The sequence below is a fragment of the Haemaphysalis longicornis genome, unplaced genomic scaffold (assembly GCF_048455015.1).
Source record: "Haemaphysalis longicornis isolate Haplotype H1 unplaced genomic scaffold, Haemaphysalis longicornis Haplotype H1 scaffold_5, whole genome shotgun sequence".
NCBI lineage: Eukaryota > Metazoa > Arthropoda > Arachnida > Ixodida > Ixodidae > Haemaphysalis > Haemaphysalis longicornis.
Window position 1 is genome coordinate 204,804,759 of NW_027526385.1, and position 72,089 is coordinate 204,876,847.

Below are 72,089 nucleotides of genomic sequence, written 5' to 3' on the forward strand. Positions count from 1 at the left end.
GTACACGAGGAGCAGCGACGTCACAAAGCGCACAGAACGTTGATCGCTGCCCGGCATCTTTCACACACTCCACGCGCCCAGCGTCTTCGCCAACCTCCGTTCCGCACGTGGCGTCCCGGTCCACTTCTTAACCATGCGAGTAGTGGCCGGATGTGGGACTGACGGCTCGTGTGTCGCAACAACACCAGCGTGCGCCTGTGGAACCAGGTTAGTTCTCGGGGCGATTGGTGGCACTGCGCCAGGGCCGCTTAATAAATATGCATGTGGCACATATTGCGTATACCATGTGCGTGTCGTTGAAGCCGCACTATGCATTATAATCAAGCTAATCCCAGACGACCGGGAAATCTAAGAAAAACCAGCTAAACGCTGGCTTAGCTACGTATGTCGTGGCATGGCCGAGCTAAGCCAATGCTCGTTTTTTCAATGTAGTTTTTAATGTGCGATTTTTCGCCCTATGGGACAGAGTTGAGTAAACCACTCAATCCAATGAAGTCTCAGAACCATTCGCAGCGACTACCAGGGTAGTGAAACCAAAACCGAAACAGGCCCCACTTAGTAAACGAGTTTGTTCACCTACAGTGAGCTGGGCCCTAAAGGGTTAGATTAAGCGCAAGCACGTTTAGCGCAGTTGTGTTCACCAAATGCGGTGGACCATTTTGCGTGAAAAAGAAACGCAACTGCTTCCTCGAATAATGATGACGATGTTTAGGGGTCACTGGAGCAAGGATGACCGGGGCAAAGAGCGTCAAAACAGTTACTACTAATGCTTCTTCGAATACCACAGGCCATGACACTGTAGCTAGCGAGGAGGTAGCAGAAAAGACCGCTTTCATATATGATACATTCAATAAACATTTAGTGATTTTACATTACATTTTTATTGTTGTATTACTGAAGTCATTTTATTTTTATATAAAGGTACACACTCATCTGAATTTTTTATTGTCCTATAACTATGTTTTGCTTTATGTTGTTTTACATGCACTTCAATCTGCCCCTTGAAGAGCAAGTTCTTGAGCTAGAGGTTTGCTAAATAGCTTTACAAAGCTAAACATTTTAAAGCTAGTGTAATAATTTCTTTAGTGAACGCCAGGCAGCACCTCACATTGGAGTCGAAGCTTCCGGCCAAAGTTATTTTAAAAATGTATGTAAAACAATTTCGTAGAGGACGTAATAACAAACCTACCAAAATACATCCAAATGGAAGGGTATACGTGGTTTATCATACTTGTAAGATCACATGGCAGCTGTAAGTATCGATCTGCTGAGATCTCCCTGGAAATATTTTTAATACTTGCAATCAGGTGTAAAAGCCAATGACACTGCTTGCATTATCCACTTACGACGCTACTGAGAAAAATGGTAATAAATCTCTGCATAAAATAGAAAGTTCCATGTATTGGTATTTCGCAACACTTGGATTCTGACAACTGCAGAAAATATTTCCGATGCCACAGAATACCCGGATAAGCTTCCACTGAATAGCCATTCAGCCCCCACCCTTAAATCCCCTATTAGATTTCGAAAATATCACATCAATGCCCTTCATGATGTTCTCTAGGTCGAGTCATCCTTGTTCTTTTTCCTTTCTTTGATTTCTTCGCAATGTCATTCATCTTATGTCGGCCTCCATTGTGTGCACCTTTGTTGCCAATCCCTCGTTTTAATGCGAATGCAGCAATGAACAATGCCGTAAATCATGCATCATAATAGGCCAAAGATGCACACAGAATGCCGAATGAAAAGATTATTACGTACATTAATCAATCCATGGATTGCCGGGGAATAGTTCAAGAAAACCACCCCCTACAAAAAATAAAGCAATGTATTTAATATAATTAAAATGGCTCAAAATGCAAATCGGTAACACTTATCTGACCAAACTTGAAATACATGTCTCTATTTTATTGCAGGTAGACCTATTTGTGCCGACTGTTACATAATTTGGGTTGTACTACAGAAAGTAATAATTTAGTTGTGCGCCTGACAGACCAGTGATACGACTTGCATTAAAACTGGTTGTACAAATGTGCTTGGAGAAGCCGGTAACCGCTGCCTTTCTTTAAAAGCTCCGCCATCTGGGGGTGAGACCCTAAGTAGTGGCTCCCGTGAGACAAGGCTTTTCCTTTCTCTCTGGTGTGCCGCAGGTTTGACGACAGTGCGCCTTTTTGGGAGACGTGTATTGCCGACATCGCAGATTTCTTACTATTGGGGTCATTACCCCGCTCTCTGAAACAGTTGCGGTAGGTGGAGGCATAACTTGTTGTCCGGCCGACTCCTGGCATTAGTCCTGGCGCCGTTGCCGTCTTCTATCTTGGGGGTGTTTTTTAACTCTCTCTTGAAGGAAGTAAAGGTTCCCCCTCTTTCCCTCATCGGGGAACGCGCTCAGCCTACGCATGTCTGGAAAATACTACAGAGTATTGTCTTGAAAATGCCAACCAGCTCAACGTCTGCTTTCTCGCCTCGTTCAGCAGCCGACATTCCAGGCTGCTACAGGCCTACCAGTTGCTAATTCGGTCTAAACTAGAATACGCGTCTCCCATCTGGCGCCCTGGGCTAGTTTATTTGACCAACCCAATCGTAGCACTTCAAAATCGCGCCGCTCGCTTCGTTCACTCTTCTTATTCTTACGAAGTCAGTTTTTCATCCTATAGGAATGATTTCAGTCTGTCATGTCTTTCCCTTCACCGCATATTTACTACCCTGTGGCTCTACAACCATTTTAACCACAGCTCAATCCACCAAACGCATTACACAGCTCCCGTCACACACATTTCCCGCCGCTCAGGCCATCTATTTTGTTTTCCCACCCGCTCAGGCACCCACACATTCTCTGCATCATTTCCTTGACGCACCACGAAAGAATAGAATGTCTTTCACCACGATATTCTTTAAATAACCTGTCCATCACGTTTTATTCAAATTGTGTGTATGAATCTGCAATGCTAACCTGTGGATTTTTATAAAGGTTTGTACAACCCACTTCTCATGTAACACGCCCTTGTGGGCTCTTGAAGAAAATAGGGTGAAGTGAAGCATTCAATAAACGCCTTTTGTATTGCTCCATTCGAACCGATTTCCTGTGCAAGACTTTTATTTTCGTGCGTGTAACTCTATTTGCACGTTTGAAACGCGGTATCCTGACTGCGCATTTTAAGTCCGAGGTTGCAAGCGCCATATGTGTAGCACTTGCAATAGACGACGAGCGACACACTTGCCGTTAAACACGCCTAGAACATATTTTTTATCTCCAGATAATCTGGTGCCTGTGGTGTTCACATTCATTTAACTTAAGGATTATCCGACCCCAGATATTAAGTTCAAAAAATGAAATGTAACGTTACTGTAACGACACATTACCATGATTGAACGGTAACTCAAACGAGTTCCTTTTTAAATATAGGAACTTGAAATATGCACTCCTTTCAAAATTAGGCAGCAACGATGAACGGGCTTTTATTCCTATTTTGGAGGAACGTGTACAGCATTGCTCTTACAGCGGTTAGGCCGTCGTTTATTTTGTCAACGCTACCCTTGCTCAGAACAGTTTAAGGCTTTTGGCCACTAGGTTTTAGGGGGCAAATTTTAAACTCCTGTGTCTTGGCTTTGAATACTTATGTGTTTCTTTCGCACCTAACCTTTCTTTTTTTTCCGTACCTAACGATCTCTGAAATTTGAATATCACCTCCACGTCCTGCATTTTCTTTCAATTCTTCTTTGAATCTGATGTTAGCATCACGGACCATGTTGATCCAATTGTATGCGACACCATCGTTTGCAATGCCTTCTTCTATGAGCACTCCTGGACATTACTGCTGTAAAACCACCGCACGGGGCATCTTGAGCAATCTTGGTGACGGTACTGGCGATACCGCGCACCCCGAGCCCCCAAACATAAGCTGGATCCAACCGTGGCCATGTGTTTATAGGTGGAGGGTTCGAAACCACGAACGGTGGCCATCGGAGCCCAGGTCAAGCTCCGGCGGATGGGCTCCCTGTCTGTTTACCAGGCAGGGAGCTCCGGGACCTCTTTGGCTACCAGGGTAAGGTCAAAGGAGAAAGTACCCCCGTCTCCCTGCTTTTATACTATGCTATATGGCATTTTTAAACCCCCCCCCCCCCCGACGTGATCGGCCCCCGAAAAGGGGCCGCACCGAAGTTTCTTTTCCACCACTTCCTGACTTGAGGCCTCCGAAACCGAACAACTATCCTCGCTTCATCGCGATGGAATCTGTACACCAATCAAAACCTCTTGCTTCACAGTCGGTATTTCTTATTTCAAAGTTTCTTGACGGTATTGTTGGAGGGTCGTATAAGGCCAAAAAACATCGAACCGGTGAAATTCTTGTCGAGGTCAGTAGCCAGGACCAGGCCAATAAACTTCTTGCACAAACCAGCATCGCCGATCTGCCAATCCTAGTCACGCCCCACCGCAGCCTAAACAGCTCCCAGGGCGTGATTTCCGAGTATGACCTACTAAATGAATCTGAAGCTGACCTGCTGGAAGGCCTTCGTAGTCAGGGCGTAACAGCGGTCAGGCATATACCCTTCCGCAGAGACGATAAACAAATACCGACAAAGCACCTCATTCTAACCTTTGACAACTCCACCCTTCCAGAATTCATCAACGCTGGTTACATCCGATGTTCAGTCCGGCCGTACATGCCGAACCCGTGGCGCTGTTTCAAGTGCCAACGGTTCGGGCACGGCACAAACTCCTTTCGCGGCCGACTTACCTGCGCAAAATGAGCCCAGCACGACCACCCGTCCGACAACTGTAATGTTCAACAATTTCTTTGCGTAAACTGACAGGGCCCACACGCAGCGTACTCCAGAAAATGTGAAAAGATTCAATTAGAGAAGAACATAATCAACATCAAAGTCACTGAAAACATCACCTTCCCAGAGGAGCGAAAGAGGTTCTCCTCTTTCCCCTTGGGGAGGTACGCCGACACAGCTCACCGGGGGGCGGAGCGGCGTCTGGTTTCGGCGGGGACCCAGTACCGCGAGTCGGACTTGGTCCCGCTCCCACCCCTCCCTGCCCCCCCCCAGGGTTGCCTCTGGCAGCCCAACCCGCCTCCGCCCTGCTCGCTGAGGCAGCAGCGGTTGTGGTGGTAACCTCTTCCGTTGGGACCGGTGCCGCTCCCGTCCCTGCCTCCGCGTCCTCCAGTGCGTTGGAGAGTGCCATGGACACCGGGGGCCCCGCACCGGCTTCCACCGCCACCGCACCGCCCGTGTTACTTCTGGTGCCTCCGACACCTGCGGCGGTGACGGGTCAAACGAAGGGCCCCCGAAGAGGGGCCAAGTCCGCTGGGCCCGGTTCGACGGGCACACCCAGGACATCGGACGACGAGATGGACGTCGTGCCGTTCTTGCCTGCAACGCAGCGCAAGGAGCGGCCTCCGACGTCCAAGCCCTCAGATAGGCCGCCCAAAAAGCCCAATCCAAGAGTCAAGGCCCCGAAAGACGACACATAAACATACACACTCCAGTAGCTCTCACACTAAATAATGGGAAGAGAAAATATTGTTCAATGGAACTGCAGAGGCCTTCTTAATAATCTTGACGAAGTGTATGAGATTCTGCATACCAATCAGCCAAGTGTAATGTGTGTTCAGGAAACAAATTTGAATTCTAAACACACAAATTTCTTGAATAGTTACCTGGTATACAGGAAAGACAGGGATGGCTGCACACACTCTTCTGGCGGTGTGGCCATAATCGTCCGTAAATCCTTAGCATGCCACCCTGTCACCTTGAACCCTATCCTTGAGGCTGTAGCAATACGGCTAATATATTTAATAGGTTGATAACGGTATGCTCCATATACATTCCTCCTGATGTTTCACTTACGAGCTCCGACTTCGAGGCGCTGGTTGACCGGCTGCCCGAACCATAGATCCTTACAGCGACCTTAATGCTCACAACTCTCTTTGGGGCTCTACCAGAACGGATGCCCGAGGTCGCCTGATAGAAAAATTCCTTACATCTTCTGGAGCATGCCTTTTCAACAATAAACAGCCTACATACCATAACATAGGTCACAACACATACTCATGTCTTGACTTCGCTATTGGCTCCGCAGTTCTCTTTCCTCTTGTCGAGTGGGGAGTGGGAACTGACCCATATGGCAGTGACCACTTCCCTACCTCACTCACACACATAGGTAAAGGCCCAAGCAGTCCATCTTCCCATAATAGTTTCAATGAAGCACGAGCTAACTGGAATACATTTACAGAGACATCCAAATTACACCACACATCCATAGGACACCTACACGTTGAAGACGCTACCCAACTCCTCACGGCGCACATCCTCGACGCCGCCGAAAAGTCCATTCCTCACGCCTCTAGAGCCCCGCGCAACCAGCGGAGGCCGTAGTGGAATGAGGACTGTAGGCGGGCGCGAGAGGCCAAGAACAAGGCGTGGGGTATACTTCGTCGGTACCCCACGTCGGGTAACCTTTTATTGTTCAAAAGGGATAAGGCGATGGGAAAACGTGTGCGTCGTGAGGCAAAACGAGAGTGTTGGCGCTCATTCGTAACATCCATAAACTCTTACACTGACTCCCGCAAAGGCTGGACACGAATACGCAAACTAAAAGGACAACAGACACACAGCCTGCCCCTGGTTAGTACAACAGGGGACAAACTGGAAGACCAGGCTAACACACTCGCACAACACTTCCAACACGTGTCCAGTTCAGCACACTACACTAGCACGTTCATTAAACACAAACAATTGGCTGAAAAGAAGTCTTTACTTGATAATGATAAGGCAACCTCCTCTTATAACTCGGAGTTTTCACTTTATGAGCTGCGGACCGCTTTGAGCACTTGTAAACCCTCAGCTCCAGGCCCAGGCAACATCACATATAGAATGATACAGCACCTACACTTAGACAGTCTTCTAACACTCCTCCACCTATATAACAAGATTTGGCTTTTGGGGCACATTCCTCGCTCTTGGAGGGAGGCCATAGTAGTGGCTTTCCGATAAGAAGGGAAGGACTCTTCCTCGCCTTCTAGTTACCGGCCCATTGCTCTGACAAGCTGCCTGTGCAAGCTCCTCGAGAAGATGATAAACCGTAGGCTCGTGTACTTCCTTGAGTACAATGGTCTTCTCGAGAGCTGCCAGGCAGGCTTCCGGGCAGGGCGATCCACAAATGATCAATTAGTTGCACTGGAATCTTACATTAAGGATGCCTTTATACACAGACAGTACTGCATGACCGTATTTTTTGATATCGAGAAAGCTTATGATACGGCATGGCGTTATGACATTCTTGAAGACCTAAAATGCTATGGTGTGACAGGTAACATGCTTAATACTCTTTCGAGTTACCGGTCTGAATGGACATTTCGTGTCAGGGTCGGTTCGGCATTTTCAAATGTTCACGTGCAGGAGAATGGCGTGCCTCAAGGTGGTCTATTGAGCAGCACCTTGTTTAGAGTTAGGATGAACTCTCTCCGAAAGGCACTGCCACCAACCATATCCTGCTTGATGTATGTAGATGACGTTCAAATATCTTTCAAATCATGTAACATATCCATTTGTGAACGTCAGGTCCAGCTTGGGGTAAATAAACTTTCTCGCTGGGCAGATGAAAATGAATTTAAACTTAATCCTTCTAAGAGTACCTGTGTTGTATTCTCAAAAAGGCGGGGCATCCTGCCCGATCCCGACGTAAAACTCTGTGGTGAGTCGATTCCAGTAAAAAGAGAACACAAGTTTTTGGGTGTGGTGTTTGACGAGAAACTCTCATTCATACCCCACATAAAACGACTTAAACAAAAATGCCTAAAACAATGAATATTCTAAAAGTCCCGTCTCACCAATCGTACGGTGCAGACAAACAACTCCTGCTTCGACTTTATGCCGCGTTGGTAGGGTCACGGTTAGACTACGGAAGCGCTGTGTATGGGTCAGCCACAAAAACAGCACTTAAAATGCTCGACACAGTGCTTCACTTAGGGCTTCGCCTGTCTTGTGGGGCGTTCCGTACCAGTCCTGTTCACAGTCTTTATGCAGAGTGCGACAAATGGTGCTTAGCGTACCAGCGAACCTATATTGACCTCCTATATGCCTCCAAAATCTCACCAATGAATAACCATCCCTTTAAACCGGTTTTTAATGATACGTCCACAACTAAACTCTTTTTAAACCGCCCATCTATTGCTGTTCCTTTCTCGCAGAGAGTGAGGGACGAGGTGACTATTCATGACGTCTCCCTGTTAGACACATTCAAATCATCTCACACTGATCTTGTAGCACCATGGCATCTTCGTCCTGTGGCATGTGACTTGTCTTTCGTAAAATACAATAAGAACAGGACGCCAAGAAGTGGGATTTTGCAGCATTTCATGCATATACAGAATAAATACAGGGCTGCAGAGTTTTTCAGCGATGCATCTAAAACGTCCACTGCGGTGTCTTGTGCTGCGCATGGGCCCAATTTTGAAGCATGTAGAACAATGAATGTTACTACAAGTATTTTTACGGCAGAGGCATATGGCATATTTCTAGTTGTAAGTCACATAGTTGAACATCATATTCCTACATCCGTCTTTTATACAGATTCGTTGAGCGTCGTCCGTGCATTATCATCCGCAAAGTCATCAAAAAACCATGTCATTAATCTTGTCTTCAAAACGATTATGGTAGCTTATTCTTCAAACCTTGGGGTGACTGTGTTGGGTGCTAGGCCACTCTGGCATTGGCGGTAATGAAGTGGCGGATGAAATGGCCGCCAATGCTGCACTCCGAAACACAGTCGACATGGCAACACCACCTTACACAGACCTCAAGCCACACATTAGACAACAACTCCGTTAACCCTGGCAAGCAGACTGGAGCGAACAGACACACAACAAACTACATGTAATGAAACCGCACCTGGGACAATACAGTACTGACTCACACAACAGGCACATTGAAGTTACCTTAGCTAGGTTACGGATAGGCCATACGCATGTAACGCACTCGCACCTGCTCACGGGATCTCCAAGACCCCTGTGTAGCAGGTGTGGGGAGGGCCTATCCGTAGTCCACATACTCATACAATGCAAGGCACTTGACACAACACGACACAAACACTTCAGAGAACTCTAAGACAACATATTCCCCTACACCCATCTCTGTTTCTAGGTGACGATGCCATGGTTTCTGTGAAACGCGTTTTTAAATATTTGTCATGTTAAGTTTTTAAACCTTATTTCCTATCATGTGTAATCACATCTGGCCCTATACATCAGCCATCACCATAATCTTTATTTATCCTACTATGTCCAGTTTACACATTTTATACCTACCTTTTGTGGTAATCACTTGTTTTCATTATATAACTTCCCTGGCGCTCTTTGCCCTCGTCGGCCTTGCGCCATTAAACACCAACCATCATCATCATCTGCTGTAAAAACTGCCAGCAAAGGAGGCGGCGAGCGAGATAAAATAAGAAATAAAAGGTGGTGTTCTTTTCCTAATGCCCCAACAGTATTAGCCAGGTGTTTTCTGATGTGTGTTACAGTCTTCAAACGTCGAAACACTGCAGATACTCTATTTAGTATCATTAAAATTTTCGAATGAAAGATGGATATCAACCTAAATGCAGCCAAACGGCTAGAAAGAATGGCTATAAAGCTTTCTCTGAAACTTCGCAGTTGAAGAAAAATTCGTCCTGGTACAGGATTCAAACTCGGGACCACACTTACCCGGAGCAGTCGCTCTACCAACCGGAACTAGCCAGGAGGTTTCTCGTTTGTAGCGCAAGAGCGAATCAATCGAAAACATGAAGTGACAGGTGTTAATAGACCAGCCTTAGGGTAAATCCTCAAGGTGGAGTAGGTTTCGGGGAATGAAAGTTTGATATCCACCTAAATGCAGCCATACAGCTACAAAGGAAAGCTAAACAGCTTTCTCAGAAACATCGCAATTGAAGAAAAATTCGTCCTGGTCCAGGATTCGAACCACGACCACTGCTTAACCGGAGCAGTCGTTCTACCAACTGATCTAACCAGGATTTTAGTCGTTTGTAGCGCCAGAGCGAATTGATCGACAACTCGAAGTGAAGAACCGGTGTTAATCGACCAGATTTAGGGGAAATCCCCAGGGTGGAGTAAGTTTCTGCGAATAAAAGTTTGAAATCAACCTAAATGCAGCCATAGGGCTACAAAGAAAAGCTATAATCCCAGTTGAAAAATTTGTCCTGCTCCAGGATTCGAATCCGGGACCACTGCTTAACTTGAGCAGTCGCTCTACCAACTGAGCTAACCAGGAGGTTAATCGTTTGTAGCGCAAGTGCGAATTGATGAACAACTGTAAGGGGAAGTCAGGTGTTGATCGCCGAGATTTAGAGGAACTCCCCAAGGTAGAGTAAGTTTCTGTGATTGAAAGTTTGACTTACTCCTCCTTAGGGATTTCCCCTAAATGTGGTCGAATATTATATATTGTAATATAAAATCTAAAAATGACGTTATGTACCCATCAAATATTTTCAATATCCGTGCAGCTGTGTCTGCTGCATGGAGGAAAGAGAAGCTAAGAAGAGGCCCACGAATCAAATTTTGTTGAAGCTGCTTTGTTATTTTCGAAGGGGGCGCCTCTATCTTGCAATTTGTGTGCACATGCCTCAAACTCCGCCTTTGCTCGCCCCGCTTTCATCTGTTTCACCTCGCCCTGCCGAAAACTGGCTACTTCCTGGGCCGCACTGTGAAGTTGGGCTTGGGCATGACGGCATGCCTTCTGAAATCACGTTGCCAGTTGCCTTCTATTAGCAAGAAAAACGACTTTCTTCCCCCACACTTCACCTAAACATCCAGTTGCAAGCAACGCCTTCCGTAAGCTGTTAGTCTTCTATTGGTTTCTGTGGAAATCAAATTTGCAGATAGGCGCAATGTGTATTTTTAGTGGCATTTTTGGGTACCTCACAAATGTTCCTTTCAAGCAAAAATGCTTGAAAACGCACGCCTTTAGGCGGCTTGATTTGCGCATGATTTGTGTATCTATGTGAAGTGCACAATTCAATTTACGTTGTTACTGGTTGGCCATTTATTACAAAAAACGACAGCTGTTTAGACAGCTTTGACATGAGAACAATGCAGAATATTTTCCGTAGGACATCTGCCCTCCACTAAGGAAATATCATTGTGCGTACTAAAAAGTTTTACTGCTTCAACGTGCCCTCACCACAAATTTGTGGTTTCATTACCCCCTGGAAGACACCTTTTCAGATGGAGGCAAAAGATAAAATATCCTTCTATTGAAATTTCGACGCACACCACGGTATCCAAATGCTCGGGGATAATCGAAAGGAAGCTAAACCACGGCGCGCCCCTTAGTCCATTTGGATATTTGGGGCGTTAAACCTCCTAACAAAAATATCTTAGCCTCTCTGTACCTCGCTCGTAGACAAGAAACCGTCAAATGAATGATAAAAATGGTGCTTTGTGTACAGAGAAGGCATGTTCACAAAATGTGGAATAAAACTATAAACTCTAGAGCCTAAAAAAATTGGGCGTCTTTCTCGTGAAGACCTCGTATATTTAGTGAACAAAAGTTATATAACTTGCGTTTTGAGGCTAATGCATATTAAACTTTGATACAAAAACAGTTCTGTTACAAGGAAGCCAGAGGTATTACTACGTTATATAATGTATCCTGCAGAATTTTTACTCCAATTTTAGTAATTCGAAGATTAATTATTAGGTTTAAATTTCGGAAGTTTCGGGTTCGCCTAAGCTGCAACGTTAAGCCGTGAAGTGACGTCATGCTAAGGGGGATTCACCTGCTAACACTCTTATGAGACCTTATATTGTTAGATTACCGACGGAAGGATGAGGGTGCTTGAAAATGCGCCGGAGGAAAAGGCTGGTGAGACGGCATGGGCGAAACTCCTTGGCTGGTCACAACTCGCCGGGTCTCGGCTCTGGATCGGCTTCTCACGGGCTGGGGAAACCGCACGGGGGTATCGTCTTGGGCTGATCACGGTGGGGCTGGGTTTGCCCGACACGGCCCGCATAATCTCCAGAATTGCGCCAGTGCCGACAGAAAGCGATAGGGGGGGGGGCAGGATGCGGAGAAGCGCAGGACATGAACGATGAGATGAGGACGATGTATTTCACACTATTTACATTTGGGCTATCGCAGAGATCGCACAGGGTGCACGTCAGCCACTCCCTCGTCGTCGTCGATGGTAAGGCACCGGGAATTGTCAACCTGTTCCGTAACGATATTCCAAAAAACATGAATAACAATCATTGTACCCCATAATAAAAACCTTTCTAAATAAGATTGTACACAGTTGCTTGATTTGCATTTTTTCGAGATATGGCAGTGCCATAATAATAAAAAAATAGGCGCGTGCTTCCTAGAGAATTTGCCCAAGCTATCAAAAACCAAATAGAGCAAAATGCATTTTTTGCTTATTCTTCTACTCTGAAAACAGGTGATACATCTTTAGCAGAAACAATCTAATCCAATAGAATCTTTTTATGCATGTATTAGGCATTTTGTGTCGCAGAACGATGCTTTTTGAGCCCATGCGTCAAAACTATTACGCTCCATAGGAATGCGATCAGGTCTGAAGCCAACCAGAACGCCTCCTTGTTAGCAAAAGGACTGTCGGTCTGGAGGAAACGAGCTGGTGCGAAAGCAATTCTAGATTGGCCCTCGCACAAATGGGGTGTGTGGTACAATTGCATGGAACCAAAGTGTGTTGTAGCTTGCATGTCCTGTACTGTTTTCATTGTTTTGTATTGGTCTACAACTATCGTTCTTGCTGATATTTGCACCCAAGCTGGCTAACCTCTTCAAAGTGAACTGCCTGCCATAACAAAACAAAACCATTGAAGCTCAAAGAACACCTTGCTGCACGACCTTGTTTATCGAAGGAACTTCAAGTGGACAGAAATTGCAACTTGTTTTATACTTTTGAAAGGCAATAACAAGCACCAAGCCTGGTCAGAGGGCTGCTCGGGTCCTTCCATCCCGCAGTTCCACTTTTTTGAAAGAAATATTACTGATAGGGTGATTTGGTTTATTTGGCATGCTGGCCTTTGGCTTACTGCTTAGACGCTCATAATTAGGTTGACAGTTGGAGCTCCGTGTAGATTGACTATTCTTCATAACAAAACCAGAGCGCTGCACTGCCAAGACCAATCATATCTAATTACTTTGGTGGTTCAGAGAGCAAGGTAACATAATCTAATGCAGGCTTGCCGGCAGTCACATTTTTGAATCACAGGCGGTGCAGTAAAGTTCGTTTAGCTTAGTTGGTTTTGCCCTGTGATACGATAAAAGTAAGATTTTGAGTTAAAGTTGGAAAAGGCGTTTACTTCAGGACTGAAACATTGTGCAAACAGGACGTACATCTATGTTCTGCAGGAGCAGTTTTTTGTCTTCGAAAGCGTGGCGCTTCTGGTTATGATGATATGAAACTGTAAATGGCAACCAATAAAGAATTCCTTGTACCTTAATTTGCCCGGTTAGAATTTCAAATCACGTAAAACCTAAAGAGCGCTTCTCTGCCAAACGTTATTAACATGTCGTCACAGCTAGTCGCGCTGCCGACCGACGGTGTTGCATGGTCGCCTAAGGTTAACCTTCTAAAGGCGCCTTCTAAATTCCGTAAGTATTGAATTGTGAAAATATTTCGGGAATATTTTGTTAGTAGGTTGTTACAGGCGAGAAAACTAAAAATTGCACATTCATTCTCTCTGCACGACGCTTCAATCCACAGATAGGTGGCAGCAAATATTCTAGTTCCTATAAATGTTCAACTTTTTAAAACTGCTCACTAGAGACACAATGAAATTGAAAAGCTCCTAAAACTAACTTGAAATTGGTTTGAAGAAAATATAGTTTTAAATATTGGTCAGAAAGTAACAAATATTACATATTACAAATAGTACACTAGCTAATAAAACACCAATTTTGATCTTACAAAAACAGTCCCGTGGTAGAAGTCTATTCTGTTAAATTAAAACGGTAGAATTTATCAATACAATTTGACTCTCCTGACGTGTTTAACTTTGAGTTTGACACTAATTTCCGACTGTGGGCTGTCTCCCTGAGAAAAAGGTCATGACCATGACACCATAAATATATGAAATGCCTTGCAAGTAAATCGAATCCTGAATGCAGCAAATTGTGGCAATAAAAGAAAATGTTCCATTCCGCCATTCCTCCCATTAATAGAACTTGAACACTAACTTTAAAAAGCTTGAAAATACCTCATACGTGTCTGTTGTCAGCAAGAACAAAGAAACTCAGAGGAGTATTAACCAGAATGTTGGCACCCTGCAGTTGTCAGGAATCTTGTATTCAGAAAATGAACTTTACCCTTTGTTCCACTGTTTATTTCACCCTTAACAAGACCCTGAACGCCTGCAGGATCTATCATCTGCATTATCATCAGCCTGTGTGCGTGGACTGCAGGGCCAAGGCCTCTTCTAAAGATCCCCAGTTATACCGGTCCGGTGATAACTGCCGATAATTAGACGTCCCAGCACCTTTAACTAATTTAACTAACGGTCCCAGCACGTAGCACCTTTAGTAATCTTGGTGACGGTATGCGCGACACCACGTAGTCAAGACCACCGCGTTGTTAGTTTCAAGTTTCTGCGATGTCATGTTTATAGGTTGAGGGTAAGAAACCACATATGCTGGCCCTCATAATCATGTTAAGGCTCCGACCGATGGGCTTCCTCTCTGTTTACCATGCAGAAAGCTCCTTGACCCCTTCAGCTATCAGAGTAAGGCTCAAGAACAATGTAACCCCGTCTCCCGGTTTCATTCTATGCTGTATGGTATGATGTTTTCCACCCCCGCCGAAAAAACATGATCGGTTCTTGTAAACGGGGGCACCGAAGTTCTCTTTCCACGTCTTCAAAACATCACTCTCCCGAAACCTGGCCATTATCCCCGTTTTTCTGTCATTGAATAAGTTGATACGTCAAAATCTGTCTCTTCCCATTCGGTATTCCACGTTTCCCTGCTCCTTGAAGGAATCCTCAGAAAAATCTTTTGATGACCAGTGTTGTGTTAGTCGAAATAAGCCCCCAGCAGCGAAAACTACTCTCCTCAAACAAACCTGCATTGTTCATCCAGACATGAGTGTCACACCACACCGCAGCCTCAACAGCTCACGGGATGTGACACTTGAGACAGATCTGCCAAACGAAACAGATGCCAACCTTATGGAAGTCCATAAAGATAAAGGTGTTACAGCCGTCAGGAAAATCGCAATCCGCCAAGAAACTGTAGAAATATAAACGAAACACATATTCTTAACCTAAAACAGATCAAACTTGCTTAAAGTACCAATGCTGGTTTCATTGGGTAAGGAGTATGTTCCTACATACATTACCAACGTCGCTGCTTCGAGTGCCAGTGGTTCGGTCACAGTAAACCTTCGTGCCGCGGCAAAAGAACCCGTGCAAAAATCGACACACAGGTCCACCCCCCGACAACTGCAACTCCACCACCCTTAGAGCTGTCCCATCTGCCAGGGACCCCAGGTTATATACTACCGGGTAAGCGAAAACTTTCAGCAACAAAAGCACATAATAAACGTCAAAGTAACCGAGAACATCACCTACTCATAAGGGCGGAGGGGGTTTGCCTCTTGCGCCCTGGGGAAATACACCGATGCATCTCGCTGGCGGCGGAGTTGGGTCTGGTGTCGGCAGGTACTCAGTAATGAACATCAAACTCTGTACCCTCCTAACACCCCCTGGGGTACCCCAGGCAGCCTAACCCGCCACCACACAGCTTGCTGAGGCAGCAGAGGCTGTGATGGCCACAGTAACCATCGGGAGCGATACCGGTCCGGCCCCTGCTTCCTCACCCTGTCCTCTTCAAACTGCAGTGTGCAGAGGAGATGGACAGGAGGTTCAGCATCAGCACCCAACACCACCGCTCGTCCCGTGCTACCTGTAGCGGTTCCGACACGTTCGACGGCAGCGTTCAAAAAAACAAATAACACCAAAACGGGTGGCAAGTCAAGGGGGCCCTCTGCATCGTGCCCCCCGAGGACACGTTCCGTGATATGGACGTCGGGTCGTACCTCTCTGCATCTCAGCGTTTGAACGGCCTCCGATGTTCACGCCAACAAAAAAACCAAAAACGCCCACTCCGACAGTACAAGCGACAAACAGCGAATATTGAATACACGCGTACTAAAGTACCTAATAAATGTTTATAATAAAGAAGCGAAAATATCTTCCAGTGAAACTTCAGAGGCCTCGTTAGAAATATTGATAATATCCATGACTTATTGCATTTTAATCATACAAGTTTGATATGCCTCCAAGAAACACAATTAAACTTCATACACAAATTTCTTGCATAGATGCATGGTATTTAGGAAGGACAGGGCTGGTGCGGTACATCCTCAGGTGGTGACGCCGTCATTGCCAGAAAATTCTTGGCGTGCTACACTCTCCAACTAAAGACCGTCCTTGAGGTGTTGACAATCGAACTATAATCTTAAATACGCTTATAACACTAAGGTCTCTTAACATACCTCCGGACTTCCAGTTCTTGAGCTCAGATTTGGATGGCCTGGTAGATCAGCTACGTGCACCTTTCATTCTTTTAGGCGATGTCAACGTAGATAATCCACTCCTGGGCTCTAATTGCACGGACACCCGAGGTTGATTAACAAAAAATTTATAATATGTTCAGGAGCAGGCCTGTTCAAAAGGATATATTCTACATACTACAATATATAGCATATCACTTGTTCACAGCTTGACTCGCCTCTACCTTCTGCAGTTCTGTTTCCATTTCTTTATTGGGGTGATGACATGGTCCCATATGCTAGTGACGAATTCTTCACCTGACTAACATATACAGGTAAAGGCCCAAGCAGTCCAAATTCCCAGAACAGGATCAATGAAGCAAGAGAAAACGGGAATACATTTAAGAGAAATCAAAACTACACTACACGTCCGTAAGACACCTACACGCTGAAAAGGCAACCAAACTCCTCACAGCGCCCATCGTCGACGCTACCGGTATGTCCATTCACTAAGCATCTGGTGCGCTGCGCAACCAGAGGAGGCCATGGTAGAATTAGGACTGTGGCCAGGCACTAGAGGTGAAGAACAAGGCATCGGGTTTCCTTCAAGGGTAACACACGTTCGATAACATCGTTTTGTTGAAATGGGGAAAGGTGTTTGGAAAATCGAGATAGTTGGTACACTTTCTTGACATACATAAACTCTCACATGCACAAACACAAAGTCTAGACACATATACAAAAACTCAAATGACATCAGACGCATAGCCTGCGCCTGGTTAGCACAACAGGGGACACACTGGAAGGCCAGACAAACACACTCGCACATCGTGTACTGCTCGGCACACTACACAAACACTTTCACGCACCACGACGGATATAATAGGTCCAACACATATTCAAACTCTTTCTTTTCATTTCACGAGCTTAAGCTACCTCTGTGCACTTTTAGGCTTTCAGCTCCAGGTGCAGACAGCATGACTTACGTAATGTTACAACTCTTTCATGAAGACACACTTAAACACTTCTACTTCCCTAAAACAAAATATGGCTGTCGGGGCACATTCCAAAATCCTGCAGGGAGGCCATAGTTGTCGCTTTTTTGAAGAAGGAGTAGAACCCAACATTTTCTGCCAGATATCGACCCATTATCCTTGCAAGCTGCTTGTGCAACCTATTCGATATGAGACCAATAGCAGGCTTACGCACTTGTTTGAGGACAATGGTCAGCATGATAGCTCCAAGCCTGGCTTCAGGGTGGGGTAGTCCACGAAGGACAAACTTCCTCCCATTATACGCACTTGAATGACGCTTTCATTCATAAACGGTTTGACAAAACGGGGTTTTCAACCCTTTGAAGACAAACGATGCCGCTTGCCTTTACGAGATCCTCGTGGACTTAGGTAATGAGTGTTTCGGGCCTGATGTTAAGCACCCTTGCTAGTTACACGCTTGAAAGATCGGTTGCTAAGAGTTGGTAGTGCGCTACAATGGTTCATGTGCAAGAAACAGCTTGCCACGATGCGGAGTTCTAATCTACAATCTGCTTATAAATAGAATGTTCTGTCCTCTTAAGGCATTGCCACGTACAATTTATTGCCCTATATATGTAGAGGACGCTCGTATACCTTTCAAATAACGAAATATGTCAATCTGTGACGTCAGGTCTAGTCTGGTCTCAACCAACGCGCAACCCAGGCAGACAAGGTTTTTTTAAAACTTGAAACAAAAAACATTTTTCGCGCTGTGTTCTCTATGAAGCGCGTTATGCCTCCTTGCTGTGACATTACCCTTTATCGCATTACTATATATGGTAAAAAAGAGCAAAAGTTTTTAGGCCTAATACACAATAACAAACTAACATTTGTTGCACACTTGAAATATCTTAAGGCAAAATGCCAAAAACCTGTTAACATTCTTAAGATCTCTCCCGCTAGTCCTATGGTGCTGACAAGCAACTCCTGCTGTATGTTTATAGCGCCCTCATTGGATCTCGCTTGGACTACGGCAGTGTCTGAAAAGGGTGTGCAACAAAAACGGCCAAATATGCTGGACCCAGTACTGCATTTGGGGCTACGCCTTCAATGTGGCGCTTTTGCACTAGCTCTCTCCAAAGTTTGTATGTAGAATGCGAGAAATGGTCCCTACATCGCCATAGGGTATACATAGAAAAGCTTCAAAAATTATGCATATAACAAATTTTCCTTTTAATTCCTTGATTATATTGCATCCATAAAGCAACTTTTTATATCCTTCTATTTCCATGCCGTTTCATTTCAGAGTGAGAGAAACAGCTTGTGATGTAGCAGTCCTGTTTTCGGACACCCATGATACAGCAATTATTGATTTTATTCCACTGCAGCCTCACCACCCTTTGTCACGCGACCTGTCTTTCGTCTAACCTGACAAAACGGGACATTGAGAATTGGGATTCTGAAAGTTTTCCTTTTACTTCAGGATGAGTAGGGTTGCGCTGACATTTAAAGCGACGCGTCTGAGACTGCAAATACTTTGTGCTGCGCAGGGGCCAAATTGCGATGTCAGTAAAACAGTGAAACTTTGTAACAGTATATTCACAGAGAAGCATACGGCATATAAATTGTCCTAACACACACATACCAACTGCAAATTTTAAAACCCATCCTGAACACGGACTCTCTTCACGTTGGGCGCGCACTAGCATACGAAAAGCGTTCTAAAAACGTTTTACTTGATTGTTTTTAAGGCCATCATGCCTGCATTTGCATCATACCTGGAAATAACTTTCTGCAAAACTCCAGGTGAGTGTGGGATTGCCGGAAATTAGGCTGCCCATCAAACGGCCACTGCATGCGACATTTTTTATTTAAAAGTAGTACATGTGTAACCCCCCCCCAGTTATCATTTCATTGTCATCGATTTACTTGGCGCCACTCCAGCGCTCCTCATCGCCCCCGCTGACACCTCTTTCAGAACTAATTTTCTTCTCCTCCGCCAATGACCCCTTTAGAAAGTTGCGCAGTCGGCAGCTAACGGCGATGGTGTGTTTATCAGATGATTGCGAAAAATAAACAGAAGCACGAATGGGCGATAAAAATGCTCTGCAGATTACAGTACTCCCTAATGTCAAATTTATGCGCAGCGCGAGCTGCAATCTTCTATGCCAGGCGAATTTCTACTGCATCTCGCGAAGTGTTCGCGTGATCAGCGAACGTTTTAAGGAAGAAGAAAACGTGGCGCGAACTAGACGTAGACGAAAGAAACAAGGTAAGACATTACAAGCGCCAACTTCCAACTGTTTATTTGAAGCAAACCACACAAAATTTATACAAGTCTTATCTAAGCAGAAACAACAATAACAACAAAACAAAAAAAAATAAATCAATCTAGGTATAATCATGTTAACAAGTGTAAAAGGTGATGACAGTGGCTGAAATGGAAAAGCACAACACTGCTGAAAGAATGACAACAAATCTACGCCAGCCTCACGAGTAATCGAGATTGTTCAAATGCGCCTGCGTGCAATCCCGGCGCAAACCAAACCGAAAAGAGGGATGGACAGCTGCGCGTGCAAAACTAGACACTGTGGTAAAAAAATGACATTTCTTTTTCATCTAACGCTAGTGATGGCGTGCGAACACACTTGTCACCGGCTCTTTTGATAAACACTGCCTCGATCACCTCCCTCTCCGTTTTGTTTCTTGCTCTCCTCAGAAAGGTCGTCTTATCCAGGAGTGGTTCACACCCACAACGCTTGCACTGGTCGGCAAGATGCCCTCCCCTCCCAAGTTTCTGCTGACTGCCAACCGGTGTTCTCTGGCACGTTCATTGATGCAACGTCCAGTCTGACCGATATAAACCCTTTTACATTTGAAGGGGTTGCTGCAAATGACGTTGCTAACACACTCGGTGTATAGCGTGGCGTGCTTTTTTGGGCATAATTCTGGTATCTTATTGGCCATCATAGGGCACACTTTAGCCAGTTTGCACGGGGCGGAACACACAATGCGCCCTTTATACCGGGACGCGACCATCTTGACGTTGTGCGAAAGCCTGTGGATGTACGGTATTACCTGAGTTTTCATTTTTTTCTTTCTCTTCCTGCACTTTTTTATCGTGTTTCGTGTTCTGGAGGATGCTTTCACACACACTTGTGATAACGGTGGGAGGAAATTGGGCGACTTCCAAGCTGCTGATCTGATTGTTTAAACTTGCAGTCAGATTGTGCTCGCAAGATTTCGTTAACGCCGAATTAAGACATGTAGTGGCTATACCCCTCTTTCTCATGTTGGAATTCGCGCTGTCGTAAGACCGAAGGCTTTTTTTGTTCTTTGGTAGTACATCCAGCATGTGTGGTTTTTTGCGAAAGTGAGTTTGAGGTCGAAAAATTGTATTGTATTCCCCTGAGGTATTTCTCTGGTGAACAGTAAGGTGCTTACGTAAGATGCTTACGACGAGGAAGGGTCCCTGCCAGCTTCATGTTTGTCTGCATGAACAAAGCTTGGATCCTTCAAATGTATATTCAGCTAATTAGCTAGGAAGTATGCTCCAACGACAATAAGAAAAAACGTGTTTTTTTCGTTGACTCTGTGGACTGTGTACAGCTTTGCAAGTCATCCTTCTTCACAGAGTGAAAGGGCACTACAGTGCCCTACGCTGACGTCAAGCCACACAAAAGAAAACTCTTTCGTAAGTCGACTCAAAAGGAGTGGTTGCATAGACCGACAACCAATTATACGTAATAAAACCTTACTTGGTACTATGCCCCGCTGACACACGCAACAGATACACAGAGGTTGCTTTGGATAGGCTACGCATAGGGCACAGACATGCAATGGTCTCACATCTGCTAACATGATCTTCAAGACCCCAGTGCGGAAGGTGCGAGAGGCCCAATCCGTAGTTCACAAACCTATTCAAAGCAAGGCACTCGACGACAGACGGCGCAAATATTTCCTGATCACTACTATCCACACTCACACTTGACGCGTAACATAAAAGACAGACGCTAACAAAAGAAAAGTTTAAGCACAGCTGACTACTAGTGGTGGCCTGTTTCACATCACAGTCAAGCAGACGCCCGCACCCAAAATATCCAGCACTTCTGTGAAACAACGGCAGCAATAGAACGAACGTTCTTTGCGCTTTTGCTTAATTCTTTGGGGACATACATCCATCGAAATAATCAAAGAATCTGCAGCTTTAGGGTGTCTTCACCCAAAGCGCAAATGTATAATTTTTAAGTGCCAAAAAGTAGCACCCTCCATTGTACGTGAAAATAAATACGACAAAAATCCCGCTTAGACAATTTGCGCCAAACGACACCGAAAAAAAATATAAAGTAAGAAGATCATAAAGGGTCTGTAAAAAAGGGTTTGGTAAGCATGCCAATGCTTTCGCCTAAAACCACAATGACGTATTTAGGTGCCCCTATGATATTTTTTTTTGTCATAACCACGATATAACTCCAAGTTTCTGTTTACTTGCTTGGTATCAGTATTTATTCCACGGACAAATTAAAACCCTCAAATATTGTAGTGCCGCGGCGGCCGCTTTTCTGATGGAGATGAAAAGCAAAAACGCCCATGTGTGCGAGATTTTGGTGCACGTTTAAGAACCCCAGGTGGTCAAAGTTTTTCCGGAGCCCTCCGCTAGGGCACGCCTCATCGCCTGCGTTGCGTCGGTACGTTAAACCTTACAATCAATAAATCAAATATTGTCGTAAGCTTCATATCTCTAAACAAGTCCGTCTTTGTACGTGTGTAAACAATGCTTGCAACTAACTGTAGCTTTTGTCTGTGGAACAGTTTTCAAGTGCGTAGTAATATTTCAAAGATGGAAACTTCAGACTATGTTCACGCTATTATGTACTCCTTTCAGGTGCGCAAAGTTTTTTCCAATTTTTTCAAGCCGTTTTTGTAAATTTACCCACAATATTTTAAAGAATTGAGGGCATCTTTTTTTTGTGTGTGCTAGGCGGACAGCGCTAAAATTGCCCAGACCTACGTATACACCAAGTTTAAAAAGTGTACTAAACCATTTTTGTGCCAGTCACAAAGTTACCAAGAACTGAAGATTGTGTGTGAGCCAAATGATATTTTTTGTTTAAAAACGGATGGAAGCAAAACCCCGGAGGACACTGCACATTTCGCAGCAATATGGGGAAGGCGCCAGGCGCCAACTATGAAGGCCTTTTTTAGTTACGTTGCCCGGATCAAATAGCTTCCCATGGTTTTGAGTATTATGTGAAAAAAAAAAGTATATACTCATTACACCATGTGCCATACGACGTAACGATTTGCGGCGGCGGAAACAGATCAAACAATGTAAACACAGTTATAAAAGCACGCTCGACTTGTGAAAAGTATGATTTGCTTGTAGGAGAATATTTTATGTACTCGGAATATCATAAAACGTTTTTTTTTTCAGTGTAAAATGGTAAATCTTACCCTGAATTGGTTTATTCAGTGTCTCGTCCCGTATGAAACATTTCGTAAGCAGAGCAGCAATTTTCGGTAGCAAAAGTCACTGCAACTTTTCCTGGGTTAGAAAAATAGATACCGCTTCTTCTGTGAGGCGGAAATATGCCTGGTATTATTAAGCAAACTCTAGTTGGTATCATGATCATGATACCAACTTGTCATGAACAATTTGTTTAAAATCACTGATAGCATAGGAATTAAAATTATTTGCTTTGCTGTACCGCGATGAAAGTGCTTGTATGCTTATGTACATTTTTGCTCCCCAGAAAATTTCAATACCGACATTCGCAACTCTACTCATTTATGTCTTGAGCACTACGGGCAGTTCAAATTTGTAAAAATGAGGCCACAGTAATGATCTTTTATGCAAATATTTTGGGTAACAATGAGATATGAAAGAATATGTTTGTACGCAATATTCTCAGCTTTATCATACAAGATGTATACGAGTTCTATACGGTTTTCTTTTAAACAAACCGAAGGCCGGAATGGATCTTAACCACCGTCATTTGGAGGAACCATTTGGGCTATGTATGGTCTTGACAAAAATAAACTAAATCCTGCATTGATGATTTTAGATGGAGTGTTTCACAACTGCTCCAAAGGCTACACTGAGTTTGGGCGTTACAAGTTGGCATAGCCAGAACACGCCCACGTGGCAGTCACAACGTACATATTCACCTAGACATGTTGAGGTTGTGAGAGAGTATCTGAACACTAGATTAGCAGTTTCCTGCTTTATCGAGGCAACGCAGATGGTGGTGTTTGTTACCTTTATAAAAGACGGTAAATATTTAAACTAGCAATTAAGAAAACACACACACATCAGAGCAATATCAGCTGCCAAAAATAAATTACAAATTTCCCTCTTCATTGCACGTACCGAACATAAAACTGGTGACTCATCCTTTGCGATACCAGTGGCAACATGATAACCCTGTGTGGGGAATTTTAGTTCACTGTGAGGAATACTTCTCTTGTGTGTAGTATTAGGCAATTTGTGGTGTTTTTACCTAAATAACCACACCTATATGGTCCTGTAGCCCGTTAAGGGCAACAGTCTTTCTCAGAATATTTACAATGTAAACTTCTTCTGTGTGCGTATGTCTGTATGTGCCTATCTCTAGCTCTAGTCAGCCTCCTGGCTAAAAGGTAAACTGACACTTCAAAGAGAGGTCTGCGCAAAACTATTTTTAAACCGCTAAACCTGGAAAAACAGTTCTGATTTTATAGCACTGTTGGCATAAGAACACATAAAGCATATTTGAGGCAGAACACCAAAGATTACGAGGTCTTTGTAAGAATTTTTAGTCAGAAAATATTGACCTCTTGTTTTTAGTGCTGACAAAAAGATGCTTTGAACAAAATAATTTTTCTAAAATACAAACTTGCGACTGCTAGCCACACATCCCGATGTAACGTTCCCAATACAATGTTGACGCAATACAACGATCTAGTAAATGGGTAGCAGTGAACATAGGGATGCTCAAATGACTTAAGGAAACACCCCTTGTCTAATAGTGAAACAGTGATACAGGGGAGGAACAACTTTAGAGGGTGGTGGGAAAGAAGCGAGAGACGTTTTGGCAATACGGGCAAGGACGTATCCCCTCTGGGAAACATTTTCAGCGATGTCAGTAGATACGCGGCCAAGTTTATTTACAATACCCTCTTGAATGCCAACTGCCTCCCCATTTGCAGACGAAATTGGCAGCTCAAGAAAAAGGGTGCAAGTGCTTTGTACGCAACCCTGCTTTTTTGATTAAAAATTGGAAGATCTTGTACAATTTTGAAGCGGCCAACTTTTTGATATTTTGAAGTAAAATACAGCAATAGTTATACCAAGAATATAAAAGTGTATGAAGTTTTTAGGCAGTTTCTCTTTCAACTTTGAAATTGAAAGAAGCTAATTTCGCACATGTCAGTAAAGTAATAGGTTTTATTCTTAGCCGTGCCATGGAAGCCTTGATCATTTGTTTCACATATGAAGACACCAACGTATAAGCAGAGCTCCCGCAAATGTACCTGAATGTGGAACCTCTCTCTGAATATCACGTCCATGTATAACTTTCGGAAACTAATAAACGGTTTTTATTGATTTATCTGAAGATCGGTCCCTTGACGAACATGTCGCCAGTTGATTGGTTCATTACCCAATGCGGGGAAACTATAGTAACTTTGCAATGATGTCTTCGGATAACATTGGCTTATTCTCAAATTTAGTGGATATTGGTGGTATCCGGAGCTCGATGGGCTCCTCAAATTCTAGAAACCAAAGTTTTTAGTTGTGTGTGAGGAGGGAAGGAAACCCCCTCTGCAGGTTCTTGAGCAGTGTGTATTCAGTGGCAACTGGGGCTAGCCACAGTCACCAGTTAATCAGACGAGGGCGCTTTGAGAGGTTACAAAGAAAACAAGTATTATAAAACAAAGCGCGATGCAGATAATAATACTATGATGAGAGACCACCAGAGAACTAACAACCCAAAAGGAATAACTGATATACTAATGCGACATCAAGAAACCCAAAACGCTAACTAATGTACAGAAAAGCCTATACATCTAAACAACAGAAAAGAGCAATAGAAAAGTTAATAAACAGTTCACCGTGACGCCGCGTAGTTCTCGGGGCGTAGGGGTGTCGCGTTGCGTTGCGCTGAGGTCGCGTCGGAAATCTTGCGTGCTGGCCCGTTGACGATGCAGCTCCGTCGCTGCTCTTCCACGAACGGCACTTGCAGGAGCGGTCGTGATCGAAACCTGGCCACCACCAGGTGGCACGTCAGGGAAGGCCGTGGCCACTCGGCACCCGGTAGCCGCCGGTGGACGATGATCTCCAGGCCGTGGTCGTTCAGGCCGGGGCACGCCGCAGCGCGTGTGCCTGCCATGGGCCAGGACACTGGGGAATAGGACGCTGGTCAGGAGAGGCCTTGGCGTCAGGTAGATCCCTCTCAGCTTGGGTTCCCGAGACCCAATGAGCTATCGATCTGCGCCTGGACGCCGCTCTCCTCGCACCGTCCTCTCCGAACTCCTCCACTCGAATGACCATCCTTCCTCGTTCCCCTCTGGCCTCGTCACCCCTCAATCGTGGCCGGCTCTCATTGGCCACTCGCGCCTGCCGTCATCGGCTGTGTGGCCTGCCAATTCTTTTTCCGCCCTGCCGAAACGAGGACAATCCCTTCATGGGCATGTGTTGGCGACGTCGTCGTCGTCGTCCCCGCCGATTGAGCGCTTCACCTTACATTGTGACAAATCGCCCGTTATAATACACAGTGCAGCATACTCTACACCACTTTGAGCGGTCGTCAGGAGCCACTCTTAAGAACATCACCTGTCAAACATCTAGCTTTGTGTGATCGTAACTTCACTGGCTACCACGGTAGGCTGTGCTAGAGTATTGCCGTCTCACCAAATGAGGGCCAATGCTAGAGAACTAAAGCTTGTGTCTGATGACGTACTGAAAATTGTGCATTCCGGCAATGCATCGTTCGAAAGCAAAAGGCCAATATACCGAAAGAAAGAGCGCAGCATCCAGTTTTCTAGGTGAATGGATCGAGGGCCGCGCATCGTGATGAACTGAAGGCGGAGGAGGAGGCTCGGTTGCATCGAAGTTGGAGTGGAAGGCCCAGTTGTTCCAGAGCATCCTCCATATGCTCCTAAGCGCGAACAAGATAAAAAGAGCCAGAGGCCAGAGTATATCCGGCGGTAAGGGTGAGGTCTCATGATGTAGTCGACAATTTGGAGATAGGTATAGGAACAAATATATTCTCTCTTAGTAGGCAGCGGCTAAAAGTGGTTTGTAGGGGTCACTTATGGCCTTCCTTGGGCTCTGAAAGTTCATTACTTTCACGCGGTGTTCGCCGCAAGAGAGGTGGCAATGCTCGGTAACCTTGTTTAACGAACGCAATTCGCCTTTAGTTGACAGGCATATATATATTACAAATTACAGGCCGATCAGCTTACTGTCACTCGTCTACAAGGTATTTACCAAGGTAATCACTAACCGAATCTCTGCAACCTTAGATTTCAGTCAACCTAAAGAACAAGCAGGGTTACGTAAAGGTTATTAAACAATGGACCCTATTCACACGATCAATCAGGTGATACAGAAGTGCGCTGAGTATACTGAACCCCTATATATAGCCTTCATAGATTATGAGAAAGCATTTGACTCGGGCGAAACCCCAGCAGTCATTCAGGCATTACGGAACCAGGGGGTAGATAAGCATTATATAAGAATACTAGAGGATATCTACAATGGGTCAACAGCTACCATTATCCTTCATAGGGAGAGCAGTAAAATACCTATAAGGAAGAGTGTCAGACAAGGAGACACAATCTCTCCAATGTTATTCACAGCCTGCTTACAAGAAGTATTCAGAACGTTGGATTGGCAACAGGTGGGAATAAGGGTTAATGGAGAATACCTCAGTAACCTCAGATTTGCTGATGACGTCGCCTTGCTAAGTAACTCGGGGGACGAATTGCACATGCTTTCCGCACTGGGCGAACAGAGTAGAAATGTGGGCCTGAAAATTAATATGCAGAAAACTAAAGTAATGATCAATAACCTTGGGAGAGCATAGCAGTTTGAGATAAGCGGCGAGGCAGCGATGTGGTAAGCGAATATATCTACTTAGGCCAAGTTGGAACCCCATATCCCAACCATGAGGCAGAGATAATTAGAAGGATCAGAATAGGGTGGGGTGCATATGGCAGACATTCTCAGATAATGAATAGCAGCCTACCATTGTCACTGAAGAAGAAAGCGTATGACAGCTGCATCTTACCGGTACTCACCTACGGGGCAGAAACTTGAAGGCTCACTAAGAGGGTTCAACTTAAACTGAGAACGACTCAGCGGGCAATGGAGCGGAAAATGATAGATGTATCATTAATAGACAAGAAGAGAGCCGAGTGGGTCAGGGAGCAAACTGGTGTAAACACATATTAGTAGAAATTAAGAAGAAGAAATGGACGTGGGCAGGGCATGTAATGCGAAGGCAAGATAACCGCTGGTCATTAGGGGAACAGAGTGGATCCCTAGAGAACGCAAGCGTTGCAGGTGGCGGCAGAAAGATGTGCAGATGAGATCAAGAAGTTTGCAGGGATAAATTGGTCACAGCTGGCATAGGACCAATGTAGTTTGAGAATATTGGGAGAGGCATTTGCCCTGCAGGGGGTGTAGATAGGCTGGTGATGGTGGTGACGATGAAGACAGTCTGGGGAATTCAAATAAAATAAACGCCAGATCACTCTAGCTACCCGGGGCACGAGGAAGTGTACCAGAACCCTCTACGCGCTCTCGTACTCTCACTATCGCATTTTCGCATCCTACCCTGTCTGACTGGGGGAGTTGGTCACCAACGGGATGTCGAAAAGCTCCATAGGCTGGAAAGGGCTACATCCTCTACAGCAGACACTAGAGGGTCCAGATGGCAGGCAGTTACGTGGTGCCTTCATCAAACAATAGGTCTTCCCAACACAGTGTAGTACAACGGCTGCTTCCGGGCAATATTCTGTGGTGTATGTAAACATTGGAAACTTGCACTTCCTGCAACGAATGGCCTAGGCTTGCGCAACAAAGAAAACACAAATCCCCTTAAAAATTGATTTGATTGACGGATTATTTGCTTAAACTTTCTATAGAATAAATTTGTTTGTTTATTTATTTATTTAAAATCTTTGTTTCCAATTTATTTTTCATTGGTTTTTAACAAGACTCTGAGCAACAGGAAAAGCACCAGTCTCCCCGAGCGGGTATGCGTTTGCATAAAGCAGAGGCTGACCTAGTGAGTGGAATCAATCCTCCAGCGAGTCTATGTCGGCCGTAGCGACAGAGCGGCAGCTCAATCGACAGTGCTTCGGCGCGAGACCTGCGCGAGGACTCCAGACCTCGTTTGAACTCGGAAACGGCCATACCTCCGTGGTACCTCTTGCCAGCCCTGCCAATACACCTTATTATATTTTGGCAAAGGTCCTATTCTAAACGTGATCACCAGCTTGGAACTAGGCAGCAAGCGAGTGCCCACGCCCCTGCATCAAGAAATCGACCACCAAATGGCGTCGCCATCACAGGCACCAACAGTGGGCTCCGGGTCTCTTCGCCAACGCCATCTAGGCTTTTTCAATGCCAACGACGACGCCGATGCCGAGGATTGGCTGCCTGTCTACGAATGGGTGAGCGCCTACAATCAATGGGATGATGAAATGAAGATGAGCTACATCGAGTTCTCCCTGACAGAAGACAGAGCTCGCACACGTGGCTTTATAAACACCAAGCGCCATGGAAACATGGTCTGACTTCAAGACGGAGTTAAATACTGTGTTCCTTCGCACCGCGGTGCGCAAGATTCGCGCTGGACCGCAGATTCCCGTGCATGCACAGCGAGACGACGAGGGTTACACCAATTACGTTGAGGACGTCGTGGACCTCTGCAAGCGGGTGGATACTGCAATGCTAAGTCCGACAAGATCAGGCACATCCTCAAGGGAATCGAGCATTATGCATTTGAGATGCTCCTGGGCAAGAGCCCACAGACTGTTGACGACGTCCTCAATTGGTGCCTCAGCTACGCCGAGCGGCGCAAACAGCGTGTTGTTACTCATCAACACACACTGCCCAACGAAGACGTTCAACGAGGGTCACTGTCGTCAGTGGCCATACCTTCTGACCTTTCTCCTCCTTTGGCGCACGTCGTGGTGTTCGCGCGTGCAGAAGTTTTGCGGCAGCTGGCCCAGCTTCCTAGAGCCCGAGAGCCTGTCTTTCCGCTGCCCCGGACTGTGCGGCGAGTTATTCAAGGCCACGTCTCCGAGGCGCTTCCCTCAGCCTGCCAAACGCCACATGGCCACTATCCAGCTTAACCATCGACCTCACATTTATTGTCACGAGTGGCACCGCGCTTTTCAACTACCACCGCAGCGGCTCTCCCACCACCAGTACCATCGCCCCAAATAGTACCAATATCACCGCACCTTGTTTTACCAGTGGCGGTGGCTTACGCTTCAGTCATACGACAACTGGAGCCTAGCACTGATAAGCCTTCCAGTCATTACAGTGCAACGCACCCCGGCGGCCGACACTGTATCCTCGACTGGCCCCTCAACAGCAGACAAGCGCCCCGTGTGTTACGCAGGCTGAATGCCCGGCCAGGTGGCGCGGATGTGTGGTCGGCGGCCACCACTTGCTAGTGATGTCCACCCAGTATCGGTAAACGGATCTCAGCGGTATTTCGCCCTTGGTGATTCACGACCGACACCAAGCTACTGCACTAGTGAGCGACCACCATTCTCCAGACGTCGCCCTGCTTCCCCTCGTTGCCGCTTTGTGTCGCCCATGCGCGCCCGATAAAAACCGACCGCCGAGGGAAACATACGGCTGCAGTTCATGAGGCAAAAACTGCACCTACGTCAAGATATGGTAGTCCACTTATCTCACCCGCCAACATTATAGGTGTGACTGTGGAAGGTGTCGCTGCACTCGCGCTGGTTGATAAGGGTGCCGCAGTGTGAGTGTTAAGATAACGTATCTGCCGCTCGTTGCGTAAAGTGACAACACCTGTCACTGGACTTACTCTTCGGACTGGAAGTGCACAAGCCGTTAAGCCGCAATCCATGTGCACCACTCGTGTCCTCATACAAGCCATCACGTACGTCATCGAGTTAATTGTGCACCCATCATGTTCTCACGATATCATTCTTGGGTGGGGCATTCTATCCCGTCATCATGCTATAATCTATTACGCGCGTGCGCAAGGTGAATTGTATCGTTGTGGGAGTCACCGCAGGATGAATTGTTGATCAAGTTGCTGGTTTCCTAAGATACCGATGCTCCCCCGAGATGCTCTGTGACTGTGCCTGTTTCCTGCAATGTCGCCTTCGACACAACAGTAATTTTCACACCATCGAGATTTTTTCCCGCAAGTTGCTCCCTTTGGCTTTCGCCGTCCTTGGTATTTGCTGTAGTTCAAGCCTAAAAGCGATATGCTACGCATCCTCTTTCCCTACAACACTGTTCCAATAGGAGTGTCTAGGATTAGCGGAAGCTGCTGATTCCTCGCACGTAAAGGCCGTTTCTCAGGAACCGTCATTCTTCCCTGTGATGGCACTTAGTCCCTAGTGTACAGCAAGTCCAGACGTGTTCCGACAGTACATCAACAAAGCATTCACCTAGGCTCAAATTGACCAACTCATTAGACATCTACAACGTTTTGGCGGGTCGTTTAATTGCCAGCAGGCCACCTTGGGAGGTTGTTACGTTTTGGCTGAGCTGGGGCCAGGTCGACGAAGAAAGTCGACGCCAGATGCCGAAGACGCCACGTTTATTGCGGCTCACTTGCCGACAGAAGAAAGAAAAAGAACCCAGCGGCGGAGCTCGCGTTTACTTTTAAGCATAGTTATTCCACGTGCGCTGCTCACGCGAGAATGCCGATCAATTCTGGCCGGCGTTTCCCGTTTCATACACGTGCGCTCGACTGCAGATGCTCTGGAACTGCTGGTCTTGCTTCGACGCTGGCTGAACGCACACACACGAACACACCTGCGCTCTAGCGCAACAGCTATTGGCCAGGATGGCTGGTTCTAACACGACCGTTCCAGTGCATACGCTTGGCCAGATTGAAGGTACGCTTGCGCTGCAGCGCAACAGCTCCTCCAGGCGGATGAATGCATTGGGGGGGGGGAGGGACGGAGCTCCCCTCCAAAAGTTTGCCAGATGAGCCGAAAGGATGCCGAACCGCGTCACTCGTGACTTCCGCCACTTCGGTTGAAAGGTCTTCGGAAGTGGCACCGGAGGAGCACCGCTGACGACTTGTAGCACGAAGCACGAAAGTGGTTGTCTTCGGGAATACCGGCGACCTTCTGGCGACTGACTACTTTTCAGTTGATGAGACGTTAACCCTTGTAGATAGAGGCTAAGAACTGCTGGCGTCGCAGGATTTCTGTAGGAGATGTTCTCAAGGCCAGAATCTTGGACTTAGGCAAGAAAGCAATCCCCCGCAAGCGATAAAAACCACCACCGAGCCCGGCCAGGCCAGACCATGATGCGCCGAATGTCCCAGCACCCTTCCAAGGGAAACAGAACTGGCGACCAATAAGGACCTCCCTTGTGAAAATTCAGGGGAATGAATTGAGGATCATTTTACTGCTGCATCATTGCCGTCTTACGCCAAGGACGAGAAAGCCCTGATCAAACCACGTGCGTTTGCGTGCACAAATCCTTCGGTATGTTTACCCGTAAATGCATACGGCTGCAAGATGAGGCTTCAACGCAGCAAGCTGCCGTTTTTATTTGACATCTGTTGAAGTCACAATTAGGGGGCGATGACGGGTAACAAAAAAAAATTCGGAACCACACAAATAACATGAAAGCTTCTCCACAGCCCATACCAGGCATGCGCACTCTTATTTGATGGCACTGTAGGTCGGCTCTCGAGCAGATAATGTTCGGCTCACGTAGAGCATTGGGTAGAGCTCATGTCACACTGCACAAGAAAAGGCTTCGAGTTGTGCGGGCTTGCTAGGACCGGCTGACGTATGAGCGCCGCCTTGAGAGAAGCAAAAGCAGCCTCTTTCTCTGCGTCCCATTTTACACGATTAGGCACGTCTTTCTTTAAGGCGTCTGTAAGTGGGCTGGCATTCATCGAGAAACCTTTAAAATGGTGCTGATATTAACCCACATTCCCTAAGAATGTGCGGAATTCTGTTTTCGTTCCTGAGCAGGGATTTCCCGTAACGGCAGAATTTTTATATCCAGTGGGCTGCGGTGTCCTTGGCCTAATCAGTGTCCCAGGTAGTAAACTTCGAAGCGACTCAACATGCATTTTTAAGCCTTCAATGTAGGGCCAGCCTTTTGGAGCCACTCGAACACATCGCGCAGGGGATTGATGTGCTCTGCCCAAGAGTTAGAAAATACTGCGATATCATCCAGATAGACAAGCGCGAACGCTTCCGCTCTCGTTTGTATTAGGATCATTAGCCTTGAAAAAGCAAATGGTGCACTTTTCAGCCCGAGAGGGAGAACAGGAGGGCGCAAGGTGCCGAAAGGCGTCGAGAAAGCAGCTTTTTACTGGCTCGTACAGTTAGTGGAACTTGCCAGAACCCACGCACTAAGTCGATCGTTGAAATGTACCTTACCATGCTTACTCTTTCAAGGTAGTCCTCCACGTGTGGTACGGGATGCGCTTTTGTCACAGTCACTGCGTTAAGCTTATGGTAATCGATGCAATGGCGCGCTTCTTTACCGTTAGCTTCCACAATTATCATTGGTGACATGAACGCACCTTCACCCGGTTCGGCTATCTTCAACGATAACATCTGGTCGATGGCATCCCTCATTAGTTTTTTCTGGCCTTTGTGAACACCAGTACCCTCTACATCATGTGCTGCCTTGAGATGCTTACTCTACGTCATGTGTCATAAGACTGGTGCGACCGGGCACCTTCGATAACAACTGTGAGTGTTCTGTTATCAAAGCTGTGAGATCTGTAATATGGCTTTCGCTAAGAACTGCTCTTTTCACTGTCAGATCCGGAATTTGGTCTACCGATTGGCAAGTTAGGTCGTGAGGGATTTGCGGAAGTTTCGCTGCCACTTCCTCTGGTTGGTTTAACACTAGACTTACCACATGCTCTCGCTCCACATACGGCTTCATTAGGTTACAATGGTAGATGCGCACTTCCTTCCTACGACGATGCATTTTGACAACGTAATTCGTGTCTGACAGCTTTTGCTGTACATTCGCGGGGCCTTCCCACTGCACTTCCAACTTGTTCGCTTTCGAAGTGCGTAGCAAAATCACTTTCTGCCCTTCGTTAAACTTGCGGTGGTGGCTGTCCTTACCGTAACGCTTTTTCGCTTTCGCCTGTGCCTCGAACATGTTAGCTTCCACAAGAAGCTGTGTGTCGTACAAGCACTGCAATAAGTTACAAATGTACTCCACGGCCGTCGGATCACTGTCCTCCTCCTCCCATTTCTCACGAATTAGCTGAAGTGGAGAACGCAAAACCCTCCCGTACACGAGCTCTGCCGGGCTGAATTCGGTTGATTCATGTGCCACTGACCACAACACAAACAGCATGGCTGGCAATGCAGTGTCTCACTTTTTCTTTTGTTCATAACACAACGCCCTCAATATGCGCTTCATTACGCAATGGACCTTCTCTAAACCGTTGCTTTGGGAAAGGGGAAAAGAGCTGTGGTGTATTTGGATAACACACTTCTTCAGAAACGTAGTTGTCAGCTCGCTAGTGAAGACGCTACAGAGATCTGATTGGATATCACTCGAAAATCCAATGCGGGCGAAAACAGATAATAGCGCGTTAAGTATTTACAGAGACGTTTGAGCGTGCAGTGGCACTGCCTCTGGAAACTTGGTCGCCGGGCAGACCATGGTCAAAAGATACTTAAAACTTTACTTTCTCACAGGTAAAGGCCAACGACGTCGACTACGCCTTCGCCAAACGGTTCAGTATTAATGGGCACTTTTGCCATGGGTGCCGTTCGCTTCTCGTTCAGTCGACCTGTACGCTGACAAACGTCACAGCAACGAACAAATTGCTCAGTGGTATTTATTCAGCCCGGCCAGTAATACTAGCTTGGCAACCGCGCTTTTGTCTTGTTAATGCCGAGATGAGACGAACAACCTGCCCGAAAGGAAAGCTCCAAAATGTTCTCGCGATATTTTAAGGGTACCACGATTTTGTCAACGTTTATTCCTCTTTTCCATGGAAGGTACGGTACAAGATACCACTTCTTTCAAAAAACGAACCATTGCTTGTTCCTTGTTTGCCAACGCTTTCACGGCATTTTGACAAAGTGGTATCGTTTTGCTGTTTTTCATAAAAGATTCTCTATATACATCAGACACCACCTGAAAATCCCGGCTAATGGGCTTAATGTAACTTGTTTTGAGTTCTGCCTCTCCTTCGATGCATTCCGGTAGGCCTGAACGTAAGCCCTCTCTGTTACCCAGTACAGTGCGCTGTTCCTCTGCAGAGTCGCGAGTGATAACGCACGAAAGGGTGTCCGTGCGTGCGGTAAAGGCTTCCTTAGCCATCGACCTGGTGACAACCATTAAAGGATTCATTTCGAGTGTAATTCCCGACTTCATCAGCTGGTTTGCTGTTTTCTCCAATAACAGATACGGACACATGGGCAGTACGCTGTCTGAGACGGCTGCCTTGGTTTCGACTTTTGGTGCCAAAGGATGTTCAAGACTACTTTTTCTACTGACAGGCTCAGCGCAGCTTGTTCCAGTACCTGCCGTAGGCACACACAATCCCTTGTTAAAACTGTATCCGGAACTAGGTACGAATGCACTACGTCATACGTAGCACCCGTGTCACGCAAGACTGCATTTCTTTTTGTTAACATCCATATCGTGACGATACGGGCTAAGGAGGTCTTCGTCATGTTCCCCAATGAACTGAACTGGAGACACCTTTGGAACCCGGCAACCAGCTGTTACGTGTCTGGGCCTCTGACAATTATAACAGACCATTTGCTTGCGACGCTCAAACGACTTACTCTTTCCCAACTCCGACAATTCCTCCTGTAATTCACCGTCTTCTTCCTTTTCTGACTTGCGAAAGTATTTCGGCTTCATGGAAGGGACCCCTGGCACAAGTGTGTTTTTTCTGTGTTATCGAAACGGTGTTTCGCACAATACTCGTCTATAAACTCCGCTGCTTTTCGCGCTGTTTTCACGTCTGGCCTATCTAGAACCCAGTCCTTCATTTTATTTGGGAGCGTAGTAAAAACTGTTCTAGGCAAATTTCCTTGAACATTTTTACCTTGTCATCAAACCCACCAGCTTCTTTCCTCGAGTTTTCCAGAAAACATGCCAGCTTGTAAGCACACTCTGAGTAACTTTTATGTCGATGCTTCACTGCTGCTCGAAACTTCACGCAGAAAGCTTCTCGAGACAACCTGTACTTCGCTAGCAAGGCTCTTTTTACATCTGCATAATGCTCCGCTTCCTCGGGCCTAGCCTGGCCAACACATCGGCAGCCTCTGACAGCAACAAACTCAAAATTCTTTGTGGCCATGATGCCCGCAAAAGCCCATTCTCGTGCAAGTGCGTTCAAAATGTGTCAGAAACAGCCCTAATTCACTACCGATAGCGAAATGCTGAAGAAAACCTCTCATGACATAGTTTACCGGTTTCGGTACTGCTTCGGAAGCCAGAGTCCTCTTTAATTGCTCTTGTTCCCCGCACGGGGCACCTTGAGTATTCATGGTGACGGTGTGGGCGACACCGCGGACCCCGAGCCCCCAACATAAACTGTTACTTACCATGGTGATGTGTTTAAAGGTGAAGTGTAGAAGCCTCAAACGGTGGCCGTCGGAGGCCAGGTCAAGCTCCGGCGGATGGGCTCCCTGTTTGGTTACCAGGAAGGGAGCTCCGGGACTTTCACGCTATCAGGGTAAGGATTGAGAAGAAAGTACTCCCGTCCCCTGCTTTTTTTCTATGCTGTATGGAAAATTCAAAACCCCCCTCCAAACGTGATCGGTCCCCGAAAAGGGGCGGCACCGAAGTATCTTTTCGTCTATATCCAAGCTTGAACTTCCCAAAGCCAGACAAATACTGTCGTTTCCTTGTTATCAAATCTCTTGACAGAGCCCGCCCTCTTGCTTCGCAATCAGTATGTTTTATTAGAAAATACCTTGATGGAATAATTGGGAAAACCTATAATGCCAAAAAACAATGCACAGGTGAAGTCCTTGTTAAAGTAAAAAACCAGCAGCAGGCAACCACACTTCTTGGTCAGACTAAAATGGTCGATCTGGATATCAGGGTCACACCCCACCGCAGCCTGAATAGCTCGCATGGTGTGATCTCTGAGGCAGATCTTCTTAACGAGACAGATGCCGACTTTCTTGAAGGTTTAAAGGATCAAGGTGTCACACCCGTGCGCCGCATCATGATGCGTTGAGATGATAAGATAATCCCCAAGAAACATATTATCCTCACCTTCAACTGCTCTCAACTTCCTGACCATATCAACGCAGGGTTCATCCGATGCTCCATTCGTCCTTACATTCCTAACCCGCGCCGCTGCTTTAGGGGCCAGCGGTTCGGGAACGGAACCAACTCCTGCCATGGCAGTCTGACCTGAGCAAAGTGCTCTCAGCATGATCATTCATCTGACAATTGTCCATCATCAACCCTCACTTGCGCCAACTGCCAGGGAACCCACGCTGCCTACTCTCGAAAATGCGAGAAGTTTAATCAGGAGAAGGCGATCATAAATGTGAAGGTCACTGAGAACATCACCTTCCCAGAGGCGCGGAAGAGGCTCGCCGGGGGGCGGAGCGGCGTCTGGTGTCCACAGGGACCCAGTTCAGCCAGTCTGACCTGGTCCCGCCCCTGCCCACCCCTGGAGTGCGTCAGGCATCCCAATCCGTTGCCACGCCGCTTGCTGAGGCAGCAGGGGTTGTGGTCACAACCTCTTCTGTAGGGACCGGTGCCGCGCCCGCCTCAGCCTCCCCGTCCTCCAGTGCCTTGGAGGGTGCTGACTGGATGGACACCGGGGGCCCCGCATCGGCTCCCAACGCCACCGCAGCTCCCGTGCCACCTCAGGTTCCCCGGACGCCCTCGGCGGTGGCGGTTCAAACGAAGGGCTCCCGAAAGGGGACCAAGTCCGGGGGGCCTGGTCCGCCGGGCACCCTTCTGGCATCCGACGAGGAGTCTAAAGGTCCCAGCCTAAAAGTCCCAGAATACCAGCCCCGAAATATGACATATGAACAAACACACACACAGACACTCCAGTTATGCATAAATTTAAATAATGGGAATAGCAAACATCATCCAATGAAACTGCAGAGGCCTCCGAAAAAATCTTGACGGTGTCTATCAGAGTCTGCATGCCCATCAGCCAAGTATCGTGTGTCTCCATGAAACCCACCTCAGTTCTAAACACACACATTTCTTAAAAAGGTACATGGTATTCCGAAAGGACAAGGTTGGCCGCACACACTCTTCAGGAGGTGTGGCAAATGTCACCTGTAAATCCTTAGCCTGCCACCCAGTCACTCTGAACACCCTCCTTGAGGCTGTAGCAGTCCGTACGATAATATTTAATAGGCGGATAACGGTATGCTTCATTTACATTCCTCTTGATCATGCACTTTCAAACTCTGATTTCGAAGCGCTGGTCGACCAGCTGCCCGAACCATACATCCTAAAGGCGACGTTAATGCGCACAACTCTCTTTGGGGCTCCTCTACAATGGATGCCCGAGGTCGCCCGATAGAGAAATTCCTCACATCTTCAGGAGCATGCCTTTTCAACAAAAAACAGCCTACATACCATAACTTAGGACACAATACATACTCGCATCTTGACTTGGGTATTGGTTCTGCAATTCTCTTTCCATGTCTTGAGTGGGGCGTGGGCACGGACCCATTAGGTAGTGACCACTTCCCCACTTCCCTAACGTACATAGGTAAAGACCCATGCAGTCCATCTTCCCATAACGGGTTTAATGAATCAAAAGCAAACTGGGGTAAATTCACAGAAACATCTAAACTACACCTCAAAACCATAAAACACCTACATGTGGAGGAAGCAGCCCAACTCGTCACGGCACACATACTCGACGCCGCCAAAAAGTCCATGCCCCAGGCCTCCAGTTCGTCCCGGAATCCAAGGGGGCCCTGGTGGAACTAGGAATGTAGGCGGACGCGAGAGGCCCAGAACATGGCGTGGGGTGTCCTCCGCCGCTCTCCCACGTCAGATAACCTAATTTCTTTTAAACGGGCAAAGGCTTTTGGAAGCGAGTGAGTCGTGAGGAGAAAAGGGAGAGTTTGCGCAGCTTCCTCACTTCCATCAACTCATACACTGACACGCGCAGGGTCTGGACACGAATACGAAAGCTGAAAGCACAACAGACACAGCCTGCCCCTGGTTAGTGCAGCGGGAGATACACTGGAGGACCAGTCTGACACACTTGCGCAGCGCTTCGAATGCCTGTCCAGTTCGGCACACCACACAAACACTTTCATAAAACACAAAACATCTGTAGAAAAGAAGTCCCTGCGTGATAACACGAAGTCGCACACTTTTTGCAATTCTCGTTTTTTAATTCATGAGCTGAGGGTTGCTCTGAGCACATGTAGTCCTTCAGCTCCGGGGGCAGACAAAATCACATACACCATGATGCGGCACCTACACCGAGACACTCTTGAAACACTCCCACATCTATGCAACAACATATCGGTTTCGGGGCACATTCCTCGCTCTTGGAGGGTGGCCATAGTGGTAGCTTTCCTGAAGGAAGGAAGGGGCTCTTCGTCTCACGCTAGGTATCGGCCAATCGCCCTCACGAGCTGCCGGTGCAACCTCCTCGAGAAGATGATAAACAGAAGACTCGTGTACTTTTTTGAGTGCAATGGTCTTCTCGGGAGCTGCCAGGCAGGCTTCAGGGTGGGGCGGTCCACGAACGACACTCTCGTCGCGCTCGAGCCCTATATAAAGGATGCTTTCCTCCACAAACAATATTGTATGGCAGTGTTCTTTGATATGGAAAAAGCGTATGATACCGCGAGGCGGTGTGGAATCCTGAGTGACCTCAAGTCTTTTGGCATAACAGGTAAGATGATGAACACACTTGCCAGCTACTTGTCTCAAAGAACCTTTCGTGTGCGAGTTGGAAATGCACTCTCTTATGTTCATGTGCGGGAGAGTGGAGTGCCGCAGGGTGGAGTTTTGAGTTGCACCCTTTTTATTGTGAAAATGAATTCTCTTCGGAAACCGCTGCCACCATCGATTTCCTGTTCAATCTTTGTAGACGACGTTCTACTCTCCTTTAAATGCCTTAATTTGTCAGTCTGTGAACGCCGGTTCCAGCTTGGTGTTGACAAGCTGGCTGACTGGGCAGATAGCAATGGTTTTGAATTTATTCCTGGGAAGTGCACTTGTGTTTTGTTTTCCAGGAGGCGTGGCATCCGGCCGAATTCAGACATTCAAGTCAATGGTGTCTCGATTCCTGTCAAAAAGGAACACAAGTTTTTAGGTATAATCTTCGACCAAATGCTCACAATTATTCCACACATAAAACTAAAACATAAATGCCTAAAGACAATGACTATCCTGCAGGTTCTCTCGCACATTTCTTTTGGCGCTGACAAACAACTTCTTTTACGTGTTTTTACCAGCTTGATAGGTTCACGATTGGACTATGGTAGCGTTGTTTATGGGTCAGCAAGTAAAACATCCCTCAAAATGCTGGACCCACTGCTCCGTCTCGGGCTCCACTTGGCGTGTGGCGCCTTCCGCACTAGCCCGGTCGAAAGCCTGTATGTGGAGTGCAAAAAATGAAACGTACAACGTCAGCGGGCATACACAGATTTTCTTTACGCTTTTAAAATTTCATTCATGCCACCCAATCCTTTTAAATCAGTTTTTCATGATACATCCAAGACTGAACTCTTTGTAAAGTGACCATCGTTCTCAGCGCCCTTCTCTTACAGAGTTAGATAGGAAGTGTCATAGCTTGCTGTCTCTTTTTAGATACAATCCAAAGTTCACTAACGGATTTTATAGCACCATGGCATCTCCACCCTGTATAATGCGACACATCTTTAACACATGTAGATAAAAACCGAGCTCTCACAATTTCAGTTCTGCAACATTTCTTGTATTTGCAGCAGAAGTACCAATGTTCTGAATGTTATACGGACTCTTCTAGAACTGCCACCTCTGTGTCCTGCGCGGTGCATGGGCCCGGCCTTAGTGTCACGAGAATTCTTAACAGTAGTACAAGTATCTTTACTGCAGAGGCTTATGGTGTACTTCTTGTTGTTAATCATATACTTCAAAGCCACATCCCACAATTCATTATTTCTACAGATTCCCTCAGTGTTGTGCAGGCATTGTCGTCAACAAAGTCTCCAAAAGTCACGTTGTGAATCTTATCATGAAAGGTATTATGTCAGTGTATGTCCACAAATTTGAACTCTTCCTTTGCTGGGTCCCTGGCCACTGTGGTATAGGCGTGAATGAAGCAGCGGATCGAATGGCTGCTGCTGCTACTATCTTGAATACAGTAGACATAACCACATTACCCTACACAGACGTGAAACCACACATCAGACAACAACTTCGAAAAACATGGCAAACACACTGGAGCGAACAAACAGACAACAATTTACACGTAATAAAACCACTCTTAAGACCATACACCACCGACAAACGTAATAGATACACTAAAGTCGCCTTGGCTAGATTACGGATAGGGCACACACATGCAACGCACTCGCACCTGCTCACTGGATCTACAAGACCTCTGTGCAGCAGGTGCGGAGAGGCCCTATCCGTGATCCACATCCTCATACAATGTAAGGCACTCGACATTACACGACGCAAACATTTCTCACAACTACACACACGACATATTCCACCATACCCGTCATACTTGTTAGGAGATGATCCCATGTTCTCTGGTCAACGCACGTTTAAGTGCCTGTCTGAAGTTCATTTCTTACAACTCATCTCATACCACCCATAATTTTACCCCTGGGTCTATACACCAGCCACCTTATTTATCTTTTACCCACTCATGTTCTTCACCCGAGCCCTAAACGCCAGCTGTGCTCATAGTTATTAACTGATTTTATGTTTTCCCTTCTCATCCAATAACGTTGTATTTGGCTTTCTTTGTCCATGTCGGCCTTGCGCCAATAAACTTAAACCATCATCATCAATTGCTCTAGTTGGCAATTCTTCAGCTCCTTGCTCTTGCTGTCTCTCGGTGTTTCCTTTTGACTTCAATCACTGCTGCAGTGATTTCGCCATTTTGCGGCTCCACAGATTAAAATTTTGCCCACAATTTCAGGTTTCCGAAAAGCTTTGCTGCCCCCCACACCGATCTCTTCTGCTACGGCTAAAAACTCAAGTTTCAGCAAGCTGTTTAGATCCATTTAGGCCAGCTACCGTGATGCGGCAAGTACCCTCCAGTCGCCTTTACTATTTCCTGCCCCTGCAAAGAAATCACAACTGTGGGCGCACCAGAGTACAAAGCCAAAGCCTCACCGACCGTCTGACGCTGAACTCCCGGGGTCCTCAATCCGGCCGCTGCCACCAAGCTGTTACGTTTTGGATGAACTGGGCTCCAGGCCGACGCAGAAATGAAACGCCTGACGCCGAAGTCGCCACATTTAATGCGGCTCACTTGCCCACAGAAGAGCCAAAAGCAACCGAGCCAGGGAGATGAAACTCCGCCGTTTTTCTGTCCCGTGACTGCAGCGATCCTAACGTTTGGGGCTGTACTACATACGAGCATAAATGAACGTTGTTGCATTTTATATGTATTTTGCTTTTTACAAATTACCATAAACAGGTCCTCGGCAGGACCTCTCTATGGTAATTTGTGCTTCTATCCACCGGCTTCTGGCGAAGCGTGACGTCATTCCGTCAGTGCTTGTTCGTTTCTTATCGTTAGCGATTAAGGTAAAAAGGATGTCTTGCCGCAAAAAGACCTCATTACTTACCGAACAAGAGGTTATTCCCTTGAGAAGCTTTTTTGGGAAGCTGTGCAAAGAGAAAAGGAAAAAAAAACTACAAGTATGTCTGGGTGAAGCAAGGAAAAATTTTTGTGAAGATATCCGAAACCTACTGCGCCTTTTGTATCTACAGTAGCCTCGATGTAGACCGCATCATTTATATATAAATAGCTCTTTCTGTCAGTGCACTAACGTTGACGAGTTTTGTAGCTTGTCAACTAAAACCGGTGGACACCTACTTTCTGTTTTGCATGTAAACATTCGTAATATCAGGCAGCACTGGGACGCATTTTTGACTATTGTAGAAAATTCACGGTGTTTCATAGATTTAATAGTTCTAACAGAAATACATATACTCTCAGAGCTTCTTTCACTCTTTGAAATGAATAAATATTCTTCATTATCTGTTACATGTCCACTAGCCAGAGGTGGAGGGGTACTTATTTACCTACGCAAAGACAGGCCGGTGGTCTCTTTGCAGCCGCTGTTTAGCGCAGCAGAATGCATTGGCTTGAACATCGCTTCTGCTGCGCTCGACATTGCGCTTTTAGCCGTTTACAGGCCTCGGCACAAAATGCCAAGGTTTTTTTTCTGTACTTGAAATCTTTATCCCATCAGTTTCTGTGAATTTTAATCTTTCTTTAGTCGGGGATTTCAGTCTTGACACTTTGTCGCCCTCGAGGCCGATTGTGTTCGGTTATCCTAATACGTTGGCAAAATGGGGTATTCTACCTACCATATCTGCATCCACAAGGGCACAGTCCCTCGGTGACAATTTTGTAACATCATGTCTTGGCCATGTGAACATTAGAGCACCCATATCTGAAGTCACTCCTTCTGTTATCAAGCGTAAACTGGCCGACCATTATTTCGTCTCTCGTCATCTTTTCTTTCCGAACTCGAACAGGATACATGTTACTCCGCGGAAGCTGGTTATCATAGGCATAGTGAAATTTGATGAATTCGTAGCTGATTTTGTTTGGGAAGATTTTTACAGACGGCTACTTGTCAAGACGTGTATCAGGAATACTTATAAATATGGAAACAACCTAAAAGGCACATAAAACCGTGCTAATAAAGAAACACAGTATGAACAGCCCTTAGATAACAAATAAAATTTTGCAAGGTATAAAAGAAAAGGACGCGCTTTGGACGCGCTGTAAGCGCTCTTCTAATTCCGAGTTGGGGATGTTGTTTAATGTATGCGAAATAAAGTTACAGCTCGGTTGAGATCGACGAAACGTTCGTACTTTAACAAGACCTTCTACGAGAATCGATTCTGCCCCAGGAAAACTTCGACAACCATTAACCAGTTACTGGGACGGAAAACACAACTGTCGATCGATGTAACAATTTCAAAACACTTCCGTAATCTTGGTCACTCCTTGCAATACCTTAATTAAAACTTTTCGAAACTTTCAAATCGCTGACAGGTTCCCCCTCTGCAGCGCTGCGTTACTTGAATAGCAACGTCACTTTGGCATACTTGCCTCGCTTAACTTGCTCTGACTTCCATGACATAATATTTAGTTTGAAGCCTAAAAAAGCACCAGCAATGGACGGTGGTTTCGTGATTGAACTTCAGCGAAACTTCAGCATAATATGCGGCGTATTAATATTTTTGCTCAATTCTTTTATGAAACATGGTTTCATCCTTGATGAGCTTAAGATCGCCCTGGTCAAGCCACTCCATAAATGAGGAAGCTTTAAAACGATTGAGAAAAACACACCTTTACCAACCGCACCTTGTATCGCACAAATCTTAGAAAAGCATCCTTTTCGTACAATGAGTCTTTTTCTCAAAAATAATACCCTCTTTCAGATTCTTCGTTTTGATTTACGGCATTAAAGAGTACTACAACGCTTTTAGAAGAGTTCTGTGATCATATTTATTCCGCCTTCTATAATAATGAGGTCTCCTGTGCTCTTTTCCTGGATGCCAGAAAAGCATTTGACTCTGTTTCTCATTTATTATTGCTTCAAAAGCTTGAACTTGTAGGTTTTCGGGGGTCATTATCTTAAACTTTTAATAAACTAGTTCCACAACCGGGCTCAAATTGTGCAGATAAACTGTTTCTCGAGTTCCAAACTTTTTTTAATCAGGAGTGCTACAGGGGTCTTTTTTATCACCATTGTTGTTTAACGTGTACGTCAATGATTTGGGTTCTGTCACAACAAGGAATCTCTTGTATCAATATGCAGACGACACTGTTCTTCTGTCTACTCACTCTCTTTACAGTTCACCGATTCACTCGCTTCAAGCAGATGCAATTGCGGTTATGGATTGGTATTCCTAAAACGGTATTTGTATTACACACAAAAAACAAAACGTGTGTGTTTCCGTAATCCTCACAAAAAATTGACTGTACGCCGATTCTACTCAAGAACTCAAAATGTAAAGATTGCCATTGTATTCCTATTTCCTTCTCGACAAGCGTGAAGTACCTAGGTGTATATTTTCACAGCGACATTACGTGGAACACCCAGATTAACTACGTTTGTAACAAGCTTCGGGGGGTATCTTGCGTTTTATATAATGTTCGTTCCTTCGTGCCAGTCCCAATGCGCAAACTTATTGCGCACTCGCTCGGTTACAGCATTCTCAGATATGGGATATCTTTGTTTTATCATTGATTTTTCACTTGGAGTTCCAAAGTAAACTGTATATTAAAAACCTTGCCCTCAGCGTTGCCTACAATATAGATAACCCCGTTAACGTTGATTGCTTCACTTGTTTCAGCCTGCCTTCATTTGATGCCTTGTTTTTTCAAACAATATATTTAAAAATTTCAGGTGCAGCTCTTTTTTGTCCCCTAATGTGCCGGTGCGAGCGTTCAGACATACTCCCCGATTTGTTATACCGCGTTCCTACACACGTTTTGGATGCTATGTAAGACCTCGCTATGTCTCCAAAATTTTCAACTGCGTACCCGATGATATATTTTCTATTTCTTCTCTGCGTTGCCTAAGAACATATCTACGCAAACATTTTTCTATCTGCGGCTCAAAGAGAAGAAGCTCGGCAGTGTCGGGACCCCCCAGGGCTCAGACATCTCGCCCTTACTTTTTAACCTTTTTAACCTTACTTTTAACATTGGGGTGGCCGAGCGGCTCTCGCGATCCGCGGGGTTTCGACACACCATCTATGCCGATGACAAACGCTATTGGTCCCAGGTGGAAGCGACGGACACATCGAGGTTGCATTGCAAGAGGGAGTTGATGCTATCCAGGAGCAGCTTGTCGGGTCCGGGCTCGTTTGCTCTCCAAGCAAGTACGAACTGTTGGTGATTCCACCGAAAGGGGCAGCTAGGAAGGCCGAAGGCAACGACCCTGCGAGAGAGCAAGAGAAAATCAAGATCAGGACGAGCGGCGGTCACATGATCCCGGAGGTAGAGAAGATACGAGTGCTGGGTATGCTGATTGAGCGCAAACGATGAACGGCGAGATGGTGAACCGTCTTGTGGCCAAAGTCACCACGGCAATTCGCCTGATAAAGTGTGTGTCAAATAGAAAAGAAGGCATGAAGGATGAAAGCCTCACCCGGCTAGTGCAGTCTTTCGCTATAAGCCACATTACGTACGTTGCTGCTTTACACAACTGGAGGCAATGCGAGCGTACTAAGATCAACGAGCTGATACGCAAATCGTACAAGACGGCACTCGGACTTCTCGACTGCACAAGCACCGAAAAGTTCCTGGCCCTGGGACTGCATAACACCTTGGGAAAAATCGCCGAGGCACAGAGAACCACCCAGCTCATGCGGGTATCGGAAACAAGAACGGGCAGACGAGTGCTGCGTGAGCTAGGCCTGGAGCCAAAGGAAGGGGGACCCAAGAATACAGACGTGCACTGTAAGAGAAGCAATTAGCAGACGGTTGCGGGTATGTCCTGTGCCAAGAAGTATGAAACCCGAGTTCAACAAGGAGCGGTGGGTGGCGAGGGCCAAGGCGCTCATCGATATTCATGGCAAAGACAGGGGTGCTGTGTTTGTGGATGCGGCAGAGTATCCAGATGGCAGAAGAGCTTTTGACGCAGCAGCTGCAGGGGCTGACCGGTGCAACAAGGATGGCGGCGAGTGTGCAGACTTTAGCTGCGCATCGAGCAGAGGAAGTGGCCATTGCCCTAGCCATCACCGACCCCGAGTGCACGATTGTGCTCTGTGATTCTAGGACGGTAGTGAAACACTACGCCAGAGGAAGAGTGTGTGGTGAAGCCGCACGTGTGTGGCGTGCGGTCGATCTCGCGAGTGAAAGTAGGTGTGTTGGGATTAAGTGGTTTCCGGCGCACGTGGGCAGTGATGTCTCGGATCACGGCAACACAAACCACAACTAGACGGCGAACGCGGCGGCGCGAGGAATAACCACCCGTGCCGCTGCTACTGCGGTCGACCCGACGTGGTGGGGGGAAACCAAGGACAGGATGACATCTTACAATGAAATCATGAAGTGGTACAGAAGGACTACGCCACCACCTCAATCGGGCTTGACCCGTGAGGAAGCAGTAATATATCGACAACTACAGACAGCGTCGTTACTCACCCAGGTGCTGATGAAGCACATCATTCCGAGTGTTTATGTAAGTGACCTTTGTTGTGTGGGGCGAACGGAGAGACCCACGTCGGCTAACATCCGTTTGGACTGTCTTAAGAACCAGCACCAAGCTACAACGATAACAACGATCCCGCCTCGGCTCGAGGTCACAATGCGTTGCTACGATCAAGACGTCCAAGCCCAGGCCGTCCAGCAGATCTCGGCGGCCCTCGAAAGGCAACGAACGAGGGAAGCCGGAGGGAGGCTGCCACCCCAAGACGTGGGCGGGCGCAGTCGACCAAAGGAGTAGGGAGGCCACGGCCGGAGTAGAGGCGGCAACAGCGGGAAGACCTCATGGCCGCGTAACTGTGACGCATTCATGAAATGGTATGGCTAATCATTCTGCAGGCATTTTTTATAAAGTTGCTTCGCTGGCTCGCTGTTTTGTCTACCTCTAATACCATTTAATGCCTTTGCTGACTGCCGGGTACGGCCCGACAAGCCTTGCATGGCTTGGGCTGCTCCGAAGTTGAATTGTATATTTCAAGAGATGACAATAAAATATTACTATTACTAAAGCGGAGGCGGACCTTCCTAGTGGAATCAATCCCCCAGTGGGTATAAGTCACCCGTAGCGACACAGCGGCTCCTACATCGACAGTGCTTGGGCACGAGACCTGCGGGTGTACTACAGACCTCATTTGGACTCGCAACGGCCAGAATTTATTTATTGATGTTTGCTTTAGCTTACCGACGCTACACAGTCGATGAGCCGCACCACAGTGGAAGTGTTCTACAACGGCTACTTCCGGGGCATATGCTTTGGCATATGTAAACAGTGCGAGAACTGGCCCACCTGCAATGAACGGCCTTGACTTGCCCAAGCAACAAAACAAAAATCTAAATAAAAGTGATTTGATTGACGGAATAATGGAACAGGGGTAATAGAGTGGCCAAAGGGAGATAGGTGCAGAAGGGTAACGGGATTACCTCGAAGCAGACAACATTGCCTCGAAGCAAAAATACCAGGAATATTATTATAGGCCGATAGATAAAAACGGGAGTGGTTCGGGGTTTATAGAAGAGGTTTCCATCCAGCCCGGGACCTAAGTGCCTGGATTAACAAATTGCTCGTTGTGTAAAATTAGTCATACGGAACAAAAAAATACGTATGTGTGTTGGTTCTAAATTAGTGTTGTTAGAAGATACACTAGTATAGAGACATTTTTTTAACATTTTTAAATGCTGTTTTGTTTGTAGTACAAGAATTTTTTTTTTTGGATTTCAACTTTACTTTTTCTTTCCAGGCTTTAAAATGCGTAAGTGTTCTCCCGGTGGGAGTTCTGTAAGAGAAATATTCCGTAAATCATTGTAATTTAAAGTTGCGTTGCAACTGTGGTGACTAAACAAGACAAATTCTAAGAAAAGCAAATTTTTTAGGTGGATAGTTTTTTCGGGAGAGAACATTTACACGCGTCGCAATATGGCGGTAAGTGAAATACACACGCTTTTATTGACCAAAGAATGAAATTGATGGTGTCCTTTGAAGTGATCGGTAAGTCGGAAAAGAGAAATAGAGGAAGAAAAATTTTATATCGTTTTTATTATCAAGAAATCTGATGGAAATAACGCGGATGGCCGTAGCGACCGCTAGATTCTCGGCGGTGGTTAGGAGCTGTCCTGACTCTTCTGGGTTGGGCAACATATACACCCAGAGTAAGGGCAGGGAAGAAGGAGTGCTCGTCTGCGAGGCATTTGTTGTTGAAATAGTAGTGATTGTAGAGAGCCCCTCAGAATGGAGAGGTTCGGGCAGCAGAGGGGTGCCGTTTAGTGTGCATAAAGTGTGTTCTGTACAGCAAAGTGCATATTGGTAGTTTGCACAGCACATGGCCGAGCTCCCGCTAGGTGTGCTATTTAGAGGTAAGAATTTGTGGTCTAGGAAAAGGAAGTGGGGGTTTATTATAAATATATTGCAGGTTCAAGGCTGGCTTGCCTGCTGCGGCTTTTCGTGCTGGAGTGATTGATAGGGCTACTCCGTCGGAAAGTTCAAGAGCACGTTCGTGCAAAAACTCTATCACCTACAACTGTGTATGGTAGTGCCAACAATTTACCACGCCTTTTGAAAGGCTTTTGGTGAGAATTGGGAAGGTCATGAGATACATTTTCACATTTATAAGCGTGGAGGGCCGGCTGACAGTAAGTTATACCCAATTTTGTGGATGGGTTCTGCGTTGTCGCAATGGATTTGGCTGTCTCCTTGCAATTGTTGTGTTGCTAGGCGAGATGGTAGTCACACTGGCGCTTGAGCGTGTGCGTTGGCCAAAACGCGGACACAGAGTTCAGGCATGTGAGGATAGGGATGTCCTTGGGCATACTGTACATTGCCATGGTGGGTGATGTTTGGTATAGGTGTTGGCTCGTGCAATTACCCTGGCTTTGCGGAAAGGGGCTGCATTCGGAGCCTGATGCGCATGTGAGGTAGAAAGTGGAGAGTGAGGATTGCGATAGTCTTAGGAGTATGCTCATACAATATAAATATGGTGACCTCGTATGAACGGTTCTAGGTGTATGGGTTGGGAGAACAGGTGGGCATCCAGGTGTCCGTGTGCCGTGTTATTAAGGCTAAGATTGGTCAAACGATGGAATAGGACGTTAGGGGAAAGCAACAATGTATCCCCTTGTGCCTTCAGGGTGACGGCAACAAGACAGCCGAGATGGATAGAGGGAAGGTAAAGGCAGGCTTGGTGGTGCAGTTTACGGTTGGTGTGTACGACACGCAGGCGGTGCTGTTCCGTGATGCTATGATGTTTGGTGACAATCCATATCATGGCCTCAGTGGTTTGCGTTACATATGTGTTCACTTGTTACGACGATCGGTAGAGGTTGTCTTTTGTGTGTGAGTTTTAGCCCTGCAATCAATATGGCCGCCTGAGTGATACTAGTTCATTATGAACAATAGGATGGGTGGAAGTGTTTGGAGAGGGTGGTGGCAAGGGGCCATATAGGTGAGGAAAGCCGATATTCCTTGAGAGCACTGGAACACGAAAGAATTATTCTGGTGTTTTGGAGGTGTGGCGTGTGGTGTGTTTAATGTGGAGTGTTGGAAAGGTCTAAAGGCCGCCTTGACGTTGTTACAACGTTTTGTTCGGAACAATAGTGGAACCATGGGACAATGTCATGCGGACACACTGTGATCCGTAGTGTCGGAAGAGTAAGAAGAGTGAGTGCGAAGTAATATTAGTATGACGTTAAACAGCATAGCCAAAAACAGCACTATTTTGTGGTGTTCCGCGGTCTTATATGTGAAAAAGCTGAGACCAAACACCACCCAAACACATTGGAGCATTACTTTAAAAGTAATGAAAGTTCACAGTATGCGCGAAAAAGTCAGGCCAAGCAGAAGAGGAGGTACACCAGACGACCCGCTGCAATAAACTAAAATTTTTATTTAAAAAGAAAAATATGCAGTGCGACCGTACCCGTTGTCCTTAATTGAGTTCCGCCAACAAAATCATCAATAAAGGTGAAGAATATATAAATACGAACTATCAGGTGCACAGTTTCGGATGGCAGATCGAGTCGTCCCAGAAACGTTGATTGAGAATCCCGAGGGCCGAGTGAGTGTTTACTAACTAACCTCGAACCCTCTAGGCTGATTTTATAATCTTCCACAATGTCCATTTTGCGTCCTGCCCTTTTGCCTAAGCACCATAATTGCTTTTAAAAGGGCGTACACCTCTTGAAAAACACAATCAGAAAGTGTGCTTCCACGTGATTATCTTGCCGCGAGCCAATGTGTGGGTTTGTTTATTTGTGTTTTTGCTTGCACCACACGGTTGCACCGGGCTGTGTTCCCGAGTGAAGCGCATGTTCCATTGTTTCTTTCTTAGGCTGCACGGATTATCTCTTTTCATTGGAAAAATATGTATGGCCATAAAGCCAGTAGCTTAGAATATACTTCGCTAATCTTTATATTTCTCGATGTAATTTGACGGTTCGATAAAAACCCGCGCCAAAAGATAAATGCCAGCAGAGGTTTAGCCGCGACATTCTTTTCGCAATAACGTGCTTGCGCACGGCAATTGGTTGACTGCTGCTTCGCCGTCATGGTATTTTTTGACTTTTTCTAGGAGCACAAAGCAGTTTTGATTCCATATATTTGTTTTTCTTTCAAGCCAACTCCGCCATCTATGGCTTCGTCACCTTTAATAGAAGTGGTGGTTTCATAAACGCTGTGCCATAAGCAAGACGCCAAGCGAGCATCAAACGTGCAGCCGCCTACAGCAATTCCTCCCACTCAAGCTCGGTGTACTTCCGGAAAACTGAAGAAAGAAGTTGTGACCAACCCCATGGTCAACAAAGCCAATCCCCTATCATTCCGACCAACCCGTGGTTGGGACTGGAAGAGTGGCTGAAGACGCTGGAGCACCTCCGATCGTTGCAACTTATAAGACGACGAAGAAACCTTGAGACAAATGTTTTTCTACGCCAGCGACTCGGCTCGAGCCTGGTGTGAAAATCACTAGACGTCGCTAACAGCATAAGGCATCTTCAAAACGCGATTGTTGAACACGTTCACAATTGTCGTTCCTACAGAACCACCTGAGTTATTGTTAAAGACGTCAGTCTAACCACCCAACGATGGTGTTGTGTTTGTAAAAGAGATGACGATGCGTTCCGACAAGCTGACACTAAATGGCAGAAGAGAAGAAGCTGAAGCTGTTAAGGCGCGGTGTTAAACAAGAGCTCTTCTCTGGACTCATTCGCATCCCGCCAAAAACAATCGCTGAGTCCGTGACTGAGGTTTCTATGACCGCGGCTTCCATACGTTCATTGCAGCACGATAAACCAACTGAATGCACCTTTTGTTAACCCGGACAAAGCCCCTGGATTCGTGACAAAAGACTTACCGGAAACCATTTGCGCCGTTGTTCGCGAAAAACTGAGGAAAGGTTTTTCAATGACTCAACCCCAAGCTGCCTCCCTGACCGACGTTATCGAGCAAGTACAACTTCGCCGTCTGAAGATCTACGTGAGCCACAAGCTATGTCGTACGCCGAAACTGTTCTTAAACTCCGCCCTACTCCAACCGATCGTCAAGATTCCAAGCCGTACCTCATCTAAATGTTGCCTTCCCGGCCCTGAAGTAAAAAAACAGACGCCGAGGAAGGCGGTCATACGGCGAACTTCCGATAATCGTTCTCTGTGCTACCACTGCGGAGAGGCAGTCCGCATCAATCGACGATGACCTTGAAAGAGCATCGAACTGTTTGGTTTGTCCGTCGATACACCTCACCCTCTGCCAGGCCAATGACCACATGAGATCGGTGAGTGTCTATCTCGAACCAGCCCTGGCTCAAACCCGTTTCAACCGTTCACCGTCGCCCTACCCATACAATTCATCAAATCACCGCATCATTGCTGATTTCGCACGTGGAAGGACCCCCAGCCCACATGGCGGAATCTAAAAGCACCAACTTGTAGACGTAATTTTGCAGAACTGCGGAGAAACGAAAACGCTAAAACGACGCACGGGTGCACAGAACACCGATATTCACGGCATGCCCTCAGCCCGACTACCAGATCTATCTCTGCCGTCACTCCCCAACCCGACTACAGCCACACAGTGCGACGCGTACCCGACATGACCGAACCTGCTGATCAGAATACGAGGACAAGGACAACGACGCATAGATACCGACCGTCAACACGGACAAGGCGGGGTACGACGCCGCGACGGACCTGGAAATAGAGGAAAGCGCCGTTTGACGTGCAGTGTCCCAACGACAATTTTAAAGTAGTTGCTCTCATAGACGCGGAAGGCGACTACTCCGTAATGAGCGGATCATTTGTGTCTAAGCTGAAGAAACTTAAGACCAAATGGGACGGTCCGCACATACGCACAACAAGAAGACATCTCCCATTGCCAAGTGGATCATGCACTTCACGCGTCACCGCGTTTATCATTTTGCAAAGTGCTCAGGCGAAGTAATCCTTTTAATGGACTTGTTGATGGACAACGATGGAATCTTTGATTGAAAGAAGAAGTCGATAAATTTTTTCCTGCGATCGCACCATGACACCGGAAACCAACCCCGAACACCATGCTACTATAAAGGTCACCCATGATCATGACACCTTGCCTACCAGCGCAAACTGGATGATCGCCGTCTAATGTGAAGATGCTGGTACTGAGGTCGACTCTGTCGTTGAGAGTGGCAGAAGGTTCCTTCTCGACCGCTGGTTCTCTTTCGCCAGAGGCATTGCGTGCTTTCAGCAACGTTTATCCTACAGTTTGGTCATTATAATAAACTGAGGAGTACCAGCCTATTAACGTGGGCGCTGCATTTGCTTTCTAAAAAAAAAGAAGAAGCAAGTGACGTGAACACCGTTGCAGACTTTGAACGGGTAGCCGCAGATACCTTAAAGCTTCCGCACTATTTCGGCGCAAATCCGGCGCTACCACAAAAAAAACGGATCCAATAATTGCTTTCGCTGCGACGCAACAGCGAGTGTTTTTGTCCAACCTAAAAATACTTCAGACACTCAAGTGAAGCCCTGACTTATAACCGAAAACGAAAGCCGACCGGCTCGACTGTCACATAACCACGTGTCTTTACACAAGCGGGGAGCCATCCGGGAACAAGTGGGATACTTGCTCAGGGACGACAATAAACCGCCATTACTAGCCCCTTGGCTGCGCTGGTGGTACTCTTGAAGAACAAAAATGGCGCCGTAAGTTTTTGCGTTGACTGGCGGCGACCAGACAAAATTAAAAAAAAGTTACGAACGTTTACCCCATCCGACAAATCGACAACAATCCCGACCACCTTTTGCCACGCGAAGTAATTCTCATCGATGGATCTAGTGACTGGCTAAATAGAAGTTGTACGAGGGAGACCGAAAGAAGACTTCCTTCACAACACCGGAATGCCTTTACAAGTTCAAGGTGATGTTGTTCGGCCTGTGCACGGCAACAGCAACGTCTGAAAGAGTAATGGAAACGGTGCTAGCTCGCATGAAGTGGCACACCTACCCTGTATACCTCGACGAGGTTGGGGTGTTCACCCAAACATAACGTGAACACCTTGCGGGATTGGAGTCTGTACTCGAGCCTTTTCGCTCATTGTGGTTAACGCTGAAGCCTGAAAAAAAAATTGCCGCTTCGCGTACGAGGAACACAAGCTTTCGGGCCATGACGTCAACGCCGCAGAAGTCCTGCCTGGCCCGACAAAGCCTTCAGCCATAGAGGAATTGCCAAGACCGAAACGGAAGTAGGTTGTATGAAGATTTCTCGGACTGGGCGCACACTTCTGGTGTTTCGTCACAAACTTCAAAAGCAGTGCATAGTCACTGACGGACTTGACGAAAACCAGCATCACTTTCCGCAGAGAAAAAGCCGCATCATCCCCCCCAAAAAAAAACAATTCCCCGAGCTCCAACAACGCCTGCATAACCAGGGCGTTAGCAGGCAGATATTTATGTTTCCCCATCAACATTTCTGCAATAATTGAATGAGATAATTGAATGAGGTCTTCAATGGAACTGGCAAGGCGGTTACGAAAAACTTCGTTAACTCCAGGATTCCGTCTTATAGTAGTTCGTTACACACAGGCGCAACTGTATCCTTCAAGAATGGCTTAATGTGGCAAAACACAGCCGCATAAAAACGGTTAAAAAACAAAGAAGTGCGGCAACTCTTGCCTCTTAATACCGTACGTCTTATCAGCAGAACCACTGTTAAAATCTTATAAAATCTATTACATTAGATCTTCACGACACCGATCAATAAAACCAGTGCCGTACCGATATTAATATACTTTTATGCAGCCAACGTTGATTCGACCAGGTTTATAAGTACTAGGACACCTTCTTTTATGCTTAACCTTTGTTATTTTGTAAAACCTGCAATTTGCTGAGGCGGAATGCCATTTCAGCTGTTTTCTAATGCCATTTAATGAAAATAAAAACAGGAAAGCAAAGGCACAAATGGTAATTTGGTGAACACACACAGAGAGGAGCCTATTGATTTTACTGAGAAATTCTTGCCATAAAACCGTAAACACAGATTTTTTGTATTTAGAGGTCTATCTGATGGCAATTTTTTGCCTAATAAATGTGGGAAAGCCGGAGTCCAGGCACTTTCCCTATTCCTCGCCGCACGGCGCCGAGGCGGAAGTGAAGGCTCCCTCTCTCTCTCTTCGGCGACCGAGCGCTGCTCGTCAAAGCGCAGCTCTGTCCTTGCGGTGGAGCGACAGTCCTTGCTCGTATGACCGGTTTGTAGGTGGCCCAGGAAGCTGGCATGTACGGGACAAGAAAAGAGGCTTTTGGGTTCGAGCAGTCGGCAACCAGAGGTCTGGGTACCAGATTTCTATCTTTTTCTTCCTTTGTCTGCCCCAGTTACGCCTTTGTTCATGCTCCTCGCCTGTCGGCTGAATCAGGACAAGCAAAGAGTCTAACTACAGTAATTGAAGCACCCAGTAAATGCGGGTTTGGCCTTTTCGTTGTATCTTGTGTGTTCCTTGATGTTCTCTTCAGCTAGGACAGTAGGTGGTCCATGCGGAGTTCAGTAGAGCTAGCCTTGCGGCCGTGTCGTGTGGGAGATAGGTTGCTGTAACAGTCCTGGTCCACAACTTTTTGGAGCCCGAACCTGGAACTCGTCTTCAGGCAAATTCGAGGTTCGGTAGCTCAGGAAAGATACAAGGCTCACGACTATGTGTTGGCGGATTTGATGCTCTTGTCCAACCTTTCTTGTCATTCCCGGGAGTTACCGCGATGCCCTGTATCAACAGCGTGCTCCATAGCCGCAGAAGCGGATCTGGTCCCCCTTTTCAATGGCTCCTACGGAACGGCCGCCACAGCTTCCACGCCAGCGAGAATCCCGTAAGGCTCCGGATTCGTGGGCGCTTTACGTAAGGCGACAACGGGCATTCTAACCAGAGGCCCGGGCCCTACACAGATACCGAACCCCGCACAGCGCGCATCTCGTTCCAGTCGACCAGCAGACGCCCGCAATTGAAGAAATCTCTGCAGACACAGCTTCCATCGTGAGCGCTCTAGCAAGTGCCTTTAAGAAGGCGCTGCACGCGGCGCGCTCACCCACTCCAAGGTTGCAGCTACCGGCGCCGACGTACAGCGGTTGCGGTGGTCAGTCGGGCACCCACGCTTCCTGTTTGTTCTGAGCCGTTACGAGCAGGCGACCAGCATCAGCGAGAGCGAGGTGCTCTGGAGAATCCTGCACGGAGCCCTGGTCCACCGTGCCACCCGGTGGTATCGGAGGATAGGCAATACGAGGCGCACAATGGACGACTTTCGAAAGATGTTCGGAGAAGACTTCCTGCCCTTGGACTGCCTATCAAGGGTGCGTGGGGAGTTGCAAATGCACCCAAGCCCCATATCAATCGCTGGTCGAGTACGTTCTTGCAATGCAGGAGTTTTACGAGGCGGCGCCCCACATGCCCCGAGCTCGAAGTGGGTAGGTCGAGTCGTCAGGCAGTTCCCCCACCTTCGCTTTGAACTTTAAAGACTGCAGTTGCTGGGATCTCAACCAGCTGGCGCCTGAGGCTCGCCGTGTGGAAGCAGCAGTCGCAGCTGCATGGGCGTATTGGACACCACCGCTTCTGGTGGAATCATTGGAACGAAGCTTTGCGTGGCGTTATGGGCAGCGGGCTGGCCGAGCACAGCTCGGCTTCGATACCCAGCCAGCGAGCAACTCTTGATCTCAGGGACAGAGCGCTGGACCAGTACTGGTACGCTTTGCTATCAGGCCGCAGTTCATGGCAGGCCCGCGCGCAGAGAACCGAACAAAGCGGTCGGACGATTCGCCGGCGAGCGCGCACCAAGTCGACCTTTTCTACACGGGATCAGCGATGCCGGAGTTGCGTGCACCCACTCACAACTCACTCACGGATAACCGTATGCGTCCAGTGGGTCGTGTAGCGCCCGATCAGCCTCAAACATCGCGTCACGCAGCATGGACCCCCGTCCGTTCCAACATGTGTCGCCAGGTTGGTCACATGGCAGTATTCTGGAAAGTCGGGCAGGGAAACCGGGCCAGCCGTTGTTGAGTACACCGGTGGCAGACGGAAGCGCCCGAGAGTCAAGCATCGCCACCGCGCCGTCCGCGTACAAACTCGGAGTAGCGACAAATGTGCCGGAGGCTTTTCTCGACCTCGCAGTCGCAGGGCGGGATTTTGAGGCACTGCTGCACACCGAGCAAGCAGTCCGCTTATAGGGGACGAGATGGCGTGTGGTGTTGCAAAGTCAGGCAATGGTGTACGCCTTGTTTTGCACTGGGATGAGCGTGCGCCGCAAATGTGTTTCCTTCACTTGCCCGAAATCACTGTCCCAGCCATTTTGGGGAGAGACGTAACGTCCAACCCTGTGCTTATCGTCAACATCGCCAACGAAGGCTATCGCGAGAAACCGGACTTGCCGCTGAAACCCTTCCCCGAGCTGCCGCTCGCAGACATGCCGCAGTACGGTCAGGCAACCGAAACGCCCCCCCCCCCCCCCCCCGCCGAGGGAAGCAGTAACTGCCTGCGCAGGCTGTAGCCAGCGCACGCAGCAACCCCCGAGCATGGTCGTTGCTGATGCCGCCGCCGATGATTTCTCCTGTGCCGCACGCTCTCTAACCCGAGGCGAAACGGCGAATTTCGAGCAATCCTAGCAGACGCCAGTGTGCTGACCTTGGTGCAGCGTGACTGCGTCTTGTCGTTGTTATGGGACGTCGGCCAGATATTCACTTAGCAACCAGGTTGCACAAGGCTCGTGCAGAATGAATAAACACCGGCGATGCACAATGAAATTCCTGGCCCACCAGACCAGCGAACATGCAGGAAACTGATGAGGCTGTGGATGAACGGCTTAAATCAGGCATTATCGGCCACTCGACGAGTTATAGAGGTTTCCCCGTGGTTCTCCTTTTAAGGAAAGACGTCAGCTATCGTCTATGCGCGGACTATCGGTGGCTCAATGCGGTAACAAAGAAGTTGCGTTCCCCTTCACGAGCATAGACGAGATCGTCGCGAATCTTTGCGCCGCAAAGTACTCCTCTCTATTGGACGCCAACAAGGAATACGTTCAGGTCGAGATGCGTCCTTGTGGTGAAGAAAATACTTTGTTCACTTGCCATCAGGGGCTGTACGAGGTTGTACGTATGCCCATCGATTTATGCGTGTTTCGGCACATTTCAGTGCTTAATCGACCGGGTGTTCGTGGAGGCAGAGTGGCAGTACGCCCTCGGGTATTTGGAAGACATCGGCGTCGACACCTGCACCCCCGAAGCACCCCTGCCATCAAAGACGCCCTGGGAAAACTTAGGCCGGCTGGCGTCACCATCAATTCAGAAAACTGGCCAATATGCAGCGTTCAGGTCTCTCTGCTCAGCTGTCCGATCAAGCACGGACAGGTGTTTCCAGATCTTGAGAAACTTCGGCTGATACTCGAGTTTCCCAAGCCGAAGGATGTCGCTGAAGTCCGGCCCTTCCTAGAAATTATAGGCTGCTACGGGCATTTTATCCCCTCTTGCCTGCTCCCGCACACACCCTTGACATCCTTGACAAGGCTTCTGAGGATATTCTAACTTGGGAGTGGGGAGAGCAGCAGGAACGGAGCCTAGGCCAGTTGGTGGAAGCGGTTGCAGACACTGCATCACTGAAACTGCCAGATCTTGAGAGACCGTTCTTCATCCACACGGATAAGTGTGAGCTCGGCGTAGAGGGAGTTCTTTTCCACGTGGCATGAGAACAACTGCGACCCGTGGCTTTCGCGTGCTGTGCAGTAATATCGGCAGGGAGAAACAACTCGGTAACCGAGAAGAAGTGTCTGGCGATAATCTATGCACATCACAGGTTTAACGTGTTTAGAGAGGTTAAAATTCATGATCGGTATTCTTGACGTGACCCTGATATTACTTTCCTACCTCCGCGAGCCAAGCGGGAGGCTCGTGTGATGTGCCATGACACTGCAACGCTTTTAGTTGGAAGTTCGCTGACGCAAAGGCTCCAGAAACGTGGTTGCCGAGGAGCTGTCACGGGCGCCGGTAAACGACAACCAACCGGGCGGAGAAGCAAAGGAGCATGTTGACGGTGATGTTCAAAGCAGCATGTTGAAGCTTAGAGCACGTGCATCTCGTAGGGCGAGGACTTTCGCTCTGGGTTGAGTCGGGAAGAGGTGCTCGAGGCTCATGAGGAGGACTTGTTTCTCGTGAGGTGATTGCCAGTCTGAGTGAAGAGACGAACACTCATGCAAATGGAACACAGGAGAATGACGGGTGCCAGAGAGCTGCATGTTTAGCGGCTAGCGCGAGCTCTAATGCAGCTGGTATTGATGCGATTGAGCTGAAAGGTTGCATGCTTGACTCCGGATGGAACTTTGCTAAAATACGCGCCCGGCCAAGACAACTAGGGCGACTGTTGTAAGACCATGATCCCGCGCAAGCTCAGGTGTGCTGCTTTGCCCCACTACCCCGACGCAGACGGTCACGGTCGCGCGCCAAGGACATGGCAGAAAATTTTGTGGTAAGCTATCTGGCCTGGAATGAAGGGCAAGTATGTAATTACGTACACATACGCCACGTCTGCCAAGAGCGCAAACCGCGACGCGGCAAGGCGCTGGGCTTGCTGCACCCAATAGTTAGAAAAAAGCCATTGGAGATCCTGGTGTGGGGTCTGATTGGCCCGCTGCGGCGCAGAAAGAGAAGGTACCAAATTGTACTCCTTGTGACATGCAACTTCAGTAGGATCGTTGAACTGTATCCGCTGCGCAAAGCGACAGCACAGGAGCCCTCTGACCTCACCCGCCGCCGAGGCGAGAAGAGAATGCTCCCTCTCTCTGTGGCCGCTGGCCAGAGCTCGTTGCTGTGCACGCGTGTCGCCGCCGTGGCGTGCGCTCCTCACGTGAACGGTCTTGATGATGATGATGATTATGATGTGTTTTTTTTGCGCAAGGACGAGTAAGGGGTATGAGCGCCAAAAAAAAGTTTTATGAGGACTAAATGACAATAAGTGTAAAATATATAACTAAAATATCCGTGAAATGACATGAAAGGCAATAAAGATGACTGGTGTAAAGGGCCAGGGTTTCAATATGCATGGTAAGAAATGAGGTGTAAAAACTTGCCATCGCTAAAAAACTTAAAAGTACACTTGTGGGTGATTATTGGCGGTGAGATGTTTGAGTGGCGCCCTCTGGCTCTGACGTCGGCTTAGGGACTAGCGCCGCTGTCGTCTGCTACGCTCCGCTTGTGAGGGGCAGTAGTGCCCAGCAGTGCCTGCGCTAGAAATAGCCCGCTTTGATGCTTTAGTGCTATAAAAAGCCAATTTTAGTAATTCTGTTATTTGTGCCAGCTTCTGACACGCCTGAATAATTTCAGGCTGTATCCCCCACAAGTTTGCAACACACGAGGAGAAAGAACAAAGAGCATCGGTGAGCAGATCGTGTGTAACTCGTTCTTTCCAACTTATTAACGATTGTTCAGCGCCCAGAGCTCCCCGGTAAGCATTCAAAATGCGTAGGCTTCCCTACAGTATTTTTAACATGCTCTTATGAAGACTCAAGTCGAATGCAACGTACCAAGTAGCGGGCCCCTACACTCGCATCGCACAGCAGGAAATAAAGCGGCTGTCTTCTATTTCTTTCGTTGTTGTCGACTTGTATCAGATGAATGTTTTTTAATGTGCACAACGCATTATTTTTCTGCACCGTCCCAAACATCTTATTAATAGGGTAGGGCATGTTTGGGAAGCTCACAAAGGTAGCGTCGATATTTTCTTGAGGCTGTGTGGCATACGTTCCTATCTTCACAAATTGGCTTTCGTTATGGCTGCGTGCAAGAACATACATATCCGCAGCGTGCGTTGTTCATTCACATGCAAATACCAGGAGAAGGTTTGTGCTACGCCACCGCGATCTCGCCCCAGACAATGTTGTCCAGACAACTCGAAGGCTGCTTTCGTGCTCCAAATTTCTATTGTAATTAACCACCGTTACCATAACGAAGTGATCTCAACCCGAACAATTATGACATGATTACGGTAATAAAGGCTTTATATACTCGCTAACGCAGGTATTAAAAATTATACGCGCATATTTTACAAGAATCAAAACCGATAATTATTTCCAAGCAGCGCTTTATTGTTTTCCAACCCTTCCAGGCGTAAAGAACAAGTCCAGGTCTACTTGGGATGGCGTTTTATAAATTGAAGAAAATAACCTTTACTCCCTCGTCCTGGAGTGAGGACCCGGCGCGCTAATCAGCTCGATTGTAATATTCAATAAAATTTTATTCTCCTCCTGCACGTCCTCCTCTTAAGTGCACTTTTCTTATAACGCATATCCAGCCATTATGATGATATGGCTGTTAGAAATCAAACCGAAATATCACTGCAGCTCTGAACAAACATAGTGTTACTGTATCTTTACCGTAGACGTGACTCGTTTTGCTCAATAATCCTCCATACTGGTTAAAAGCCAGTTATAAAACGAGCACGCGCCTATGCACACATATTTGGAACTCAACCTACATTTTTTGCGCGCTATACTGCATGTCGGTATAATTTCATGCCATGACAACTTAAAGTGATGTGATGCATTACTTTCGAGCGTTAGGACAGGTTGTAAAAACTGTTTTACCTTAGAAATTATTACTGGGAATCGTAATGCCTTTTGCCAAAACCGACAGCCCCCAAGACCTTGAATTTGTTTTGGTCTTGTATTTTCGCTTTTGTGTGTTACTAGCAGCTGGCTGTTACCTTTGTTCGCAAGATTGCCTAAAACAGAATCTTACTCCCAGCTCTGACTCATCACGCTTCTCCCAGGACCGGCTCCGCAAGGAATGGAGTGACGCAGGCAATGTTGCTTCCGTAGCGGTATGCAAAACTACACTTCAAATCAAACCTTGAGCTAGTGTATGCAATTTTAAGTCTATTATTATTATAAATTTTACGCACACGCAAAATAATGTGCGGAGGAGCATCAGACGTGAACCGAGCGCAAAGAAACAGCAGGGAGAGTGAGCACGACGGAAGCAGACGACAAATGCGAGAATCCCTAAGCTGACGTCACGGTTGCGCGCTTTGCAGCGCCGCCCATGGTCGCGCTCACCGCCAATGGGGTCGTCCCCTATTAAGTACGATTGGTGTAGTGGATTCTGTTGTCAGTATAGTTGTGCAAAGTGTTTGTGTCGTGGTGTTTCTAGTGCTTTGAATTGTGTGAGCATATGGTATATGGATAGGCCCTTTTCACAACTGCTGCACGTTGGTCTTGGAGATCCAGTGAGCAGGTTCGAGTGTGTTGCATGTGTGTGACCTAAGCGGAACCTTGCTAAGGTCACTTAGGTGTGTGTGTTGTCTGAGTCAGTTGTGTATCGTCCCAAGTGTGGCTTTAATACATGTAGTTTGTTGTCTGTGTGTTCACTTCATGGTGCTTGCTATTTGCTACAGAGATGTTGTCGAATTTGTAGCTTAAGGTGGACTGTGTTGTAGTGTTATTAAGTCTACTCAGTACTGTGTTCCTGAGTGTGGTGGCAGCGGCCCTCTCATCAGCAACCGCATTTTTAGCGATTCGAGCGTGCCATCGAACCCAGCACAAGACCAGAAAGAGTTTTTGGGCATATAATCACATGATAGTGCGGAGGACCATATTGACAATTCTGTTTTTACACGGCTTTTGTGATGCCACTGCGGGCGATACGCTCAAGCAACCAATAAATATGATGTATTTTGGAATTCTGAGTTGAAGAATGTGTTGTGCAATGAGTAATGGGTTATATGCTTCAGCTGAGTAAATTGTGGTGTATGCACTCATGGTTCTGCATGCATCAAAGTTTGGCCCATAAGCAGCACAAGAGACAATAGATACACTTTTGAATGCGTAACTATAAAACTTCACATTGATACTTATACTGAAAGGACAAGAAGTGCTGCAAAATAGCAGTTTGTGGTACCCTGGCTTTAGCAATTTTTATGAAGGAAAAGTCACAAGATACACGTTGAAGCTGCCAGCGTGGTAAAACTTCAGTAAAAGAAGATGTGTAAATGTCTGGAAAGGACATGTTGAAACCCATAGCTTCCTGTCTCACTCTAAGTGAGAAGGGCAAAGAAATGGGCAGGCGATTTACACACGATAGAGACGCGGCTGTATCATTAAAATAGGTGTAAAAGGATGGTTATACAGCGATAAAATTGTAAAAGCGTAGAGAAAGTTCATATATGTTCGTTGGTCCTCAATTTCGTACACTCTTGTTGCACTCAGCATACAAACTATGGACGGGGCTAGTGTGCAAAGCCCCCGACGCAAGGCGAAGCCCCAAGTGTAGCACTGACTCGAGCATTCCTAATGCTGCTTTTCTCGCCTAACCATACACCACACTGCAATAGTCCAAACGAGACCCAACCAAACAAGTATACAGACGTAGCAGGAGTTCTTTGTCAGCACAATACAATTGGTGGGACAGGACGTGAAGGATATTCATTGTTATGAAATTCTTTTGCTTTAGTTGCTTTATCTGAGGAATGAATGTTAGTTTGTGCTCAAACAAAACTCCTGAAAACTCGTGCTCCTTGTTCACAGTAGGCGATAAACAACAGTGTAATGTCTGGGTTCGGGTAAACCCCACGCTACCTGGAGAGCACAATGGAAGAGATTTTTGTATCATTCAGCATAAAACCATTCTTGTCTGCCCAGCCAGCAAGTTTTTTGACGCCCAGCTGGACTTGACATTCCCAGATTGATATGTACATGATTTAAAGAATATTTGGACGTTGCCTAATACATGGAATAAGAAATTGTAGGTGACAATGCCTTCCAAAGAGACTTCATCTTAATTATGAAATGAGTACAGCTCAACACTCCATCATGCAGCACGGCATTTTCTTGCACGTGAACCTTTCAGAATTTTCTTCCGACTCTCACCTGAAAGGTTCTCTCATACAAGTCACTAATAAGGGTATTTAAATTGTTACCCGAGGCACGGAATGACTTGATGTCATTAGTATGCCGAAACCCATGCGGTGTCAAAGGTACTCTCTATTTAAAAAAAACACCGTAGTGCGAGCTGCGTGTGAACGAAGGCATCCTTTAAACATGATTCCAACGCAACCAGTTGATCTCTGGTGGATCTCCCTGGGCTAAAGCCATCCTGGCAGCTCTCGAGAAGACCATTGTACTCAAAGAAGTACAAGACTCACCTGTTGATCATCTTCTCGAGGGCCACTGGTCAGGCCAATGGGTTGAGAGCTAGTGGGAAAGGAAGAGTTCTTCCCTTCCTTCAGGAAAGCACCCACAATGGCCTCCCTTCAAGACCTTGGAAGCTGTCCCGAGAGCCATATTTTGTTGTATAGGTGTAGGAGTGTCTCAAGAGTGTCTGGGTGTAGGTGTTGTATCACGGTGTATGTAATCTTATCTGCGCCTGGAGCTGAAGGTTGCACGTGCTCAGGGCAACCCTGAACTGATAGAGTGTGAATCCAGAGTTGTAAAAAGTTTTTGATTTGTGTTTGTCATGTAAGCGCTTTTTCTGCAGGTGTTCCTTCTTGCGTGAGAGTGTTAGTGTATTGCGCTGAGATGGAGACGTGTTGGAAGTGTTGTGCGAGTGCGTCAGCCTGGTCTTCGAGTGTGTCGCCTGTTGTGCTGACCAAAGGCAGTCTGTGTGTTCGCTGTCCTTTAAGTTTCCGTATTCTTGCCAATACTTTTATTTGTCTCTGTAGGAATTTATTGATGCTTTGAAAGAACGCAACCTACCTCGTTTTGCCTCATGGCGCACACATTTTCCTAACCCCTTGGCCCGTTTCCACAAAATAATGTTACCGGACAATACCCCACGCCTTGTTCTGATCCTCTCGCGCTCGCCTACAGTCCTCATTCCACCACGTCCTCCTCTGGTTGTGCGGGGCACCAGAGGCACAGGGATTTGACTTATCGGCGGCGACGAGGATGTGCGCCGTGAGGAGTTGAGAGGCTTCTTCTACGTGTGCGTGTCTTATGGTTGTGTAGTGTAGTTTCGATGTCTCTGTAAATGTGTTCCAGTCAGCTCATGCTTCATTGAACCTCTTTTGGAAAGCTGGGCTGCGCGGGCCTTTGCCTATATACGTTAGTGAGGTGGGGAAGCGGTCACTACCATATTGGTTCATGCCCACACCGCACTCATGGCATGGAAAGATAATTTCACAACAAATAGCCAAATCAAGAATTTAGTACGTATTGTGTCCTAAGTTATGGTATCGGGACTGCTTCCGATTGAAAAGGAATGCTCCAGAGGGTGTTCAAAACTTCTCTATCAGGCGACCTCGGGCATCCTTGCGACAAGGGCCCCAAAGTGAATTGTGGTCATTAGGTTAGCCTGTCAGTATGTATGGCTCGGGCAGCCTATCAACCATTGCTTCGAAGTCAGAGCTGAAAAGTATAAAATAGGAGGAATGTATAAAGAGCATAGCGTTATCAACCCACTAAAAATACTTTTGGAATTGCTACCGTTTCAAGGCCAGTGTTCAGAGTTTCAGGGTGGCATGCTAAGGATTTCGGGGGGATTATGGCCACACCGCCAGGAGAGTGTGTGAGCCATCCCTGCCCTTTCTGAACACCATGAAACTATTGAAGAAATTTGTCAGATTTTTATTCAAATGTGTTTTATGTACACACAATACACTTGGCTAATAGCATGCAGGATCTCGTATACGTCTGCAAGAATATCAAGAAGGCCTCTGCAGTTCCATTGAACAATATTTTTACTTCCCATAATGATGTGTCAGAGCTACTGGAGTGTGAATATTTACGTAAGGTTTTTCGGTGCTTGCTCTCTTTGGGGGGGGGGGGCTTTTTACCTCATCGGGAGTCTTAAATAGAGGGACTCGCTCATTCCACTGCCAAGCGGACAGGAAAGGCACCATATCTATGTCATCGTCGCATTTGGATGGGGTACATCGAGGACCAGACCCCCCGGACTTGGCACCCTTTCCAGTGCCCTTTGATCGAGCCGCGACTGCCGAGGCCGTCATGAGCTTCCCCGGTGGCACAGGCGGTGTGGCGGGGGTGGGAACTGCCGCGGGTGCCTCCGTCTCCATCTCTCCCGTGCCGTCGCAGGTGTTTTGGTCTGGTGGAGAGGACGCAGTGGATGCAGCGGAATCCCCAACGCACGCGGTAGCCACCACAGCCACTGCTGTCTTAGCGAGTGGTGCTGAGACGGGTGGGGCTGCCCGGGGCAACCCTGTCGGGTTAAGCGCGGTACCAAGTCCTACTGGCGGTACTATGCCGCCCCCCCCCCCCCCCGAAACCAGACGCCGCTCCGAACCCCTGCGAGCTCCGTAGGCGTACCTCCACAGGGGAAAGAGGTGCACCTCTTTCGCGCCTCTGTGAAGGTGATGTTTTCTTTAGACCTTTATGTTTAATATTTTCTTTTCAAGTTGAAACTTCGCATTATCTGGAGTACGTCGCGTGTGGACCCTGACAGTTAATGCAGAGTAGTTGTTCTGAGCTACAGTTATATGTGGGATGATTATGTTGGTGCACTTGACACAGGATATTTGGCCCTGACACGAGATAGTGCCATGCCCAAACCGCTGGCACTTGAAACAGCACCATGGGTTTGGCCTGTACACTCGGGCGGAGCCCCAAATAAAATCAGCATTGATGTGGTCAGGAAGAATAGAACAGTCAAATGTCAAGATATGTCTAGTCAGTACTACCTTATCGTCTCTCCTTATGGTGATGCGCTTGACTGCCGTCACACCTGGACTTCTCAGACTTTCAAGAAGATCGCCCTCTGTCTCGTTTGCAAGACCTGGCTGCGACAACCCGCCCTGCATGCTGATGATGCTGCGGTGGGGCGTGACCTTGAATTCAAGATCGGCAATACGGGTATGCTTCAAGATAATTGTGGCATGCTGCTGAGCGTGTACCTCGACCAAGATTTCACCGTTTTTTTGTTACTTAGCTTATAGACAGACCTACAATACTTTCCACAAACTTCGAAATCAAGAAAACGGGCTGTGAAGAAATAGGGCTTGCTTGTTCAATAGATTCAATTACCAAGAAGTACGGGAAAAGTATCAGGTTTTCGGATTGTCATGGTAGGAAGGGGTGAAAGGATACTTAAGTGCGGCCCGTTTTTGTGGTCCGATCTTTGGGTTTGGGTACTTTAGAAAAAAAAAACATACAGCATGTATTAAAGCAGGGGACGCTGCAGATTCTTCGTCAGCCTTACCCTGATAGCCGAATATGTCCCTTACCTCCCTGTCTTGTAAACAGACAGGGAGCCCATCCGCCGGAGCTTCACCTGGGTTCCGACGGCCACCGTTTCAGGTTTCTACCCTTCACCCTAAAAACACATCGCCATGGTTGGTCCTAGCTTATGTTGGGGGCTCGCGGTCAGTGGTGTCGCCAATACAGTCACCAAAATTATTAGCCGCGCCGTGTGGGACGTGACCTGTTTTGTTGGGAACCTGGAAGTTGGGGCGCGCCGGACAAGAAGAGAGGCTTCTGGGTTCTAGCGGTCGGCCACCAAAGACGTGAGTAGCGCGGTTTCGGCTTTGCCGCTCTTTGGGTGCCCCCATTGTGCATTTCTACTTATCTTCCCCACGCGGCTGGCGCAGGACCAGAAAAGAGTCGAACTACGTTACTGGAGCACCCAATAAATGCGGGTTTTGCCATTTTGCGTATCGTGTGTGTATCTTGCGGTTGTCTGCCTCTCCGCCAGTAGGCGGTCCGTGGCGGAATTCAGTGGCGCTATCCTTGCGGCCGTCTCGAGTGCGAGTAAGGTCGGCGTAAGAACCCTCGTCCCAACATGAAGATATGTAAAGCTATTTGCATACTGCTTCTCTTATGAACTGGAACGCATCAATGGTGGCACCAGCTAATTTTCAAACCAAAGCTAACTCAGTGTTGCTTGAAAAGTGCAGTTTGTGGTTGTTTAAAACAAGACACTTCCTGATATGGGAGGGCAAGCTGCGTACTCTGTATTAGGGCAGACCTAATTGATGTTAAAACCTCTGCGCGGGTTCACTGTGAATGCGTTTGCATGCCATATATGCAGTAACTATTGCATCACACAACTGAAATACCGTCATGAAAGGGTAATTTCTGCCGTTATAATTTGCCATATAACTGCACTTACAACTGCAACTTTACCTTAAGTGGGGTAGTCTGGTTGCATGCATGAGGAACGCCACCTGGTTGCAGAGCTCAAGTAACGAACAGTACAACTAAAAAAGTAATAAATACAGCAACTCATTGGATTCAAAACTTTTCGTTCGGGTATTTCTTTACTAAGCTCAACGGTACTACTCGTACTCACAAAATACATAAAAGCAAAAAAGCCAATTTATTCATGTACTGTTGGCTGTCTGCGAAACATCACTTTCGAGTCGAACACTTCTACTGGAGACACAGGAAAAACACATCAAAGGCAGCAGCAGCGCATGACTTTTGTGGAGGTCGTGTACCCAGCTTAAAAATATTTGTATGGCGCTTGCCGGTTTGCAGGTAATGTAGGCGGGCAGATGTTCGTGAAGGCACAGCACGTCAACGCAATTTTATCTATAGAAGAAAACCCCTGTCCCTGTCGCATTCAACATAGTCAGATGGGTGTACAGCCTTCTGATGGTGTACTTATTCAGCACCAGGCTGATCACATTTTTCTACATGACTTCGTACAAAGGCAAGCCTACAGGCATTTTGACTTTCAATGCAGCGAGCTGCCTTTTGGCCTTAGTAGAGGCAGGCATACGCAGTTTTGTGCAGTTGAGCGACAAAGCATCAACTATACCAAAGCCTCTATGTGCAAGGACATCACCTTGTGGTAAAGTCTCCGAAATCCCGCAGTTTTCAGGTATGTGCTTACCCTATGTTGTGCCGTCCCAGCCTTCTTCAATCAACGGTGGGACACCTGTTGGGAAGTTTCAATGGGGTTCTTTTAGGTATTCCTCTCCTTGTAGTTGGACAATTTCTGACTTCTTGCCTCAAAGGATGATAACCTTTCAATTCTGATCGCAAACCAGTGTTTATATGACTGCAAAATGTGACGGAAATGATTCGAAGAATGCCTTTGGCATTTTCAATTTATTGTCCTGTCTCGAAGGCCACCTGATTTCTGTATTGAAACGCCATAAAACTGCATGCAGCACTTAGTCGAGAATTCTACTGACAGTCGAGTCGAAAACAGAGAAACGGTATGTAAGGTCTTCCAGAGAAATGGGTTTGCAAGAAGATCCACTTGAACTTGATGGGGAACACGAAACATTCCTCAAACCTGCCGAGACCATTTTGTGCACTATGTTTTATACAGGACTCAATAAGCTCAAGAACAGCAAACAGCACAGAAAAGTTCGCATGTCACTCGTAAAACAGAACCTTAGTGGCGTCATAACGAATTTATCAGCGGGACATCTCTAGCTTCCTTTTTCTGGCCTGGTCTCACGCAGCTCTGCAGCAGGTCTCTTGTTATCATCCCTAGCCGCAATCAGAACAGATCAGCGAATACTGCTACCTCTGTAACACGAAATTTAAAACCATTAGCTCTACTGGCTACAAAAATTGTATTATCTCGTCCATGGGAAAGGTATATAATTGCATTTTGTGTGGCAAACAGACTTGCCGGCTGTTGACTCAGCGCTGCCACTATCATGTGTTGTGTCATCTGCAGGCGTCGGCTGTAGATGACTTTGCCCTCCAATGACTAGCTACCCACGGTTTGGGTAATAGCCTCGCTGGCCAGTTTCTCCCGCCGCGTCTTCGACTATTCGATGACACATTCGCGTCTTCGACTTCAAGAGGAAAGAATATGACCGCCGGACGTTTTTCCCAGCGCTCGTAACATAGGGGCTGCGGCATCCCCCAATCCTGATTTCCGTCGGGCACCAGACTTGATGAGTTTCCTGCAAAGTATGAAGGCATGCAACGTTACACACCTCGCCTCATCTAGCTGCGAACACCACAGTTGCAACAAACACGTAGGCGATGGCTTGGCCTGTAGCACATTTCACTGTCAGCGGCAGCTGCCGTGCTAACAATCTGAAAAAACGACCGTAGGTTTGTCTCAACGCATGCAGTTGACTTTTTTCTTTTCGTGATGAAATGCCGACCGCATACGCGGATGTTGTCCCAGTTTTTAAACTCTCTGCGGTTGATACGTGCCAGGCCCAGTGATTGGCGCTTCATGGATAGCAGCTTCGTACACCAGCTGTACTGGAAAGAACACGTTCGGTAAACAGCGATGCCCAACACATGGTTCGTTTTTTTTCAGTGCAGAAGACTTGCTTTTCCGTGTACAGCCGAATATGGCGCATGTCGGCATGGTGACACCACAAAGAAACAACCGGCTTGTAACTCTGTACCGTGTGCACTGTGCTTGCGCCAGACAATTAGTATATGTATATGACAGCACGTATCATAGAAGTCCTCGCGTCCGACATCTGTGAAAGTGACATATTGCTACAAAAAATGACTGGTGGCTACAAAAAAACGAAAGTTTTTGAAAAGCAATGCCTCGACAGTGAGGTCAATTCGTTTTGTTCTCAGAAGCAAAATTCTAGAATTACTAAAGCAATTTGTTAGGACTCCAACAATATTGATATACTCTCGCCCTTCAAAACCCTAGCCGTGTGGTTCTCATATAAAAGGTTGTCATTTTTCCTTACATATAATAGAACTTCTTTTATTGAAAGTACTGATCATGCCACACCCAGATTACTGTAAGCTTGCCTGGGGTACAATGACAATTACTTAATTACAGAAAATTTATGTGCTTCAAGAAAGAGCCCTTTTGATTAGTATAAAGAAACTAGAAACTTTAAAATATATAACATACAGTTGACGATGTGGTACAAAAAAGAACTAATATACAATAGCAGAACTAATTTCATAGAAGCTTACCGCCTGGGGCGCAAAATAACACCGCTTGGTACTTACGCTTCGCACCAACTACCAAACGCAAAAGATCCGGTATTGTATTCGCGCCCTTCTGTGCAGGTTTTAGCGGGTTTGTGTAACTTTTTTCTCAAGTACCAATTAATTCTTTTGCACATTTCTTCATATTGAAGTTCCCAATTAAGTTCCTGTTTTATTTTTGCAAAAAAGCAGAAAACTGCTGTACATCGACAGTCAGTAAACTTTTTACTTATTGTAATGCTTCAAAGACCCTTAACACATCAATTAGGAAAAACAAGAAGGAAAATTGATCCCATCAAATATGGCTTCTAAAATGAAACCCAAACTTTGGGAAATGGATCACAAGAGATATATTGATTAAAAAGGATATTTTTGTGATGTGTACCTTTGTACATAATGTGCCTCTGGGCAGCAAAGCGTGTCAATGACTATTAAAACTAAACAGCTATTTTCATGTACTTCACAAGCCAGCAGTGATCAAGAAAACATTTTTATTGTGTCCGATATATACATTGATGCTGCTACTTTTGGACATTTAATTTAAATAAGAAATCATTTTTGTCACTCAGACCAAGGCAAACTTAACATTTGCGGCAGCAAACTCGTTACTTCGAAGCACGGCCTTCGTTTCAGCTCTTTTTAGGGTAGCTTAAACTGATGTGAACTGGCCAGGGGTTCGTTGCGCCACTTTTTGGTAAATTTGTTTCCGCGGTCGTGCCCACATTCTATTACCGGACAGGCCTTCAGAGTTCGTGCTTGGTATTCACCGCTTCGGTGACACAGCCCTGTTGCTGGCAGTAAACCTACGTACAATATCGGACTCAAATTACATGATATCTTTCACTTCGGGTATTTCCTCAGCTTTTCTACCTCGTTTTTATACCAGCCAGCTGTTCCCATCGGCAGTTGCGGTCAAAAGAGCTGGAGCCGACGTAGTCGCGGCTTTTTGCTGACTTAGTGAGACGGCAGTTATACCTATAAAAGCTACAATACTTGTATATAAACGGCAGTCGAAGTCAGTAAAATTAAATTGCAAAGTCAAGGGGATTTGGCCAGGCAGCATTGCGGCGCCATGTGTACAATTGTGAGCACTAGATTTTTCTAAGCGGCCTAGTGCCATCTTGTATAGAATTCACAGAAAATGTTTATTTGCGACAAGCCAGAGTCTTATATGTTAAGCTGATATGAACATCAATTTCGTGA